Source organism: Patiria miniata, unplaced genomic scaffold (assembly GCF_015706575.1).
Source record: "Patiria miniata isolate m_02_andy unplaced genomic scaffold, ASM1570657v1 HiC_scaffold_13, whole genome shotgun sequence".
Lineage (NCBI taxonomy): Eukaryota > Metazoa > Echinodermata > Asteroidea > Valvatida > Asterinidae > Patiria > Patiria miniata.
Genome location: NW_024037051.1, coordinates 2,581,755 through 2,653,843, shown reverse-complemented (window position 1 = coordinate 2,653,843; position 72,089 = coordinate 2,581,755). Strand labels below are relative to the sequence as shown.

The 72,089-nt window shown below is 41.0% G+C and overlaps 5 protein-coding genes across 6 annotated transcripts in view; 3 read left to right on the top strand and 2 right to left on the bottom strand.

The window, feature by feature from the left end:
* The first annotated feature begins 8,804 nt into the window (after window positions 1-8,804).
* Window positions 8,805-21,239, top strand: LOC119719775. Its single transcript, XM_038189267.1, has 9 exons — window positions 8,805-9,039; window positions 12,335-12,550; window positions 14,512-14,967; window positions 15,958-16,143; window positions 16,658-17,113; window positions 17,781-17,987; window positions 18,856-19,320; window positions 19,532-19,626; window positions 20,801-21,239. Exons 1-9 carry the CDS (start codon window positions 8,943-8,945, stop codon window positions 21,029-21,031), a joined length of 2,409 nt encoding a protein of 802 aa, XP_038045195.1. The 5' UTR covers window positions 8,805-8,942; the 3' UTR covers window positions 21,032-21,239.
* Window positions 21,240-29,368: 8,129 nt separating this feature from the next.
* LOC119719761 (zinc finger protein Pegasus-like) lies at window positions 29,369-39,691 on the top strand. Of its 2 annotated transcripts, none has more exons than XM_038189256.1 (3): window positions 29,369-29,582; window positions 34,762-34,946; window positions 37,501-39,691. In XM_038189256.1, exons 2-3 carry the CDS (start codon window positions 34,766-34,768, stop codon window positions 39,189-39,191), a joined length of 1,872 nt encoding a protein of 623 aa, XP_038045184.1. In that variant the 5' UTR covers window positions 29,369-29,582; window positions 34,762-34,765; the 3' UTR covers window positions 39,192-39,691. The 2 variants fall into 2 exon arrangements, with proteins under 2 accessions (XP_038045184.1, XP_038045179.1); XM_038189251.1 differs by having other exon boundaries at window positions 34,730-34,946.
* Window positions 39,692-39,956: 265 nt separating this feature from the next.
* On the top strand, window positions 39,957-41,515 carry LOC119721490 (DNA-binding protein Ikaros-like). The gene has a single exon (XM_038191568.1). It carries the CDS (start codon window positions 39,957-39,959, stop codon window positions 41,013-41,015), a length of 1,059 nt encoding a protein of 352 aa, XP_038047496.1. The 3' UTR covers window positions 41,016-41,515.
* Window positions 41,516-56,235: 14,720 nt separating this feature from the next.
* On the bottom strand, window positions 56,236-63,013 carry LOC119719751 (F-box only protein 28-like). The gene is made up of 4 exons (XM_038189245.1): window positions 62,659-63,013; window positions 60,134-60,382; window positions 58,398-58,584; window positions 56,236-56,926 (listed from the first exon to the last, which is right to left on the bottom strand). The coding sequence occupies exons 1-4, from the start codon at window positions 62,872-62,874 to the stop codon at window positions 56,535-56,537; spliced, it is 1,044 nt and encodes a 347-aa protein (XP_038045173.1). The 5' UTR covers window positions 62,875-63,013; the 3' UTR covers window positions 56,236-56,534.
* Window positions 63,014-68,979: 5,966 nt separating this feature from the next.
* The window catches only part of LOC119721489, a 24,322-nt gene continuing 21,212 nt past the window's right edge, over window positions 68,980-72,089 (bottom strand). Inside the window, exons 10-12 of the mRNA XM_038191567.1 lie at window positions 72,033-72,089; window positions 70,164-70,369; window positions 68,980-69,717 (exon numbers count right to left, since the gene is read on the bottom strand). The exon at window positions 72,033-72,089 is cut by the window's right edge and continues 81 nt beyond it. Coding sequence (XP_038047495.1) covers window positions 69,580-69,717; window positions 70,164-70,369; window positions 72,033-72,089 — 401 coding nt within the window. The 3' untranslated portion in view covers window positions 68,980-69,579. The remainder of the gene's footprint in view (window positions 69,718-70,163; window positions 70,370-72,032) is intronic.

Here is a 72,089-nt window from a genome sequence, read left to right as displayed (position 1 = left end):
CTGATCCATTTCAGACTTGGTACGTACTTAGACCACCACCCACAGATGGTCCTAGAAGAAATTCGTGACCGTGACGTCATCAGGTGTCGGGTTACGTCACATTAAAGATGCATTTTTCCCCATATGTTTTGTACACGATTTAAACACTCCACTTTGTCCTCTTCGTAAATCTGATCGACCTCAGACTTGATACATACTTAGATCACCACCCACAGATGGTCCTAGAAGAAATTTGTGACTGTGACATCATCAGGTGTCGGGTTACGTCACATTAAAGATGCATTTTTCCCCATATGTTTTGTACACGTTTTAAAACACTCCACTTTGGCCTCTTCGTAAATCCGATCGACCTCAGACTTGATACGTACTTAGACCACCACCCACAAATGGTTCTAGAATAAATTCATGACCAAGACGTCATCAGGTGTCGGGTTACGTCACCTTAAAGATGCATTTTTCCCCGTAGGGTTTGTACACGTTTTTAAACACTCCACTTTGGCACTTTCGTAAATTCGATGTACTTTAGACTTGGCACACACTTAGACCATCACCCACAGATGGTCCTAGAATAAGTTTGTGATCAAGACGTCATCAGGTGTTGGGTTAAGTAACATTAAAGATGTATTTTTCCCCATAGGGTTTGTACACGATTTAAAAAATTCTACTTTGGCACTTTCGTAAATCCAATCGACGTGAGACTTCGTACACACTTAGACTACCACCCACAGATGTCCTAGAAGAAATTCGTGATCGTGACATTATCAGGTGTAAAGTTACTTCACATTAAAGATGCATTTTTCCCCATAAGTTTTATACACGTTTTTCTTCAATTCATACTTTGGCACGATATGTCTGATTGACTTTTCTCTTGGCAGATGACATTCGAAGTGACTTCATCGAGTGTTCATCACGTGCAGAGAGTATTTTAAATATCCGAAACAGCTTGTGTTTGTCCACAAACACATTTCTAGTTTTTCTTTTTTTTCTCCTTTTTCAGCCTTTTTTTCCATAGGTTTAACACACGTTTATTCTACCAGTCAACTTTGGCACTTTTTTAAAACCGATTAATTTCAGACTTGGTACATACTTAGACCACCACCCACAGATGGTCCTAGAAGAAATTTGTGATCGTGACGTCATCAGGTGTCAGGTTACGTCACATTAAAGATGCATTTCTTCCCATATGTTTTGTACACGTTTTAAAACACTCCAGTTTGGCATCTTCGAAAATCCGATCAACTTTAAACTTAATTCGTATTTAGACCACCACCCACAAATGGTCCTAGACAAAATTCGTGATCGTGACGTCATCAGGTGTCAGGTTACGTCACATCAAAGATACATTTTTCCCCAAAGGGTTTGTACACGTTTTAAAATGCTCCATTTTCGGCACTTTCGTAAATCCGATTGACGTTACACTTGGTACACACTTAGACCATCACCCACAGATGGTCCTTGAAGTAATTCGTGATCATGACGTCATCAGGTGTTAGGTTACGTCACATTAAAGATGCATTTTTCCCCATATGTTTTGTACACGTTTTAAAACACTCCAGTTTGGCATCTTCGTAAATTCGATGTACTTTAGACTTGGAAAACACTCAGACCATCACCCATAGATGGTCCTAGAAGAAATTTGTGATCAAGACGTCATCAGGTGTTGGGTTACGTCACATTTAAGATGTATTTTTCCCCATAGGGTTTGTACACGTTTTAAAACATTCTACCTTGGCACTTTCGTAAATCTGATCGACGTTAGACTTTGTACTCACTTAGACTACAACCCACAGATGGTCCTAGAAGAAATTCGTGATCGTGACATCATCAGGTGTAAGGTTACTTCGCATTAAAGATGCATTTTTCCCCGTAGGTTTTGTACACGTTTTTCTTCAATTCATAATTTGACACTAAATGCCTGATTGACTTTTCTCTTGGCAGATGACATTTGAAGTGACTTCATCAAGTTTTCATCACGTTCACAGAGTATTTCAAATATCCGAAACAGCTTGTGTTTGTCCACAAACACATTTCTATTTTTTTTTTTTTTTTTACCCCCCTCTCCTTTTTCAGACTTTTTCTCCATAGGTTTAACACACGTTTCTTCTACCAATCCACTTTGCCACTTTTTTAAATCCGATTGATTTCAGACTTGGTACATACTTAGACCACCACCCACAGATGGTCCTAGAAGAAATTTGTGATCATGACGTCATCAGGTGTCAGGTTACATCAAATTAAAGATGCATTTTTCCCCATATGTTTTGTACACGTTTTAAAACACACCAGTTTGGCATCTTCGTAAATCCGATCGACTTTAAACTTAATTCATACTTACACCACCACCCACAGATGGTTCTAGACGAAATTCGTGATCGTGACGTCATCAAGTGTCAGGTTACGTCACATTAAAGATGCATTTTTCCCCATAGGGTTTGTACATGTATTAAAATGCTCCATTTCGGCACTTTCGTAAATCCGATCGACGTTACACTTGGTACACACTTAGACCACCACCCACAGATGGTCCAAGAAGAAAATTTGTGATCGTGGCGTCATCAGGTGTTCGGTTACGTCACATTAAAGATGCGTTTTTCCCCATATGTTTTGTACAAGTTTTAAAACACTCCACTTTGGCACCTTCGTAGGGTATGAGATCCGGAATGGGACCGTTCGAGTACCGGGCGAGCTCGGCCCGCCCAGTAAGCTGCCGCCCGCTTCGAACACTGTACCCGCCCGGTTACTCAAGCGTGACGCTCGGTTGCCTGCTGGAGTGGCCCTCTGGGTCACAACAATAGCTGTAATCAACGGATTAGTGGTTATTGTTCGAGGATTACAGCGCCCAACTCAGGTTGGGTTGGTGTGGAATTTTATTCTTTTCTATCTTCATAGAATGCAAGTATTTTATGTTTGCATGAAATCATTTGACAAATAAACTTGATAAAACTGCCTAGTTTGCAAAGTTCTATATATGAACAATGGTTAAAAACTAGATGATCAAGGTGTGATTTTTTTTCTTTTAACTTTTCGAAATACGATGTTCGATATCTATATTCTCGGAATTGATCAAATGTACGAAATACCTCATTCTGTATTAATTGAAATAAAGTATTCCCCATATGACGAACATGAATTGTTTTGCGTGTGGTAATGATGTGATGTTGTTGAATTTTAGACTACAACACCGCACTTGCCCCTTATTCACGTTAATGCATACGCATTTTAAACAGAAAAGTCTGATACCCGTTTGAGAATAGAAGCTGGCGGGCTTGACCCCCGATCGGTATGAAGTGGCCCACTCGGTAGCCCCGATCGGTATGATTACTGGGCACTCTTTTATTCAAGCGTGACGCTCGAGAAGCAGGTGGGAGTGACCCACTCTGTAGCTCCCGATCGGTATGAACGCTCGGTTATTCAAGCGTGAGCTTGGTTGACTGGAGTGGCTCTCTTGGTCGCTATCAACGGATTAGTGGTTATTGTTCGAGGATTACAGCGCCAAACTCAGGTTGGGTTGGTGTGGAAGACACTGGCAATCATTATATTTTTTGTGGAATTGTATTCTTTTCTAGCTTCATAGAATGCAAGTGTTTTGTTTTTGCATGAAATCATTTGACAAATGAACTTGATACAACTGCCTAGTTTGCAAGGTCTGTATATGAACAATGGTGTGATTTTTTTTTCTGTGAATTTTTCGAAATACGATGTTCCATATCTATATTCTCGGAATTGATCAAATGTACGAAATACCTCATTCTGTATTAATTGAAATAAAGTATTCCCCATATGACGAACATGAATTGTTTTGCGTGTGGTAATGATGTGATGTTGTTGAATTTTAGAATACGACACCGCACTTGCCCCTTATTCACGTTAATTCATACGCATTTTAAACAGAAAAGTCTGATACCCGTTTGAGAATAGAAGCGGGCGGGCTTGACCCCCGATCGGTATGAAGTGGCCCACTCGGTAGCCCCGATCGGTATGCATACTGGGCACTTTTTTATTCAAGCGTGACGCTCGAGAAGCGGGTGGGAATAACCCACTCTGTAGCTCCCGATCGGTATGAACGCTCGGTTATTCAAGCGTGAGCTTGCTTGACTGGAGTGGCTCTCTTGGTCGCTATCAACGGATTAGTGGTTATTGTTCGAGGATTACAGCGCCTGGCCAACTATGGTTTGCCCTGGCTATGATTATCTGCAGCATTTTCTTTGCTATAGGGTATAGAATGGCAGTATTTTCTTTGCATGAACACGTGTAAATGTAGGCCTATATGGGTTTTACAGATTGCTTGACGTACAACGTATTATTTTCCCCCTTTGCTTTAAGGTTTAAGTTTTTCTGTTGACGCAAAAACTTCACTCACTTTAAATCCTGAAACCAGATTTTTATGTGTACATTTTTTGTTCACCCTGAGACTCATTTCAATTAATAGTTGGATATATTTTTTCTAGCTATTCTAATTTCTATCTAGAAAATATGCAAGATAAGACATTGCAAAATTGTACGTGAACACGCACATTCTTTAATCAAACCACTGAGCTGTGAAAGCAACTTGTGAATGACTACTACATGGACCACGTTCCCGCCCGTCGTCCGTGTACGGGACCCGGTGTCATACGAAAATCGGACTCGTATGAAAATCGGACTCTTTTCCCCTTTTATTGGTTAAACCCTCTCACGTGACCGGTCCATCTCCTAATTGTCTATGCAAGGGCATGCGCAATACCCCCAATGAGTCCGTACTTCATACAACCTAAATTCATGCTGCACTGGCGTCAAGTGAGCGCAGAGCAAACCTTCTTTGTCATTCATTGAACGGTCTCCCTCATGTCTTAATATCGAATACATACAGCGCAGCGGGGGATATGTAACCGAAGGAACAGCCCATGACGTATACTGCTTTGTTGCAACGCGGGATTGGGTGTCAGACAGAAAGTGTGATACACGCTGTAAACATAATAGTCTGATACCCTTTCACTATACTTTGTGATAAACGAAACTCTAATGTCGCAGCGAGCGCATTAACTTCAGCGTTCTGACAACAGTCATCGTGATTGCAAACGCGCAGAAAACCTGTGACTTCAGAGTATAAAAGATACAAAGAAGACATTTAATCTGTTCACATTGTGCCCCCAACCCTGGAAGCGAACTGATCAGTTGTTGTTTGAATTGCGCATTTAAATAACGTCTATATATGTATTTGGATATTGGGCTAACCGGAAAGCTTTTATTAATGTTCAGTCTTCGTCTACTCAAATCAATAGTGTGCTTTAATCACTAAATTACGGATACAGTTGTTTATTTTTTTTATGCTTTTTTTACAAAAAGTTTTCTGTGTAATTAATGATCTTCGGTGGCTTTTATCATCATCACGAAGAAATGTTCACACCACCATCAGAATAGATCAAGGGAAAATAATAAAGGTAATGGTAATAACAACAATAAAACGACAAGACGAAAAGAAAATCAAAGGTTGAAAGCTCTCCGTCTATATTATTGTTCATCATCGGTATACCTCTTTCCCTTTCCTGCCTTTGGACTATCTGTTGAACGAAAAAAATAAATTAATGCACGTAAATAGAACAAACTGGGGAATTCTGATCTTAATACTGAACAAAATACCAAACCCGTTTGCTTTAAAAGTAAGATTCAGGGATTCATCGGTGCAAGTCCATATACATTTGTATACATTTAAGGGGAGAAAAACGTACCACGTCACTAATTGAAACCCATGTTCACTGATCACTCAAGCTTTTCAATAGGCCTGCGAGGGCAATGGGTCACCAACAATAGCAGTCCACGGGAGGGATTACCGGCGGCGCGCCCTTTGATTTGCCGGGTCTTTGTTACCCAGCAGTGAGGATTATCGCCTTGCAAATTGCTTCTTTTGTTAGGTTCAGGAGAGGGCCCACCAGTCAGACTTGTACTTCGTTCTCTTAATCCGAGCTCGCCCACTTTGGAGAGGAGTCCCAATCCCTTTCTCGGAGTGGGCGAGGCTTAGCCCAGACCGTCTGGGAACCGGGCGGTAAGGGATCTCATACCTAAATCCGATCGACCTCAGTCTTGATACAATTTTAGACCACCACCCAAAGATGGTCCTAGAAGAAATGCGCGATCGTGACGTCATCAGGTGTTGGGTTACATCACATTAAAGATGCATTTTTCCCCATAGGGTTTGTACACGTTTTGAAACACTCTACTTTGGCACTTTTGTAAATTATGCGATCGACGTTAGACCTGGTACACACTTAGACTACCACCCAAAGATGGTCCTAGAAGAAATTCGTGATCGTACCAATGCCGAGATGGGTTATAGATGAAAATTCATGTGATGTCATCATCAAATGTCATGTGACGTCCCTTAAAGGGGCATTTTGTTCTTCATAGGCCTATATTTACAGACCTATATGTTCGATTTGGTTATAACTTGACATGTACGAATAATGTGCTGTTATAGATGACATTTTTAGTGACGTCACTGATTGTTCATCACGTGCACAGAGTATTTTGAATATCCGAAACAGCTTGTGTTTGTCCACAAACACATCTCTAGTTTTTTTTTTTTTCTCCTTTTTCAGACTTTTTCCCATAGGTTTAACACACGTTTCTTCTGGCAGTCCACTTTGCCACTTTTATAAAGCCGATTGATTTCAGACTTGGTACATACTGAGACCACCACCCACAGATGGTCCTAGAAGAAATTTGTGATCGTGACGTCATCAGGTGTCAGGTTACGTCACATTAAAGATGCATTTTCCCCATATGTTTTGTACACGTTTTAAAAACACTCCAGTTTGGTATCTTCGTAAATCCAATCGACTTTAAACTTAATTTATAATTAGACTACCACTCACAAATGGTCCTAGAAGAAATTCGTGATCGTGACGTCATCAAGAGTCAGGTTACGTCACATTAAAGATGCTTATTTCCCCATAGGGTTTGTACATGTTTTAAAACGCTCCATTTCGGCACTTTCGTAAATCTGATCGACGTTACACTTGGTACACACTTAGACCATCACCCACAAATGGTCCTTGAAGAAATTTGTGATCATGACGTCATCAGGTGTCACGTTACTTTACATTAAAGATGCATATTTTCCCCATAGGTTTTGTACACGTTTTAAAACGCTTCACTTTTTGGCACTTTCGTAAATTTGATCGACTTTATACTTGGTACACACTTAGACAACCACCCACAGATGGTCCTAGAAGAAATTTGTGATCGTGACGTCATCAGGTGTTTGGTTACATCACATTAAAGATGCATTTTTCCCCATAGGGTTTGTACACGTTTTAAAACACTCTACTTTGGCACTTTTGTAAATTATGCGATTGACGTTAGACCTGGTACACACTTAGACTACCACCCACAGATAATCCTGGAAGAAATTCGTGATCGTACCAATGCCGAGATGGGTTATAGATGAAAATTCATGTGATGTCATCATCAAATGTCACGTGACGTCCCTTAAAGGGGCATTTTGTTCTTTATAGGCCTATATTTACAGACCTATACGTTCGATTTGGTTATAACTTGACATGTACGTATAATGTGTTGTTATAGATGACAGTGTTAGTGACATCACTGATTGTTCATCACGTGCACAGATTATTTCGAATATCCGAAACAGCTTGTGTTTGTCCACAAACACATTTCTAGTTTTTATGGAATTTTTTTGGGGGGCTAGACAAAAGGCCCCTCCCCCATCCCCCGTATAGAACCGTGTCTGGTAACCACACTCCGTTGGTCCTTGCCATTTAATTTATGTGCCAACAACTGCTAAAAAGTACAATAAGAGACATGTTCATGCATCGACACTGATACGAGCAGAAGTCGTAACCCATGCCCCCTTAAGGTCACATCCGGAAAAGCTTTCGATTCGGTCCTTGACGCCTCTCTGGAACTTTGCCAAAAGATTCATTTCTTCAAAATCATTCAACAACATAACGAGGGGAACTGTGACGAGGGGAAAAAATAATTTTGTGGCGGTTCGGATGTTTTCTATTCTGTACAGTAAATGTGTGTCGGTCTGTAAGTTCTTGTGAAGATTTGCAGGACGGTTTGATGTTTTATAGAATATGAAGTGTCAAAGTTCTTACCTCCTTGGCATATGCACTACCCCAACATTGGGCACAATTCTTACCTGCTAGCTAGCGAGAGGGGGGGGGGGATAGGATACAACTGCAGACTGTAATTTCATGATATTCGCATCAGGCGTATTGATCGTTCAGGTCAGGTTGTGCCATCAGTAGTATTCTAAGAAGTGAACTGATTATGAGCCCTTGAGTAGAAAAAAAGCTCTTCTATATAGCTGGAACTTTGTTGATCAGTAGAAAGCCATCCCATAATGATATTCACATCAGGTGTCTTGATCTTTTGGGTCAGATGTGTCACCAATATATTCTTAGAAATGAACTGATATACGATCGAGCGGGAAAAAAAAGCTCTTCTATATAGCTGGAACTTTGTTGATCAGTAGAAAGCCATCCCATAATGATATTCACATCAGGTGTCTTGATCTTTTGGGTCAGATGTGTCACCAATATATTTTAAGAAATGAACTGATATACGATCGAGGGCGGAAAAAAAAGCTCTTCTATATAGCAGGAACTTTGTTGATCAGTAGAAGGCCATCCCATAATGATATTCACATCAGGTGTCTTGATCTTTTGGGTCAGATGTGTCACCAATATATTTTAAGAAATGAACTGATATACGATCGAGGGCGGAAAAAAAGCTCTTCTATATAGCAGGAACTTTGTTGATCAGTAGAAGGCCATCCCATAATGATATTCACATCAGGTGTCTTGATCTTTTGGGTCAGATGTGTCATGAATATATTCTTAGAAAATGAACTGTATATAGGGGACCTGTATATAGGGGCTTGAAATTCTGCCTTGCCTGCATTCTGTGGATTGCGGTTCCCAGGGATTGTCTCAACCATGTATAGTTTGGTGAGCCGAAGAGGCCGGTGCGTCTGCCTCCTATTCCTTGTTGCTATCATAACTTTTTGCCGGGCGCAGGAGCTCAGCTCGTCATGTAAGTAAGATACCCTACTTCGAATCACCAATTGCTTTCATTAGCTGCTTCGGCTGTACAGCCAAAGCAGGCATTGTTTCTGTTTGTGTGTTTTTCTCCGTTTTTAAACTTCTTTTCAGTACTGGTTCTCGGTGTGTGTGTTCAAGAGCTGTTCGCGATTTGTTTACGAGTTACTCGACTGCAAAACATTCGGGGAGCGACGAATCCTCCTGCCCAGCGTAATATAGGTTTTCCTGGCCGAATTCGGCAAAACAGCAGTCAAATCCATCAACGTGCGTGCATTCGTTTCCGAGCGATTTTTCTCAGGTCGTTGCTCTCGTGCTTCATCTTCAAACTTTGAGCCTTCAATTTCGTTTGCAGACTTTGAATTGTGTACTTTCACGCATTCAATTTAGAACTAGCTGCAATCAATTAAACGATATAGCCGTCATTCGATTTCGCGCCGGGTGACTAGAAGGAGAATTTTCTCCCGAATTTTACTTTTGTTTTCGTCTATGGGCAATACTGATTTTTCGCACTTCTAGCCTTCAAATTTGAGAAGGAAAGTACAATGTTTATGAGAAAAAACTGACATGGACAATGATTATATTGACTAAATGGAGTTTACAATTTGTTATTTTTACATGCAACAAACACACACCCACACACATATATACTGAAATTTGTATTCTTGTGAAGACATTTCTTTGTTCTCGTGTAGTAAAGTTTTCGAGTTTGAAAGTGAAGTTTCAAAATGCTCTTATTTAAACCAGAATTAATTTCCTTGGCTAAAATTTGGACTTAATATCCCTTTTCTAAAACTTTTCCATTTGCGACGAATCAACCCACCTTGGAAATTCCTAGTTTTCGAGTAAAATCCATATATCTTTTTCGTGAAAATCTTGTGGTATTCATCTATAGAAATTGTCCTGTGGAGACGTATACAATCTTTTGTTCCCTATTGTACACACGTCTCCAGAGGGCACGGTGTATCAGATCACACCCACCCACGTTTATTTATGTGTAATGTGCTAATTCAGATTACTCGGAATTTGTTCGCAATGGGTTTATTTTCTTCATTTATCACATTTTGCAAGTACTTCTTTGTCTCTCCATTTTTCATTCATCTTTTGTTTCTCCTTTGTATTTGCATGCCCCCCTTTTTCATTCATTGATCATTTCTGTAACTAATATATACTTTGGGCTGTTATATTTCATTTTACTTAGGTGTTATTCTGTCTTTTCATAATTATTCAAAAAGAAACAAATTACGTGCTGAGAAGACAGAACAAGTTCTTCCTTCGGCGGCAATTCATCAGTGTAAATGAGATCTGTTTGTAAACTACACGCTGTCTTTCGTAGTATAATTTGCATATTGTTCAAACAGAACCAAATACGAATTTGAAGATTAACATTAAATGAAAACATTGCACGAATGTCACATCACAAATGCTTGCCTTTTCACAAAATTGAATGTCCAAAACGCCCTTCGCGGAGTGTCCACGCGAATTTCAACGTTCTTTGGATGTTTTTTCCCAAAATTGAATTCTGACTCTTCAATTCTGTATGAACAAATGTGTGCAATCGTGTAATCATAAGGTTAAATTGAATGATTGTGCTCTTTGAATGATGATCTAGTTCGTCAATCAATTTCGTCCTAAATTGAATGAACCTATCGTTAATTCGGATGCTAAGTTATCGAAGTTGGGCAGGAAAACCTATAGTAATACTAAGGTTTGGGTCGCTTTCGGTTTTGCGTTTGCGATTTTTGGGTCGGGTCGGGTTGGATAAGCCATCATGTGAAAAACCCGAAATAAACCGATATTTACCGAAATAAAACGAAACGTTCGAAAATTCAAGCGGCGCAATAAGTTAGGCAAGTTCGAGCAAGGACCAGTGGTTAACTAGTGGTCAGTTCGTGACGTACCTAGCACATGCACACTGAAGTTGAAGTGCGAACGACTCTAGTCGAACTATTGTCATGTCAACAACCGTAAAAAAAAATGGCGGTCGCACAATATTATTCAACACTTGTTGTTTCTCTTTATTTGAAATAATATTTTTTGTTGATACTCTCTAAATTCCAAAGAGTGAAAATTCACTTCATTCGAGTGAAGATTTACTCCCACAGTCGGAAACTAGGGACTGGACGTTTTAGAGTTAAATTTCTTCAATCTAAATGATCGATCGAGTTTTCACTCGAGCTTCGACTGAAGTGGTTCATTATTCAGACTATTTTAATCGAAAATGAGAGTGATTTTCACTCTAAAATGTTTAGTCCCTAATTTCACTCTTTGGAATTTAGAGAGTCAGTAGATGGTCCCCTTTGCACTATACTATGGAAATTGCTATTGATAACCAGCTATAAATCGTTGCGCGACCAGCCGCGGTAGGCTGGTTCCAAATAGTCGACTAGCGTAGTCAACCATCGTCGACTAGATAGAGTTAACCACTATGGTTAACTATGGTTTAACCATTGGTCAACAATAATTCTTGCGCGCACCGTCAATCCTCCGCGCGAATGTGCCTAACTATGTTGCACAGTCCATAACGGGTAGGACCACCAGTAAGTCACATTATTCTTCTGTTACTGAGAGACGACGGTTTTTACCCGACGCTGGCAAGTATACAGGCAAAAAAAGCGGACACATTTACCCAAACCAGATACTTGCAGGTTTTTTTTTTTTCTTGTCGGTTCGGGTCCCGGCGTATGGTGCTGACTTCGGTCGGATTTGGGAAGTTCGATCGGTTGCTGTCCGGATTCACTATTTATGCTTTTTTGGGTCGGTTTGGCCTGGTCAACCCGACCCGATGCACAACATTACACACATCTTTGTTTTCGTGAATATGAAAGGCCTCATGGGCGTCGCCAGGATTTTTTCTAGGGGGGGGGGGGGCAAAGCACATTTCCCCACCCCCCCCCCAAAAAAAACCCTAACTAGTTTCCAGCATTCCCCCCCATTGCCCCCCCCATTAAATTAACAACAATATGACTTTGCGCCTTTTTTTTTTCTCCCCCCCCCCTTTTGTGCTTTTCCGAGGGGGCAAGCGCCCCCTTTCCCCCTCCCCCCGCGCCGCCCATGAGTACGGTATGTTAAAACCCAACTTGGTGTACAAGTTGAAGGCTTACTCTTTACAACTGAACGTGTTTTGATCTGTTATTAATGCTGTAACCGTTATTGCCTTGGTGTTAATTATATAGGGTATTGGGTGCAATTAGGGCAGCCCTGCAAGCTTGCGGCACGTGTCTCCCGTTGTATCACCCGGCAAATACTTTGATATTTTCCGTTGTGATATTTGTTTTTTTATGAACTAGCTTCCAGCTCCAGTGGGGATGGTTACCCTGCGCATTTACCATGCATGGACAACCACCGCCGGATATATTTCCACGGGGAAACCTTGAAGACGACCAGGTGTTCGTCCTGCACGTGTAACAACTCCACTCTCAGTTGTATGTTCGAGTCCTGCGGGCCGGCAACATGTGACAACCCAGTAGGATTTCCGGGCGTCTGTTGTCCAGTCTGCCCTTACAGTACGTTTTTGTTCTTTAAAAAGACTCATCTGCTTTAACCCTAAAAGGGCCGGGTTATTTTTTTACAATCTCAAAGGGTTTGGAATTATGGCTAATTAATAATTCATATGTACGAATGGCAATTCTGCTCTGTGTACACGACATATATGCGAAAATCCAGTTTTCACTGCGCGTAGCGCAGGGAACAATTTTCGCTACGCGGCAACCCGTGGTCCGATTTTATGTGTTTGGTATCTAATGATGCGCAAAGCTCGAGGCTAAAAAGTCATAACAGCTCGGGTCGCGAAATTTTTTTTTTTTACAGGCTATCGCCTTTAGGGTTAAACTACGGAAGCGTAGAAGGGCCACGAGAAATAAAACAAAATCGAGTTACAATCTCGCCGCGGCGAGATAGTAACTCGCCGTGGCGAGATAGGAACTACATTTTTCTTAATTTCTCTTGTCCCTTCTACGCTTCCGTATTTAACTGTGTTTCACGCCGAAAAAAAGGGGGGAAACAGTCGAACCTCAGCTCTGAGTGAATATAGGTTTCCGGGCTATTTCAAAAGATGTTTCATTCAAATTCACCAATTCTGTCACTGAATTTCACACGCTTTTAACAAAACCAATTAAGTCATTTAACATTCAATTTTAAGGTTTGTTCACCCTCTTTAGTCACCGGGTCGAGTGACAGATCAAATTCGTCATTAGCTGTTGCCGATGGGCAGCATTCAGAGATCAAATTCGTCTTATATAAATCAATTAGACGAATTCGATTTCTGAATAACAAGGTTTTGCGTAGACGAGACGAAATCGAATACCCCGGGGACGAAAACGTACGCTCGTTAGCTTGAATTTGCTTGAACTGAATTTGAAGTTGTCTGACAACAGACGCAATTAATCATTGGAAGTGCACTAAATCGATGTTCCTGGACGAATTTGACTATTAGAAACGGTGAATTCAAATGATAAACGTTTTACAATAACCGGGATATTACTTATAATATTAAAAGCATTATAAACATTAAAAGCACAGTCGTTGGCAGCAGCTTGATGGTTCGGTATTTAAATGGGGCCACCTTAATGCACCTTAACAGAGGTTGTAGGCCTATAGTTTAACCGTTACTCCGTTAGTGAACCGAGTAAATTTAGATCGTGAAAGCATGTCTTGTACCATCGTCACCGACACCACGAACTGACACCCTCTGCATCACACGTGTACAAAAAAAATAAAAAATTCAAATTTTCTTATTGTGCCGATATTAGCAGTTTGTATCATGAAGTTTAACATGACGAAGTTAAAATTGCTGAAATCATCTAAAATAAGCAAATTTTAATGATGAATTTTCAAGAAATTGGTCAATTCTGGTGTTTTTTGTTACCACGAAGTGACACTGCAGAGGGTGTCAGTTCGTGAAAACAAAAATTTACGTGTTTTCGGAGAGTGCGCGCATGCAATAGCGTTAGGGAGTGTCAGTTCGTGAAAACGAAAATTGACGTGTATTTGGAGAGTGCGAGCACGCATGCGCAGTGTGTGCGCGCACTCTCCCAAAATCGTCAATTTTTGTTTTCACGAACTCACTAACGCTATTGCATGCGCGCACTCTCCAAAAACACATAAATTTTCGTTTTCACGAACTGACACCCGTCTTAATCATTTAATTGCTTATTAACTAAGCATATTTTCACAATATAACGTTTATAATTGAGTAGTTAAAGCATTTTCACGTTAAGTGATACTAATACCTCTAAGATAGATAGATTATTTTACTGAGTAAATAAACAAACAATTAAAAGCGTTTTTCTCCGATTTGTATTACTGCAACGCTGACCACCGGGTGTCAGTTAGTGGTGTCGGTGACGAAATATCGTATGTGTTTTGCACCAGAAAAAAAGGCCAAGTGCATTTGATGGCTATTGTGACTTACCTTGGATTATTTTTACTCCGTTAACCTACTGTTGTTTTCATTACTGTAATCCAGATATAACGGTGACAGATGTTGAGCCAGAGGTTGCACCTGGTACCTCAATTCAGCAGGGAACCGAAAACGAAATTATCCTTGATCTGAACGTGGGCTACCTCAACACCAGAGAAACCACGAGCATAGAAGGGGAAGGTCTGTGGACGACCAAGATGTGGATGAGCACCTTTGAAGATGGGTCCAACGAACTCTCCGGCACTGTGGTGGAGGAGGCATTGACCGAGGGACAGCAGTCCAAAAACTTGAAGAAATCGTTAGCTGAGCTCTTTAGAATCCCGGTGATTCGATACACGTTTGACCTGACGGATCACTCTTGTGATGACGCCAAGTACGTCTGTGCCAAATTCAACAAAGGACCAAACGCAGAGGTGCAGAAGGAGTACTTGGACTACCATTTCAAGGCAGTCCCGACTGAGGAGGTTTTAACCGGATGTACTGAAATCACCGAATGTAGAGGTATGCAGGCTCTATTTCCCTTGTAGATATTTAATATATACTTTTTTTTTAAAGTGGAGATTGACACTTAGCCCCACCTCCAAAAAAGTTGGGTTTTTTTAAATCAAAGGACTGTAGTTTTCGCTGCTTGACCTCTACAAATTATTAGGCATACACATGACAAGGATTTTGAAAGCTCGAAATGATTTCGAGCTCAAGAAATGGTAGCACTTGTCTTTAAAGACTAACTAAAATTATAATTATGGCACAAGTTTTCATAGCTACGGCTACTTCATCAGTAACTGTAGCTATCAGCTCAGTCTTTAAAGTGCTACATTCTCTGTATAACTGTAACTAGCAGACATACATGTAAACGGCTGTACTGTATACATCTTGTTCCAATATGAAAGGTCGTTCATACGGTATGTTAATTAAAACCCAATGGTGGTGTAGGTGGTGTACAACTGAAAGTGTTTTGATATTTTGTTATACAGGTTGAGTAAAAAAAAACACCAAATAGCGGGAACATTTTTGTAATGAAGTTCTGCATGTAACACTTTCAAAATCTAGGATATAAAATCCCAATTAATAAGCTTTCTTTTAGTGCAAGAAACATTCAAATCACTCACGTACTTTTCAAGTTACGGGATATGAAACACAAACACCGTTTTAAAGTTCTGTCCCCGGATCACAAAAAGACGGTCAGTGTTCTTCCAGCAAGACGAACAATTAACGTACATCCATATGTGAATTGTGTTCGTTTTGCTGAAAGAACACTTACCTTTTGGTTTTTTTGCGGGGGGGGGGGGGCAGCCGTGCAAACTTGAGGCCTGTGTCTCCCCTTTTATACCGCTCAGTCCATACTTTGATGTATATCTCATTAAAGTATTGTCATAGTTGTATTGAATTTGGTTGTTAAAACATTGATTGCTTCCCTTTTTCATTCTTCTATTATTTGCTGCAAAAGAGGCAACATTTTTTTCGTTCCGACTTTTACTATGTATTTTCTAGCTTTACTGCCATGCAAGGACAACAGCAACTGGATTTCTCTCCACGGGGAAACCTACAAGATGACTAAGTGTTCGTCCTGCACGTGCAACAATGGCATTCTCAGCTGCATGATTGAGTCCTGTCCACCAGCACATTGTAGAAACCCAATGCGATTTGCGGATGTCTGTTGTCGAGTCTGCCCTTACAGTACGTTGTTATCTTTAAAAAGTTGTAAAAAAACAAATTCCTTGGTATAGCAAGGGGCCTTATATCACTGAATTTTCGCAAATGTCCTTCAATGCAGGAAACTAATAGCACGTGACTCACTCGCTCAGTTGCGTATGGGGGGGGTGTTAAAACAGCTCTGTCTCAATTCCATCTTCCAAATTGGGGCGCACTTCAAAAGAAATCCGCCGGGGGGGGGGGGGCAAGGTGCCCCCCCCCCCCCCCCCCCCCCCCCCCCCCCCCCCCCCCCCCCCCCCCCCCGCGGATACGCCACTGCCATGTGTTGCCTGCCGAACAAAGGGGGGAACACATCCTTCGTGTATTACATCTATTGAACAAGGTTTACGGTCAAAGCTCTGAGGAAATATTTTGTGCACAAAATCGTATGTGTTTTGCACCAGAAAAAAAAGGCCAAGTGCATTTGATAGCTATTGTGACTTACCTTGGATTATCTTTACTCCGTTAACCTACTGTTGTATTCATTACTGTAATCCAGATATAACGGTGACCGATGTTGAGCCAGAGGTCGCACCTGGTACCTCAATTCAGCAGGAAACCGAAAACGAAATTATCCTTGATCTGAACGTGGGCTACCTCAACACCAGAGAAACCACGAGCATAGAAGGGGAAGGTCTGTGGACGACCAAGATGTGGATGAGCACCTTTGAAGATGGGTCCAACGAACTCTCCGGCACTGTGGTGGAGGAGGCATTGACCGAGGGACAGCAGTCCAAAAACTTGAAGAAATCGTCAGCTGAGCTCTTTAGAATCCCGGGGATTCGATACACGTTTGACCTGACGGATCACTCTTGTGATGACGCCAAGTACGTCTGTGCCAAATTCAACAAAGGACCAAACGCAGAGGTGGAGAAGGACTACTTGGACTACCATTTCAAGGCAGTCCCGACAGAGGAGGTTTTAACCGGATGTACGGAAATCACCGACTGTAGAGGTATGCAGGCTCTATTTACTTTGTACATATAAAAAAAGAAAAGAAAGAATTATAGCCCCATCTAAAAAAGGGGTCTGTGAAATCACATGACCGTAGGGGATGCGCTGCGTGACCCCTACAAACTATTAGGCATAGACATGAAAGGATTTTGAACTCATGAATTGATTTGAGGTCAAAAAAGTACCTTCGAGACTAAATAAAATTAAACTGAGGGCATAAGCTACAGCTACTTCATCAGTAACTGTAGAGCTTTTGCCATAAAGTGCTACATTTTCTGATAACTGTATTTAGCAGAAACACGGATGTATACATCTTTGTTCCTATGAAGGCCGTTCATATAGGTGTGTTAAAACCAAAATGGTGGTGTACAACTTAAAAGTGTTTTGATCTGTTATTCGTTGTGTGTGTACTTGCCGTGGTGATACTTTTGGAGAGTTTTCGCTGCAATAAGTGCAGCCCCGTAAACTTGAGATCTGTGTACACACGCAACCCGTAGTTTGAAGTATTTCTCATCAGAGAATGGTCATAAATATTTATGACCAATCTCTGATGACAAGATGGAGGCAATCAATGTTCTGATTCAATTTGGTTGTTAGAACATTGATTGCCTCCATTTTCTATTTGCTGCTGAGAGACAATATATTTTGTTCATTAATTGTCCCCCTAGTTTTCGAGCGTTATCCGCAGCGACTCCCCTGCATGGACAACAGCAACCGGACTTCTCTCCACGGGGAAACCTACAAGCTATCTACGTGTTCGTCCTGCACGTGCAACAATGCCATTCTCAGCTGCATGTTTGAGTCCTGCCTTGAACCAACAACCTGTAGAAACCCAATGGGATTTCCAGGCGTCTGTTGTCGAGTCTGCCCTTACAGTACGTTTTTATCTTTAAAATGTTGCAAAAAAATTACACGTGACTCACCAACTTTGTACTGTGTTTCCTGCAAAACAAAGGGGGCGGGGACCACATCGTACTTGTTGTATTACACCTATTGCACAAGGGTTTCGTTCACAGCTCTGAGTAAATTATTTTATGGACAAAACATCCAACACGCAGTCGTTGGCAGCAGTTGGACGATTGGTGCTTAAATGGGACGTGCATTGTACCTTAACAGCAGTGTACCCAAGTTTTGTTAGGGAAATTACGACTGAGTTATGGGGACTTTCTGCTGTCCTCACTAAATAAAACAAGTATCTGCTTCTGACAAAGTGTTGCACACATAGCGAATGTGAAGTTACGGGCACCGTTCCATATAAGAGAAAAAATCCACTTTTAATTTATTTGACTGAACAAGCTGGTCGGCACCATTAAGAACGTGCAGGTACGTCATAGATTCGTCATCGATTTTTGAGGGAAATTTGGGGGTAAAATGACGATGACCGCGACAAAACGCAATACGAAAATAAAAATGGCGATCACCGCGATGTACCCTGAACATACCCTTAGAACTATGGGGCTCCGCCCAAGCGGTACCTTGACCGTGCAAGGCGCGCTGAATTGCACTGCACCAACCCTAACCCGCTTATGAAAATTGTAATTGCAACCCCAAGAAACTGTTCAAAATTACAAAAAAAGGGGTAATAATAAATTGAGAGATGTCAGCTTTAGGTTAAAAAGGTCATTTTTGAATGGTAAAAAACACCCTTGACTCTTATGATCGAAAGTAAAGGGGGCCCCGTAACTACATGATCGCTGTACATATTGTTATAATTTGAAACTTTTCTTTTGTTGTTTTTTTAAGACGTGACTGTGAATCAGGTGACACCGGTGCTTCCCGGCTCTCAGTCCATCCAAGAAGGTCGAGCGGAGAACGATCTGTCAGTCAACCTAGACGTGCTGTACGCCAACACCAGAGAGACAACCAGCGTCGCTGGCCAAAGCCTGTGGAAGTCCTCCATGTGGATGAGCAGTCAGGAGGATGGCGCGGTCCAGCTCCCCGGCACCCTGGTGGAGCAAGTCCTAACAGAAGGCCAACAGTCCCAGGACCTCAAGAAACGAGGCTTTTTCTCCAGAAACTTCAACATCAACGACATCCGTTACCAGGTGGACATGTCGGATCTGACCTGCGACGAGGCCCGCTATCTCTGCGCCAAGTTCATGAAGGGGGACAACCCGGAGGTGCAGAAATCCTTTCTGGAATTCCACTTTGAGGCAAGGCCCAGTGAAGATGTGTTGACGGGATGCAGTCCAATTGAGGATTGCAAAGGTTTGTCAATCAACTTTTCAAATTTGTTACGTAGCTTACGTGGCTGCGTGACTACTACTAATAAGGCATAAGCATGTAAAGGATATTGAGCACACGAATAGTTTCGAGCACAAGAAATATTTTATTTCGAGCGCACAAAATAATGGAAGGAAATTCAAAACGTCTTTTTGTATAAAGGAGGCAAATTGTCTATCCTTTGTCTTCCGTACAGGTATTCCTACATCACTGAGCGGATCTAAGATAGCCGGTTTGCTGAGGATTGGGATGAAGGTCGTACGTGGATCAGACTGGAAGTGGGGTGATCAGGTATACATCTGAATTTGGCTCATTTACTCTTGGGAGGGCGTTGTCACCCCGGGGAGGGGGGGGGGTTGGGGAGAAGAAACATTTAAACAATTTTCAGAGACTCGACCCCCGCAACGTGCAGCATTGTGACCACCGAACTAGCGTGCTACGCTAGGTCGGTGCCAAGCGATGCCAAGCTTTTTTGCCGTGAAATCTAAACTACATAGAGTTATTTCAAATCACATGACAATTTTATTCAATCACGTGCTGTGTTTCCGCATGCGTATTATGGCGGGGGACTTTGCTCACCTGCAGACGATAATGTTCGCTCCGGGACAGGGCGATGGCTACACTTGTTATTGTGAGGGCGGTGTGTTTTGATTAATGTGTCAGAAAAAAATTGCGTCGCCTCTTTCTCAGTTCTTGTACAACAACAAGCCAGCTAAGTTCGGGTCTTTACCGACTGTGGACCCAGTGGCTTCAACTGACATTGCTGTTCGTAAAAATTCCCGGCTTATCTTTATGGATTTTATACTGTGGTTTGGTTCGGTTGGACTTGACCTTAATTTTGTTGAGGTCGGGTCGTTAAGGGATTGGCTAAGGCTTGGCCAGGGCCCGGTACATTATCCTCATGAAAAAATGTTTGGCTACGTATCCATTCCTGAGCCTACAATTGGAATCCATTTTACGCTACACGTGACGGGTATGGTAGCTAGGATGGTTTTATCTTTATGCTTCAGTAGGGCCTGCATATGATTGATCTTGGTTTACTGACGAATATATCGGTCACTCTGTTTAGCATTGTGTTATTAATTTTGTGGTTGACTGTATAGTTGGTCGACTTCATGAGCGGTGATCCGGGGAGACAGGTAGCATGCATCCCCTTTATATTTTGTGTTGTTGGGGGGGGGGGGGGGGGAGGGGGCGCCAATGGCAAAGTTCCCACTAATTCATCCAAATGAACTACCCGTATTTTGTCACAATACTATTCTACTATAAGGCTACGATACCTTGCTCATCCAACTCCCATGTAACGTATTCTGCGAGGAATTGACGTAAAATAAGTATTATGTTGACCAAAAGAAATAACCCGACTGGTGGTTAGACGTACCCGTTTTGAAGTATTAAACGTACATTATCTTGTGCTTATTGAGGCTTTGCTGTCGACTCAAAATCACAACTCTCTTTATGTCAGGACGGTAGTCCGCCGGGAGAGGGCAGCATCGTCAGTGAACTAAGGAGTGACGGCTGGATTACCGTACGATGGGACGCAACGGGGCGCAGAGAGGGTTACCGAATGGGAGCAGGCGGCAAGTACGACCTGAAGCTTGTTGACCCTGCGTCTCTGGATGGATCGGATCGGTTGGCGAATGGCGATGACGAATTCAGCGGAGGGGCCATTCCACACGAAGGGAGTGGCCTGTGATGGGTCTGAGAGTCAACTGGCTGACTGCCCGTCCCGTTTCTTGAAGAAACGGGCTTGTAGCCACGCCCAAGATGTTGGCGCCATCTGTAGTCAGAAGTAAACTGTTCAGACGCAAGCATTTATTACGGTTTGAGATGATTTTATACTCAAGCAAAGGTAGTCGGAAAAATAATATTCAGCGAGCTAAAAGTGTAAAATTTATAGCCGTGTAACATTTCGTATTCCTTATACAGGGCGAGTCAAAAAGAAAGCGACCTGGATTAAATTTGATGCACCAATGAAGAATGTCATAAAAGGGAATGTTCTTCCACTCATCTGAAAAAAATTAGTGAAATTGATCTGAGCAAGCAGAAACTATGCATTTTTTACCGAAAATATCCTTTTTTATGGCTGTCCATGGAATGCCAGTGGAAGCTATTGAGTTGAGTGAGAATTAAAGATTATGAACAGGCATTCAAATACATTTGAGATTTTAATCATTGAGTCAAGACTGACATTTTTGAATATGAGGAACAAGTCAAACCCACCCCCCCCCCAAATATTGATGGCGATTTTTGTCTGTTTCCTTTGCAAGATTTCATTCGTAGATCATGAAGGTGGAAACGTCCATGTTTCACTGTTTTCATCAATTTGTAAAAACGGTAAATGATAAGGTGGACTATTTGACATAACTTTGGACTAAAGTTTGCAAATAACGTGAAAATTTCAGAGTTACTAAACAATAACATGTATTTTATCCCTATGGTTTTTTTATGGAATGGAGCGAGCCACGTATTTTTTTTTTTTATATTTTGTTCTAATTCGGTCACTTTTTTTTTTTTTACCCGCCCTGTATATTGGACGTTTCGATGACTTATATAATGGAATCACACAGTGCTATAAGTACTGTTTTAATAACTATTAGATTTATGGTACGCATTGCGCAACTTGTAACTAACGCTTTCTAGCTCAAATTAAAGCTTTAGAAATTTAACAGTTCCCGAACATTTTGTATTCTGCGCAATTTGATATCCGTCATTCTAAATGTTCGTTTTATTCCTTAAAGCCAAACAAAAATAAGTCTCCGGTTTCTGGTATGCGCGCGCGTCGCCGTAGCCATGCGCGTCGGCAAAATGAAACAGTTTTTTTTTCAATGAAAGATGATGTATCGAAACCGCCAAACTCACTGGTTTGACTGGAATCCTGCTGCTGCACAGTTTTAACGTGTTTTTAGATGGGGTTATGATCAAGAATAAGCTTTATGTGGCCTCTCTGGACTCCCATATATTTGCACTAAGTTTAGTCGGGCACCATTTTGCAGTCATCAGCCGACATTTGAAGCAAAAAAAAAAAACAAGTTAAAAAAAAAAGCCGCGTCGCCGCACCACTTTTTTGGGCAAGCTCCATACCAGAAACCAGATACTTTTTTTGGCCTAACACAGCGTTATTCTGTCAAAGACTTCATCAATTTTATTTTCCTCAAAATCGTTGGCCCAAAATCGTTGTCTAGCCCCCCCCAAAATAAATTCCGAAACGTTCTCCCACTAAAGAAGAAATAGCCATGACAAGGGTGCATTAGTTAATATAGTGTGAATGATTTTAGGATTTTATTGGCGCTCCCCATTGAAAATATGGCATGAGCCCCCCCCCCCCCCCCCCCCCCCCCCCCCCCCCCCCCCCCCCCCACCTATTGATTTTCGGAGGCCTTTTCTAGAACCGCGCCTGCGTTGGCCTTTCGCCAAAAAACCTCCTGTCTGAGAGTGATGGGATTGTTGACGAATGATCGTGATAATAAACTGGGGAATAAAATAGACAAATGATTTCAATTGCTAATGTCTCCAGTCTAATTTATCAAGAATTTCATCATTTCTCTTCCACGGGGACTGGAATTGTGTGCGTCACAATACACCGGAAGTCGACAAGTCGCGTATACTATGTTTTGTGATTCATTAGGTTACAGACCAGTAAATAAACTTCCATAGACCCCAATGGTAAATACTCCCAACTCCCCAAGGTGTTCGAGACACACATCAAATTAAAGCTTATTTCATCATCTTTCAATTTCTTTTCAATTTTTTGGGGTCAACTGATGACTTTTAGGAGAAATTTCCATCCGAAGATGATCACCCCTGAAAATAGTCCTGAAGCCCATCGCCATTTTGAAAAACGATGCCTACACTCCATTGCAAAATAGCGCTTTAAGGGCCCCCAATTTCATCCAAATTGAACGGAACTACAAGTTCACAGTCCTGTAGACCTGTACACGGCTTCCACTTGTATTTTTTACAAACCCTCAAGTTCATGGCCAACAGCATGCTCAAATACTGAATATTTTGAGGGTATGCAAATCGTGATTTGGACGGCGTAGACAATTTCGGACCGATTTACTGGTCTGCAACCATCAAGGCGCAGTACATTCTCCTCTCAATTCGCGAACACTTCCAACAAATCTACGTATTAATTAAGGTAAATTTACAAGTTGTGTTAAACATAAAGACATGGAAAATAAACACTGCATTGACAAATGGTAGTTTTTTATATATCTGTAAAGTCTCTTTTTGGTTTATTTCGTAATCAGAAACATTTATTCGAAACAACTTGTGAGTACAAAAAAGTTCAAATTGGGTACAAACGACAAAAAAAAAAAATTCAAAATAGGTCCACTGCCTTATCTGATGTATCTGGTTTCATATGGTGTTGAGTGTGACTTGATGTCGACTTTTTTTAAAGCGAAATTATAAGGCGAAGTCACTTTTTAAATAATTAGGAAAACCAAAACAAACCAACCATCCAATCAACCAACCAACAAACAAACACACATACATACATACATACATACATAAAATAAATGAAAACAATATAAATCTCTATATACACATTCTATAGACCAATCCGGGCATGCTGTCAATTCTATCACGAAGGCCCCCTTCAATGGCGAAAGCATTGTGTTAGCTATTGTTCAGATAATCCGAAATGGGGAATTAGCATTGCGCAATAGCTTGCACAATGCTTTCGACATTGAAGGGGGCCTCGTGTACAGTGATCACGTGCCCTGATTCGTCTATGCCTTAGCAGATAATGAATGAAAGTTTACACAATTTGGAATGTAATGCGAATTATTGGGCAAGCTATACTATAGGTTTTCCCGGCTATTTTGAAACATTTTTCATTCAAATTCACAAACTGTAACATTCAGTTTTGTCTGAGAACAAAATTCACACGCTTTTACCAAAGCGAATTAGTCACTTACCATTCAATTCCAAAGTTCGGTCACCACATTTAAACACACTGTGGCAGTATTCAGAGAATGGCAGTATTTAGAGATTAAATTCGTCTTATGCCAATCAATTTAAAATTGCTAAGTAAATTAGTCTGGCGTGGGTTATTTACCATGTTCCTTGTGCCCGAGGTCCATACAACAAAGTTTCTAACCAGGACAGGATACGAATTAATCCTTTGAATATGATGCCATGGACTACGTCCAAGTGGCTGCAACTTTGGGCATTAAAAGAGTGAAAAAATAAAGATGACCATGTGAAAAAACAGTCGATGACCCTTATTTTACTTTGTTATATTGTACCTACGAGTCAATGACATTTCTTTTTCAAGGAAAATCGATTAAAAAACAAGCAACATTTGTGAGTAACAGGGAAAGTAAAAGAAAAAAAATGTTGCGAAATTGAACAAACTTTAAATTGTGTGGCAAAAGACGAATTTGATTTCTGAATAAAACTGTTCGGCGTAGACGAGACGAAATCAAATACTCCTCGCCGAAAATGGGCGTTGGCGGATTGAATTCGATTGAACAACAATGGAAATGGTATGACAAAAGACGAAATTAAACATTGGAAGTATTTACTAAGTCGATGTTGAATGACGAACTGGAATATTAAAAACGGTGAATACGAATGATACAAGTTTTAAAATAGCCGGGAAAACCACTATTAGTTTACCTGTTCTATGTTTACCTATTTGTAGCCTATTGGTATTGTTTGTGTGCAAACCATGATTATATATACATTGTACTCTGCGATTAGGATATCATCACTGCTCTAATAAAGCTGTTTTCTCTGTTGCTCATGACTGTTTTGGTGTTGGTGTGTGTATATTGATCACTTACATTGCTAAATTTTAAAGGATAAACTGTATTAGTGCATTACTATTTACAGCAGCTGCAATTAAGTTTGTGCAATACGGACGTAGTGAGGGCAATGCAGAAAGGGGGTATACCTCGCCGTAGATTGGAATGTGCCCCTTTAATAGCTGATCCCCAGGTCCGCTTTTGCTTTGTTAAATCGTGACTTGGATACTGCAATTGTATAAATCTAGAACGGTCACGTGTCAAGTTTCTACAATACATTGTATTTAAATACACATAATTCAACACCACTCAAATACCGTCTGGCACAATATTCGTGTCAAAAAGGTATAGTGCAGTAATCAAAAAAATAAAAATAACGACGATTAATTTCTTATACAGTAACTAACACCTTTCAATAGCTATTTGGCTTATGGCAGGCGCGGTTCTACAGGGGGGGGGGGGGGCTAGGGGGGGGGGCTGTAGCCCCCCCCCCAAAAAAAAATTTTGTCTAGCCCCCCCCAAAATAAATTCCGTAAAAAACAACAACAATGCATTAGCCAAAAGAAGGATTGTGATGTAGATGCGAACGGTCTCCCCCTAAAGAAGAAATAGCCGTGACAAGGGTGCATTAGTTAATATAGTGTGAATGATTTTAGGATTTTATTGGCGCTCCCCATTGAAAATATGGCATGAGCCTTCCCCCCCCCCCACCCCACCTATTGATTTTCGGAGGCCTAAGTGTCTGGAAAAAATAACCGGTCTACATTTCAGCACGCCTCCCTGAAAAAATTCTGGATCCACCGTGCTAGCCCCCCCCCCCCCAAATATTGGTTCTAGAACCGCGCCTGGCTTATGGCACAATATAACAATATAACGGTGCATTAAAAATACCTCACGCGGCCACCATTTCTATGCAAATCAGTTGGACCCAATCTAGCGCCTTGGTTCAATCGTCGGCAAAAGCTTATGTTTTTCTTTATTTTGCACTGGATTTCTAGCGCACGACCTCGTATGCGAATACAGATAAGTGTAGGCGGGGCTAATATGTGGAGTGTCCAATCACACCTTGGTAAATCCGGACGTCATCAAATTATTTGCTATTCGCCTTTTGCGGACGTGACAGGAACCACACTTTTTGTGCATTGGTGCCGTGTGCAGAGACACACAACGTGTACGTGTATGGACTATGTACGGTGCCACGTTTCACTATGCAAGTTTCCTCGCAACGATCGACCAATAAGAAAACGACATTTAAGGTCAGCTAAGGGTATTAACATAATGAGCACCACCCCCAAAACCTCACATGGACGATTGAACCAAGGCGCTAGATTGGGTCCAACTGATTTGCATAAAAATAGTGGCCGCGTGAGGTCGCTGTTCGCGCTGTATTATTAATGCACTGCATGCATAGACATAATTATGACTGCATGCATAGCACTAGCGAAGATATCGTTTACCGCGTTACGGCCGGATGAATAACAACTAGCGCCTTGACCAAGGCTATGTGAGACGTTAATTTGTTACTAATGTTTTACTTAAAGGGAAGATACAACATTTGCAAACATCACAAAACGAAATGATCGAATTATCACGAAATACCGTACTGGATTGTTAGGGAATGACAGTCTAAAACATTCTGTAAAATCGTGGCTCCTAGTGTGCTGTCATTTTCAAGAAAAAATGGGATTTTTTCAACACTGGTCGGCCGACCAGCGTTGGAGAAAACTTTTTTTTTTTCAAAAAGTGCTTTTAATTTTTCATAATTAGTTATTCCGCGTTTTCTTTGCAATTGATTACACACCTGTGAAGGGGTACAAGCCTGCTAGTCTGATTCTCTGACCTTACAATTCCGCAAAGGTTATACATTGCTCTGTTTCATCTTAAGTGGGGTCAGGGAACCCGACTACAAGAACATGATTGGTTTTCTTGGTTTTTCCAGCATCTACAAGCCCAAATCGTGAAACAAGTCATTTTAACAATATTTACTATAACATACTAATCCTCCAAATCCATTTATTTCTGAAACCTGCAGCAAAAGCAAATGTTGTACATTCCCTTTAATTTGGCACTGAAATGTAATATCCTCATGGGCGTAAATCCCGCGGGGATGGGCGGATACATCCCCAACACTTTCTGACCGGGGATGGGGAATTGGTTCCGCCCCCCTCCAAGGGCGGATCCAGAACACAATTTTTTTGGGGGGCCAAAAAAAAATTTGGTCCCCCCAAAAAGTGGGTCAAAAAAATTACGGCATGGGGTTCGGGGCCCGCTTAAGGGCCCCGAATTTTTTTTGGATTCTAGATGCTCTGTGGTGCGATCTGAGGCAATTTCTGACCACTTTAACCAATGTTTTTTTGAGGAAAAGATGGTGGTGTACTCATTGCCTGCCTTTATTGCGATGTCACATAAAAAAACAAAAAAAATTGGTTTCGTTTTTTTTGGGGGGGGGGGGGCCATGGCCCCCTTTGGCCCCCCCCCCCTGGATCCGCCCTTGCCCCCCTCCCGTTTTGAAGGTAAGAAACCCAAAAATCTTCCCAACTGTCCAAATTAATAAAACAGTATTGAAAAGAAACCACGGAGAATAAGCTTTCAATGCCCAGCTTTGAAGGTTAACAACCCCCTTAGGCCCTTTTTTTTGCTAGGAACCATCCTCATTCTTCCAAAATACTTCAAAATGTTGCACTTGTGTTTAAATGAAGGATACCCAGCGCCTCTATCCTTCCCAACACTCCAGACAGTCCTGCCTCTCAAAATGCATGCATCCTAAATACTCCTCAATATTCCAATATTCATCTTCTTCAAACACCATTCATCCTCAATCCTCCAAAATCCTCATTTGCTTCAGCACCATTCATCCTCAATTCTCTAAAATCCTAAATTTTTCTCAAGCACCATTCATCCACAATCCTCCAAAATACTCCAAAACCGGGGGATTTTTGAAGATTAAGGCTGGTTACGGTGTAAGGGACGTATAAACGTATGTTTCCATTACATGTATTTTGTATCGTGAACAGCACCCCTATGTAATATCGTGTCAACCCCCCCCCCCCAAAAAAATCCCATTTTGAATTCACACGACCGGACAATTTTAGGATTTTGCCGCATGGTCATCCCCCATCTGCCACACTCTCCGGCATGGATTTACGCCACTGATATGTCCTACTTCATAGTACGAGTTCTCCTTGGCCACAGCTTTGGCCTTGAGCGCGGGAATATCGGCGTAGTGGTTGTTTGCTTTCTCCCCGTCCCCATCCAAGGCAACGAAGAAAGCCTTCTCGGCACCGGCAGTGGCAGACCCACAGTGGTCAGGCTGCTAGGGTCATGAAACACTCTTAAATTGAAGATAAGTTGACGTTGGCCGTGTGTTATGCGGGAAGGGGGGGGGGTTTAAATCCCGGAGAGGGATAACTGAGGCCGGGCATAAAATGCCCGGCTCCTCCATCCGCCCACCTCCACCCCGCACACCGATTTTTCTTAGCCAAACAAAAATAATGTCAACCACAATTGGCACCTCATTATCAGGCACACTTAAATAAACGTGATGAAAATTAAAAGGGCAACCTGATGGGAATGGAAATGTGTTGTTTAATAAAAAGCGCCAGCTCAGTAAATGTAGTTTTCAATTGGTGCATGCACTTTCCCTTTCAGTTCGATTTTATTACGTCCTAAAATGTGAATGGTGTGTTGTCACCTTGTGTTTGCCTGTATTTGTTAAAAATTTATTTCAGAGCAATTGGCTCATTACGGGGCGGGCTAAAACAAAACTGGGGCGGGGGGGGGGGGGGGGAGGTGTCCCCTCGTCCATGATTTCGCTGACTATAATGATAGTAGAATTTCATCGCATTTAGTTGAGTATAACATTTGTTGAGAGTTTATTTCTAATGAGAATTCTTTGTAACGATTTTCCCCCTCCAATTGTCAACAACCGTTGAACATGGACACCCCCCCCCCTCCCCGACACTCACGACACCTGTTTGCAGGGCGGGGCCGCGCCGGGGGGGGGGGGACGAGCGAACTCCCCGTACCCCGGCCCCCGAAAGATATTGTGCAGGGAAAAGAAAACGAGTGCCGAGTGCAGTGGGAGTTAACTATAATGGAAACCTGAAGCCTTGTTAGGGCCCATCCCAAATCTTTTCAATTTTTTTAATTATTTCGTGGTAAACGCGTTTTTCAAAAGGAGACCTCCTTTAATTTTATTTAATTATAAATAGCGAGTGAAGTTCTTACAGGAGGTGTTATTGAGGGCGCTGTTCACTGACCCAATAACACAACAGAGTTTGCCTTTTGACATTTCGGTGAGCTGAACGAAAAAAATGGCGACAGAAATTGGACAGACAGACTGCAGATGCCACCTTAGTTTTTGTCGGTTTTCCTTCGAGTCAGCATGCGGCTTTGCAGCCCAATTAAATCCAATTTCTACCGCCAGAAGAGAAAGGGCTGATTAGGCGGGAGAGAGCAAAAATCGACCAGTTACAACAAGATAAGAACAAGGTAACGTAATGCGTAGACGACCGTAGTTCATTCGCCACAATAAACAACATTGGTTTGATCATTGATGCGCTGAAAGTGAAACTGATTCTTTCAGGTTAATTTTTTGTGTGGGAAACAATGTAACACAAGTAACAGTTAGACCCATCTGATCTCGACGCTACTTTTGTGGTCGTGCACATAGTATAGGTGGGGGGGGGGGGGGGGGGGGGGGGAGGGGTGTGGATATTTTTGACCAATGGAAAATTTGTTTCTCAATCTCGGTCCAAAATTCTTTTTTTATTAGGCCAGTCAACATTGGTTTTTAGGATTTCAGCACTCAGTATTGAAACAAAATTTCCGTACTGGATCACCACTTTTTTCAATTAATTTTCAAATGCCAAAAGTTGCATCTTTTATGGCTATTTCCTCCACTTTTCCCTCCTCTACTCTCACCCTCTCCTTTCCTTTATTCTGATTTATTAATCAGTCACTTACTTCATCGAGATTGGAACCTCGGACTCTTGCTTGATACACGAGACTCTTAACCGCTAGGCCACGCACGATCGCTGTTGCAATAATCAATCTTTGGACGTATTTGAAGTATCCATTGAAATAAACTAAATATTCATGAGAAAATAAATATTCATTATGACGTATTGCACTATCATTGGCCGGCTCATGCATTGTCATGGTTGTCGATGTCATGCGTATAACGCACCGCTGTCTTCCAGACACTTCAATCACTTCAAAGTTTTGACCCGCTGCTTCAACTGCACGACGTGTGCATCCAAAATGTGCTCTAAAAACACATTTTTCCTAAATTTTTTTTCGCATTGCCGAGGCTTCCTGGATTCCTCTTGGGTGAAATCACAAGGAGGGGTGAAAATGGATGTGTTTGGTGGCAGGTAAGTTGGTGATCCAGTATGGAAGTTTTTCCCAAATCGGTCGGAAGGGGAATTTATATTTTATTATTTAGCCTGCATGTATATATTCAAAATTCCACTTCTTCACATTCAAAGTGAATTGAGGGGACAATGTCAGATAAACCTAGTAAAATAGTAATTAACATTAAGTACCAGTCAGCTGTTTAATGACCTAGGGTTTGTGTCTAGAATTTAAAAAGGATAGAGGCAAATAAAAAAAAAAACCATGTTGAGCATCCCCACCCGCTTCCTTTTTGGAGGCCACCTCTTTTTTTTTTGTATCAAGGATACTGCATTTTTTTTCTATCGATTTTTGTGTTCATTGATGCATTCTCTTTCAGAAAACTTTTGGAGAGTGCCTTCTTCGAGGGTGTGTCACCCGATTCAGGGGCAAGTCCTTAATTCATCTTTGCAGAGGATAGCCCGCTATGCGGTTGCCCCACTAGTGTGGCTGCGGTATTGCTGCGCTGTATCTCTGGCCACAAGCCAGGTTCTCCCCACCACTGAGGAGTTTGTCAAAAAAATACGCAAATTTTCTTCATACATATATGGTAGTATTCTATGATGTCTCAGCTGTTCTCCTAATATCCATTTTTTCGAGAAACTTAGGCATCTTTCTGGAGCCCATATGCACACGCAAAATGTCTGTTGATGGCAGCCATTTTGAATGAAAGAAGCGATGACCCCAAAGCTGTAACGTCGCGTTTACGCAAATCGATCTTGTCGCTGAGGCATAAAAAGTGAAATAAGGATACTGCATTCTTTCCACCGATTCTTGTGTTCATTGATGCATTCTCTTTAAGAAGACTTTTGGGAAACCCCCCACTTCGAGGGCATGTTACCCGATTTATGGGCAAGTCCCCACTTTGTGGAGGATAGTCCGCTTTACAGGTGATCAACCGTAGCAGCCTATTTTGCATATGAGCAACTCGTGAACACACGCACATACATCTATTTTTGGAAACACTGGCAATCGTTGACCCCCTATTCAGTGTTCTCCAACCTGTAAAAATACCCTGGTGCCCTGCCATGCTTTCTGAGGCACCCGCCATGCTTCAAAAGTTGCCACCATGCTTCAAAAGTTGCCGCCATGTTTCAAAAGTTGCCGCCATGCTTTATAGCAAAATTAAAAAATAATAAAAAAGACAAACAAGTGGGACCACCCTTACCCTCCAGGGTATATTTTGGCTAGAAACTCTGCCAAAAGCAGTAACATGCAACACTTTTCAAGATGACAAGCCTGCCCAGTGTAGCAAGATACATCAGTTCAAAAGTCTCAAGGCAAAACTGCCTCAGAGTCCCTGGTCACTGATGTATTAAACAAAAATGATGCTGAGTCAGTATTGTACTTACCGGTAAGTATTAGAAATGGCCTAAAAGCTGATATCGGCGTAGGTACATATTACACGTATGTTCATCTGCAAATAGCGCCCCCTAGCATTTATAAGGAAATGTATGTCTGCAAATAGCGCCCCCTGGCGTATAGCACCCCCCCCCCCCCACCTCTGCTTTTGACAGAGCACTGACCTTTAATTTTCAAGGTTGGAGAACACTGCCTAAATAGTCCACTATTGCCGGTGTTTACATACTTTAAATACGTACACTTTTTCCACATTATAAAATTGCGGTGACTTTAATCTTTTGGCCAAATGTGGCAATTAAAGGTTGGATATCGGCAATTTGGCCACAAACCATGCAAACATGACAAAAAGAAATCCATGTACCGGTACATGTAGGCCTACATGTACATTATACCGGGGTACATGTAGGTTGGGTTACTATAAACACATTTTTTGTTTCAGCCTTTTTATTGTTTGAAGTAAAACAGGTAAGAATGTTGCAATTGTTTTCAAAATTTTCAAAAAGATTGTTTTTAACAGTGAATTTTGGTATGCTATTAAAAAGACGTCGTCTTTAGGAAGAGCTCAACAAGACATGTACATTTAATTATACATGTAGCTTCAGTTGATGGTCACTCAATGGAAGTTCTCCATGCTTCGGTGATACCTGCTTGTGTACACAAAGTTACTGAAAGAATTTCGGTTTTTTTTTAATCAGAATGATTCGGCCTATTATTTGGCATGCGGGTTACTTACCCAAGTGTTCACCTTTTTTTGCAAAATTTACAGCTTTCCTGTGCTTCCAAAGCCACAGTTCAGTCATCAATCCCAATTCATTTTAATATGGCGGACAGGAAAAAAAACCCAGGTTTCCAGTACTATGGCAATACTCTTATGCCCACGTAATTTGCAATTATGTTGTGCATCGGGTCAGGTTGACCAGGCCATACTGACCCGAAACATTATAGATATATACCGCCATTGTTGGTCATCCTGCGACAACAGGAACCAAGGCTGATCCGAACTTCCCAAATCTGACCCGACCCGACAAAAATCCAAGAAAAACCATCCCGAAGCTGAACCGACCCCCCAAAAACGAACGCCTGGTGTGAAAATTGTTGCCTCTCAGTAAAGAATCGTACTATACGGTACGGTGGAGACTCATAACGTGACCTACTGGTGGGCCTACATGTACACGTTATAGACCTTGCGTGACGTTGGTCCTACCGGGCACAGTAACTCTGCAATAATATTGCACCGCTTGAATTTCTGAACTGTTTCGGGTTTTTTTTTTTTGGTTTATTTCGGTTTATTTCAGGTTTTTCACAAGATGGCTTAACTGATCCGACTCGACCTAACCCAAAAATCGCAAATGCAAAACCGAAACCGACCCAAACTGAAATGATGGAAAAAACCCACCCAAAGCCGGCTTCGTGTCGGGTCAGTTTCAGTTGAGGGTTGAGTTCGCACAAGATTAATTCGCAACCCCCAAAGATATAGACATTCATATCAGCTCTAGACGGGAGATTTGGTTACGGCTGTTAAGCGTGTGCTAAAATGTTGAGCGCGCAATGAAAAAAGTTCCGTTGACCCCATTTACACGTTCACAGGTCATTAGCCACAAGATGCGCTGGCAACTCCTGGACCCTAAATCCCATGTCAGGAATTTTTAGAGATTGACCATCACGGATCCTCTCACAGAGACCACCACCTGGGGTTCATTTTGGCAAACACAGGAGCTCTTTTTGGGCAAACATTCTCAAGCGCGTCCTTCAGGCACATGTACAATTTGCACACATGTTCGCATACAACAACGTAGCTGACACATGATAAAGTGAAGGTGTTTGTCCCAAAGCGAGCCAAACATCAGGTGACCACAATCAAATTAATCCAAGAAGGAGGTTACCAGAAAACAGATTGAGATTATTAGCCCCATAAATTGGGCTCAGATACTAGACAGCCTCTGTATCCTGAGCCCTACAGCCACCCATGGAAGAAACGTGTGGACAATTTCCCCTGTTTTTGCTTTAAAATATAGTCTGTTTTGCAAATTTTTTTTATGTGGTTTGAAATTATTAATAATACACGTAAAATGTATTACCCCTTGCTCAATGGGCCCATATCCCATCTCTACAACACAGAACATCAAAGTGTTACAGTCGTTTGCCCAAATACATGTAGATGTCATGTGCCATTATACATAGTGCATTTACATGTAGAATTTATTTGCACAAAGTGTGCAAAAATCATTGTAAACACATGCAAAATGAAAAGCCAAATGCATTGCGTATACAGCCTGTCTAAAAAAAAATGGTACAGTCAGAAAAAAAATTGGTTAAATATGAAATTTCAAAATAAGTCATTCTTACTTGGCATGATATTAAAGAACAAATACTGGGCTTTCCAATAGTGTTTGTTTGATCTTATTTGCTTTCGTCAATTCAGAGATATAATCAATTTAGTGCGATACACCAAAATCGATTTTGTGCCTCTTTTATGCATGGGCAGAGTTGTTTCGAGTACTGTGCCATGCTGTCTTGAAGCTCACAAAAGATTGCAACTTGGCAAAAGAAACAAACTTGATTTTTGTGTTCCGCAGTAAACTGGAGTTATCGCTGGATTGACAAAAGTAAATGAGATGAAACAAAAAGTATTGGAAAGCCTGGTCTTTTTTCTTTAATTAATGTGATGCTCAAAACGACTTACTTATGTTGAGATTTAATTTTGAAAAAAAAAATTGTTTTCGATTGTACCATTTTTTTTTAAACAGGCTGTATTTTCCCAGGATGTGCGGCGGTACTTGTAATTACTATTTGTTCAATAACTGAAACGTTACATTGTTACTTATTCACAGTTTAAAGTGTTGGGTAATCTCAAGTGCCTCGATTATATTTTTTTCTGCCAGAGAGCCTTTACAGTGGCTTTCTTGCTTTACAGAAAGATGCAAAGAGATGCTGCTGAGGTGCCTACGTCTGAAGAGTGTTCGGCAGTCCGTGTGAAGCAGGAGCCAGGGGAAGGAACATCCAGACAGTCCTCCTCGGAGAGCGGTAAGGCAACATCCTCCACCTCCTGCCCTCCAGATGATACCACGGTCATCAGTGATGCTGAAGATAGCGACAGGGGTAAATGCTTACATTTGTTTCACACTGGTATTCAAGATTCTCGGTCAAACAAATTATTCTGGAGATTAGTTTAGTAGTGACTACAGAGCGTGTAAGGTTGACTGTTGCAGTTTTGTTTAAAATGACTCCAGAATTTAGTGGAAGGGAAATTATTACGGGAATAAATATGTGCTTGGCCAGTTTAAAGCAAGTACATATATGTACATGTACGTTTAAAACCGGATAGGGGCCAGGATGCTGATTTGGCTCAGGCCATAATCCGCAACCAGGCCCCTTGGCGGATTTAATACGTACATGTACTTGTTATAAAGGGAAAATACAACATTTGCAAACATCGGAAAATAAAACTACTAAGTTTTTACCTAATACCTTACTAGGATGTTGGTAAATGACAGTCTAAAGCATCCTATAAAATAATGGCACCTGGTGTGAAGTCATTTTCAAGAAAATGGTATTTTTGTATACATTTCCAACGGTGGTCGGCCGACCACCCTTGGAAAAACCTAACTATTTTCAACTACTGCTCCAAATTTACCATTTTTTTTCCAGTCCAAATTTTGTTTGCTATTGGTTACATGTTCATGAACGGGTGCAGGCCAGCTAGACTGGTGCCCTTACCTTACAATTTTCCGGCATCAATACATTGATCCATTTCATCTTTAGTGGAGTCAGGGAACCAGACTTCTTGAACGTTTTTGTTTTTTTTAGTTTTCCAGCATTTTTAAACACAAAAATTCAAACATGTCAGTGTAATGGTATTTGATCTATTATATTAACCCCTCAAATACATGTAGTTCATTTCTGAAAATTACAGCAAAAGCCAATGATGTACATTCCCTTTAATACCGGCCAAGCACATTTTTATCGCTATTTATAAATACTGGTACCTTTTAGTCAAAAAGTCAGAAGAAATCAAAAATTCACAATTTTCCAACGATTTTGTCCAACAATTATACCTCGTGTTTTGTGAAACACCCCTAAAGTGTCTTGAGGTATGAATGAATATATTTTAAAGTCTGTCTCAAACCCAATTCAATTTCAGTCGACTGGACAGTTTGGATCGGTGTGAGTCTGGAACGCCACTTTCAAACAGATTTTGCCATAAACTTGAAATCCTATTCCAGGCACCTTTCCTTGGATGACCTGATTTCCTCGTTTTTCACTTCACACTTACGCCATTAAAAATTGAAAAACACTGTATAACTTCCTGTGAAGTTTGGAGTTTCCCCTTTTATTTCTGTTACTTAAGTGATTTTCCTTAAGTAATGTAAAGCACACGGAAAAGAGTACCGTGAACATTTACAAGGAATCAAGCTCAACACCTACATGTAGCTTATCCAGTAAATTCAAGTAAGGATAGATAGATAGATAGATAGATAGATAGATCGGTTTATTTATTCACAAATCGTGGCCCAAAGGCAAAATTGCATGCGAATTTACAGTGTAAATTTAAAATTAAAACATCAAGTAAAACCAACTGTTAAAAATATTGACAACAATAATTAGCCTTAATAAAATTATATAATTAAATACACAAAAAAACCCATACATACGGAGATGACTGACATAAAAGATTTTTTAAAAAGTTGATTTGTCTATTATTATTTTTTTATTGTGTGTGCGAGTTTGTTTCTGCATGTAACAAAGAAATCTGAAAAACAGAGAACAACTGGGTTCCCAACCCCGAAGGCCCCAGCCTGACGACGTGTACAAAACACACGGGACTCAGATGTCATAGAGTTTGAGTCCTTCAGCAAATTAGCAAATACTTTTCCAACATTTTCAGCATGCGCTTTATCCAAGTACGCAGTTTCCTACTTTGTGATTACAATCCCAAGTTCTCAGACCATACTATCTGGTTGCTCAGACGTCATTCTAAAGTGACCTCCTGGGAGTTCCTCTGGGCACGGAGATGTAGGCCTATTTCCTGAAACCCGTTGTTTAGTTCTGTTCTTGTCTAGTTCATTCTGTTGATGACATGTGAATAATTAGGTGGGTTTTTTTCCCACGAACCAGATTGGAGACTTCCTACCTTTTCCCTTGGTGGTATTGTGTTGTGCTTAACAACTTCTTGTCACACAGCTAAAATATTATTTTAACATTTACATCAATGAGAATGACAATCATTCTTTTCCTGTAGGTACGAGTATATGTAACTTATAAACTACATGTAGTTGAGTTTCAAGTACAATACATGTTTCTTTTCTATTTTCATCTAACGGAAGGAATGTAGTTGTGAAATATATTCAGCTTTTGGGAAAAACCTTGCACAGAAAGAGAAACAAAACACTAATAATTCAATAATGTCTATAAACAGGTTCAATTTCAAGCAAATCAATGTACAGTTTTGAGCTGTTTTTCGTTTCAATTCTGGAAAAAAATTATTTGACAGAAACCTTTGTTCAGTGAAAATCTACTTCATGACACACGATTGCAGAGTTTTACAGTTGAAATAGAATTGATTATTTCCTGAAATGGAAAATGATCATTTTGAAACGCAATTTTTTTATTTCGTCTGTGGCTGAAATGTAATTGTTATTAAAACGAATTTCAGATCCAGAGAGGGAAGATGAGTTGGGTGTCAACGGAGACGAATCGCCCACCATGAGTGATGACCAGGGTGACATCAGTCTTGGATGTCATGATGGACCGCTCAACATACAGGCACAGGGCGATAGCCCCATGCAGCCAGAGAGTCACCTGGCCTATGCTTCCCAAGTACAGAGAGAGGACTCGGCGGGCTCTGGCTACGGCTTCACCAGCAGCACGGAAACCGAATTTGCCGGCAGCGAGGAACAAGGCCAGGATAGGGAATTCAGGGATTTTATATGCCGTCTTTGCAAGCGCACCTTCTCCAAAAAGCAGAGTCTACGACGGCATATGAACCTGCACAGTGGTCACCGTCCTTTCCAGTGCCCGTTCTGTGAGTACCGGTCGTCACGCAAGGACCACCTGCAGCTTCACATGAGGACGCGACACGATCCGGGCCAGAGCAAGCACTATGTGTACAAGTGCCCGATCTGTGGTAACTCATTTCCCAGCCAGAAGAGGGTGCTAACCCACCTCAAGAGCCACCAGACTGTCCACCGTTGCGAACAGTGCGACTACGGCTTCCCTTCACTTCTCGCCTATGAAAACCACAAGAAGATGAAACATGCCACTGTGTCTTGCCCACCTACGACTGAGCCTAGCTCCTTCACGTGTCCAACCTGTAAGTATGAGTGTGTCAGTGCAGAGGATTACAACAATCACCTTCAGAGCCAAAGGCACCGCGACATGATCACGGCATCCGTGCGCGTCCCGCAAATACACGTCCAGCGTCGGCTGCAGATGGGTGGATCATCAGCTTCAGCTAGCTCCATGGAAAGCGCTTCTTCCCTGGAGAGAGAAACTAGCTTTGAATCAGTGCAATCGGGGCGATCCATGCCCCCCTCCGGACTGGTAAGCATGCCCAGTATCTCAGCAGAGGTTCCCTGTACGGGAACTGTGCCACTATCCTTGGTTAAAGTTCCAACAATAACCGTATCGCCTAATCACCAACGAAGGGAGGAGAGTTATGAACACTCCCCTTCCAGGGATGACAATAGTCCAAGTCAGAGGCAGTGTATACCCCAAGGTAGGGGAGGTTCAGCTAACCTCCCAGTCATCTCTCACATAGTTTCTCTACACCAGAACGGTAAGGAATCTGCAACTAGGCGCTCCCCTCTACGAGAGAGCAGGTCCACCTCGGGATCTGCACCCAAATCCTATGAATCCTATGAGTCGGGTAAAAGTTCGTCCAGTTTTGAGTCTCCAGGTTTTCTCCTCCCCAAGGCATCTGCTGTGTCGCCTCAGCGGTCAAGCCGTACCCCGAGCCCCCAAGGCACGCCCTTGCTGATGATTGGGGGCATGCACGGGAGGCCGGACGACTCGCCCCACAAACGAAGGTGCCTAAGTCATACTGGATCCTCCAGTTTGGAATCTCAGCCGTCCTCGGAGCTGATGGCGGGTGTGTGGGGAAGCCAGCCCACCCCGGTCATCTGCCGTGACAACAGCACGCAGGATGACGTCTGGAGATGCGAGTTCTGTCACATCATCTTCCCAGATAACATCATGTACGCCATCCACATGGGCTGCCACGACCTCCGCAATCCTCTTCAGTGTAACATCTGCGCCTTCCAGTGCCAAGATAGGTATGAGTTCACCTCGCATATAGCCAGAGGCTTGCATAGCAAAAGCCCCTCTGGGCGAGGAAGCCAGTATTAATGTTGAAATCAACAGGTATCTATTTGAAAGAAAAATATTCAAATTTAAAAATACTGGGAATATATTTTACTGTTTAACACGTAAGAGATTAAATAATTTAAAAGCAGAAAATCTACATTTTTATTCATCATGAGAATATAAATCCGTATACAGCTGTTTATCAATTAAGTACGTAATTTGCTGTAGGTTTGGTGTAACTTGCACAAACTCATGCAATAGACATGATAGAATCATTGGTGTAAAACCTAACCACTGATAGGAAAAGCTACATGTACCTAGACATGTTCAGTACACATAGTAGGCTGTAAATTTGCGACCCAAATTCTAACCCGCTTTGGATTTTTACTATGAACCTTCTGAAATTCTTCAAATTATTCTTAAATCATGTGTACAAGACTTCTTGGTTCATTTCATCAGCACTGGATCGTCACATTGCACTGTTCATGAGCAAGGCTTAAACTATAAAGGTCTATGCGATGAATTTTTCTTAACACACTTTGTGCAACTTTCTACTCAAATGTATGAAAACTATTTGACATGGATCCCTTTTGGTTAATTTTATTGAAAAGTGCACTTCTTGAAACGTTTAACATTTTCCATGCTTTTCCGGACAATTGAGGGCGCTGTTGCTGTGATGTCATTTCAGGAAGACACTGTTCAGTTTAGGGGTTTTTCTGTACAAATTGTGAACCCAAAATTTGCTCATCGAAAACATTCAGTGATTCATTTGCTCATTGAGAAAGGTTTGCTCATTGGCTTTCTGCCATGTACTTACATGTACATGTACTCGACAATTATGAGTGTGTCAGTGCAGAGGATTACAACAATCACCTTCAGAGCCAAAGGCACCGCGACATGATCACGGCATCCGTGCGCGTCCCGCAAATACACGTCCAGCGTCGGCTGCAGATGGGTGGATCATCAGCTTCAGCTAGCTCCATGGAAAGCGCTTCTTCCCTGGAGAGAGAAACTAGCTTTGAATCAGTGCAATCGGGGCGATCCATGCCCCCCTCCGGACTGGTAAGCATGCCCAGTATCTCAGCAGAGGTTCCCTGTACGGGAACTGTGCCACTATCCTTGGTTAAAGTTCCAACAATAACCGTATCGCCTAATCACCAACGAAGGGAGGAGAGTTATGAACACTCCCCTTCCAGGGATGACAATAGTCCAAGTCAGAGGCAGTGTATACCCCAAGGTAGGGGAGGTTCAGCTAACCTCCCAGTCATCTCTCACATAGTTTCTCTACACCAGAACGGTAAGGAATCTGCAACTAGGCGCTCCCCTCTACGAGAGAGCAGGTCCACCTCGGGATCTGCACCCAAATCCTATGAATCCTATGAGTCGGGTAAAAGTTCGTCCAGTTTTGAGTCTCCAGGTTTTCTCCTCCCCAAGGCATCTGCTGTGTCGCCTCAGCGGTCAAGCCGTACCCCGAGCCCCCAAGGCACGCCCTTGCTGATGATTGGGGGCATGCACGGGAGGCCGGACGACTCGCCCCACAAACGAAGGTGCCTAAGTCATACTGGATCCTCCAGTTTGGAATCTCAGCCGTCCTCGGAGCTGATGGCGGGTGTGTGGGGAAGCCAGCCCACCCCGGTCATCTGCCGTGACAACAGCACGCAGGATGACGTCTGGAGATGCGAGTTCTGTCACATCATCTTCCCAGATAACATCATGTACGCCATCCACATGGGCTGCCACGACCTCCGCAATCCTCTTCAGTGTAACATCTGCGCCTTCCAGTGCCAAGATAGGTATGAGTTCACCTCGCATATAGCCAGAGGCTTGCATAGCAAAAGCCCCTCTGGGCGAGGAAGCCAGTATTAATGTTGAAATCAACAGGTATCTATTTGAAAGAAAAATATTCAAATTTAAAAATACTGGGAATATATTTTACTGTTTAACACGTAAGAGATTAAATAATTTAAAAGCAGAAAATCTACATTTTTATTCATCATGAGAATATAAATCCGTATACAGCTGTTTATCAATTAAGTACGTAATTTGCTGTAGGTTTGGTGTAACTTGCACAAACTCATGCAATAGACATGATAGAATCATTGGTGTAAAACCTAACCACTGATAGGAAAAGCTACATGTACCTAGACATGTTCAGTACACATAGTAGGCTGTAAATTTGCGACCCAAATTCTAACCCGCTTTGGATTTTTACTATGAACCTTCTGAAATTCTTCAAATTATTCTTAAATCATGTGTACAAGACTTCTTGGTTCATTTCATCAGCACTGGATCGTCACATTGCACTGTTCATGAGCAAGGCTTAAACTATAAAGGTCTATGCGATGAATTTTTCTTAACACACTTTGTGCAACTTTCTACTCAAATGTATGAAAACTATTTGACATGGATCCCTTTTTGGTTAATTTTATTGAAAAGTGCACTTCTTGAAACGTTTAACATTTTCCATGCTTTTCCGGACAATTGAGGGCGCTGTTGCTGTGATGTCATTTCAGGAAGACACTGTTCAGTTTAGGGGTTTTTCTGTACAAATTGTGAACCCAAAATTTGCTCATCGAAAACATTCAGTGATTCATTTGCTCATTGAGAAAGGTTTGCTCATTGGCTTTCTGCCATGTACTTACATGTACATGTACTCGACAATGAATCATCAAAGAAAAGAAAATTAATAACAGCAAAATACCCAAATTCTAGTTACCTTTTGTGCCGAATTTGAATTAGCATCAATAACAGAAAGGCACCAAAATACCCTTCAAAATGAAAATTACATATACCCCCTGTAGGTTAAATGGGACATAAAGTTGCATTTTCAAGGATGGCATTAGAAAATTACATTGCATGGGGCCTTTAAATTAAAGCCCATCATTAAAAGCATCCCTACTTACTAGCCAGGAGTAGCTTCAGACAAACGTCCTCAACCAATGTACCGTAGTTCTGGCATGAGTTAAATTAAACTTACAAGTAAATTATCTTTTAATTAATATGTCAACGATTTTAAAAATTGCTAGTAAAGTCCTATTCAACCTGACTGACTTGAACCAAATTATGAACAGTTCAACAGAAAAAAAGTCTGGTATCGGGATATTGCATGTTAGTGTAAGACCCTGTAAAACATGTCCTTCAATGACCCTTCCTTCGGGGATTCTTATTTACAATGTACACAGAAGTCCCATAAACAGAAATTCTTAAGTTCAGTTTGTAAAAACAGACGGCAACTTTTATCATGTTGTCTTTGCCATTGGCACGTACTCTTGTTTCCACAGACAATTCAACATGTTCCGTTGTAAAGTTCTGCGACACAGATGTATACATACATGTACATCTTCATAAACAACTTCAACGTATTGCTCCCCCCTCCAGAATTGAATACAGACGACATGTGGTTTGCATGTGGTTTACCTAAAACGGTTTCACCACGTACATGTACATGTGTTCCCCTCCCCTCTCCCATAACAGAGTATTGATAAAATCTGATTCATCCAGGCATCACCAGTATACATGTACATCTACATTGTCAGTGATTGTAGGCTATGAATGATGGAATACCTTACTTTCTCAGGTCAAACACCCATTTCCTGAAAGAAAAAAAAACAACGTCGCCAGCGATTTCTTGGTTCCTCGCAACATACTTAACTGATTACAAAAAATCCACTGCTAAAGCATGACTCCGAAGATTGGTCTCTGGTGGCCAGGCATCATGAGTGAGTTATCCTCATTTTGGCAATTTCCTTACTTCATTCAAAACTTCCACTTTGCTGGATTCCAGGGCAGTTTGTAAATTCAAAACACAGTCTGCTACCTGTCCTTAAAAAAATTATGGCAGTTGATATTTATGATATGTTTTTTAAACCTTTTTTTCTGTACAACTGCATGTGTGTTTTTTTTTGCAACATTGTGCACTTCATAATTTATCCTTGGCAGACCTTTATGAGTCGTTTGTTTTAATTTTGTTGCCATTTTTTGTGTTCTAACATGTTAATACAGTATGTCTAGCAGTTCCTTCCACTTTGGCAAACGTTGCCAACTTTGCAGACAATTTTCCATTGGATATGCACAAAGAATTCAAGAACGTTGGGAATTTTCCTCTTTTTTTTATACACCAACCGCACAATACTTTTGACATCTGACATTTTGAAATAACACGTTATCTTACATTCTCCTGAGGATTTACATTGTACATGTACATGGTCATAGATAAGCAGGCATGCTTCCATGGATTAAGATTCTAATTTTGAAGGTAGTATATTGAATTTTATTTTGAGAACCTGATTTGGAGAGATTTGAGATATTTCTTTCAAACTCATCCATTAAAGATTTCCATGTTATCTTGAAAAAAAAAATATAAAAAAAGGAGAAGACTTAATGCCAAAGTTTGCATGTTCCAAATTGAAATCTTTCTTTTTTTTTCACCCCAAACCTGATATCAATCAGAATTTGAAGTTAAGCTTGTTCCAAACAGTACATGTATATATTACTCCAAGTTTACTCACCCAGAACATCCTTCAAAAGATTGTTCTGATTGTTATTTTTTCAGTCGTAATGTACTTGGCCCTTCCAAATTTCTCTGTGGATGACTAATGCACTGCTGTAGTCAGAAACCCGGATGTGCAATGATGTGAAAGCATCAAAAATCTTAGATCACAAAAACATGTCCAGTCAGAATCTTTTCTTTTGTCAGACATGTCAGAGAAACTCTTATCACTCTGTTCACAAATGCAAGTGATGGAAGTGTAAAACTCCCAATCCTTTCAAGTTTGACAGTGCACATAGTATAATGACTTTTTACACCTCCATTTCAAAATCAAATGCACTTTTGGGATTTTTTTGCCTTAAAAGTGCGCTTTTAATCAGATATAAATGTAGTAAGTAACAACCTGTACCGGTAGGTCTTGGCACAACATGTACGTGTACATTGTACATGTACAGATGTGTCTACACTTGTTTCATACAGTTGTGTTTTACTATACTCTGGAGGACAATGCTTTGTGTTTCCCTTTGTCCCTGTAAAATAACACTCTCCCATAGATTAAGCACATAGCTGTACGATCGAGGACCGTTTTCAACAAAAGACTGAAAGACGTTCTTCCTTTGTGTGTCGGGGGGGGGGGGGGGATGTAGAACACGTACATGTTCGTGAATTACACAATGTACATACACCCCAAAGACAGACAGACAAAGGGAGAACAACAGATTCTTTGTTGTCCTCGAGAGTTCATCTTTTGTTGAAAACGGTCCTCGATCGTGAGTTTAGTCTATGGGAGGGTGTTGTATTATAGAGACAGAGGGAAAGACAATGCCTTGTCTTCAAGGTTTACATTGTAAGTATAACATGACAGTGTGTACGTGCATGTTTGCATGGAGCTGAAACATCACGAACATGTTTTACTTCATCACTCAGACATGTACTGTCCTCCATCTCTCTGAAATCTTAAGATGCCTGTATCCTGTGAAGTATTCTCATTAGTTCATCACTGTGAATGACACAGATTCTCATCAAATTTCCATCAGTTACACATTTTTCAACCACGTTGGCTGTATTTTGCAAGACAACGACCTTGATCATGACTGCAACAAAGCACAGTAAGCACTGGTAAACTTATATAAGATTTGAGGCTTTGCATGGTGGGGTATCGGTATCGTTTCGGTTTTGCGGTAACACCATGTGGTAATAACTACTGCTTAGAAGATATTAGTTCTGAGAAGAACTTGTCCTGCTTATTATCAACTTGCTGTACAATTATCAACTGGTAAACTTAATGATGCAAAGCAAAATGGAAAGTTTGATGAAGATGGTGTCAGTTTTGGGCTCCTTTTTTGTTGACCATATGTTATTGTCTAAAAGTGAAGATGGGGTCACATTTTGTAAATTCCCCCAAATTATTAAAAAAAGATTTGCCTTTAATAATAATAATACTAATAATTTACACATTAATATTGTGCAAATTCCATATGAATATGATCTAATGCGCATCACAATTACATGTATAATCCCTGTTCATCAGAAATGAGACCATTTTTTTCTTTAGCAGCTCGAGATCGGCGCAGTTTGGTCTCTACCTTTACAGGTACCAATTTATACTCCTGGGTGGAGAGAGGCAATCGTAGTAAAGTGCCTTGCCCAAGAGCACAAGCACCATGTTCCCCGTCGGGGTTCGAACCCCTGTACCACGGCACAGGAGTCGAACACCGTAACCGTTGGACCGCAGCGCCCCACAGTTGGGGCTTCTGACAACTTACATGTGGAATTCACTGTGACATGGAATATTCTAGGAAAACCAGTACACACGTATCTACTTGTATGTCTTCACGTCCAGCATTGTCCAGGAAACTGATGATTATACAGGATGTGCATGTGGCTTTGCCAACGGAGCAACATTCAGGGGATAGGGGAAGAAACGTTACCTGGAAATGACACACAGCACTGTACATTGACATGAATTACACCATCCCCGGACATCCAGGTCACAAGAAGGTTTCAGAGAAATCCAATCAAAATAATTATATTTATCAAAATTGTCCCCAAAATGCTTCTTACATGAGACAATTAGACAATTCTCCAATTCATGAGTACAATCTGGTAATTTCCCCCTCAAATTGCTAGTTGCACTGTTGTGTAGAAGCTTAAACTTAAAGAAATGCTACATGTACATTGTACAGAGACAAAACAATGGAAACATGTTTAGGCCATGGAGCTATAAACACAGGCTAAGGGATGAGGAAAATCTTAGGGGTGAACATTTACAATTTATTCTAAGAAAACCCCTACAAAGTATAGAGTGCTGCATACAAAAGAAAATAAAAAGAAGAACTCTGTACTACATTTTGAAATATATTTTAGTGAAGGAATGAACCAGAAATGATCTGAAATACACATTCAATGATTGACTCAAAATGATGCATCTCCAAGATTACTTTTTTTTTAAGATTCAAAATCAATTATTTGTGTGTGTCTTATCTCAAGTTGTCTGCGCGTAGTTTATTTTTGTTTGGACAAGTAGAAAGGACACAGTGCGGGTATATCTTGTGTGCAATAGCGTGGGCATACACTGTGCATGTACTTGTTAAGTCTGTATGGCCAAAAGAAGTCCTAGATTTTGGGTCGGCGTGTGCCTTGCTTTTAAACCCTTCACTTCGTTTTTTTTTTCTGGGTAGCTTAGTTTCTAGTCTGTTGCTCACTACCCACAAGATAATGGGGCTTCAAAACTTTGCCCCTGCTCCCCTTCTGAAATTTGAATGATCTACAAACTTGGTACACCTTCCACATACAGTGTGTGTTGGGTTACTTTAACATGCATAATGTGGTAGACATTAATAATATTAAATAACATTAATAAAAACAAATGTCCAAACTATAATTTCAACCAAATGTGTGCTTTATTAACATTTATGATTTCTATTAATAATTTCTAATGTGAACATACATGTAATATGCCTTTGGGGGCACAATTTAAATGTCATGCCTGTGGGGCAGAGGGGGTTAGCTCATAAGTCCGACGCCTCGTACATGTAGGTTCGACGCCTCATAAGTCCGACAAAATCGCATCCCCAACCCAAAAAAGGCCCATAAGTCCGACGCCTCATAGGTCCGACGCGTCATAAGTCCGACAGCCATTATTAATTAAACAAATATTGCGTAAAATGTCAGAATGTTAGCGTTTCTAATTGTTAAAGTTAGCGATAATTGACATAAAGGGATGCACAACCTCCCCGCTGGCAGACTGATCTGCTGCCAGTTAGTTCATGCTATGCACAGTGTGCCGTTCATAAGTAGACAACCTCGCGGACTTAAAACCTCGTATTACATTGTATTCTTTTCAATCTCTTTCTTGCCTTGTCGGACAAATGAACCTTTTCTGGTCCATAGCTCCGACGCCTCACAGGTCCGACGCCTTGTTTTTCCGACGTCGGACTTATGAGGCGTCGGACCTATGAGGCGTCGGACTTATGATACGGCCCCGGGCTGAGCATGTGTACATTTGCAGACTCAAAAGTTCTGCTTCTGTTTTATGTTTTTTAGTTATTTATCATTTTTTAGGGAGGATTTTCTCCCTGTTTGTGTTTTGGTTGAGGGAAATTTCAGTTTCTGAATTGATCTGGATTGACAGTAGGGCAATGGTAGATCTAGATGAATCTGGCAAATTTCCCCCCCCCCAAAAAAAAGATTAAAACAAAAAGTAGTACACTTCCAAGAAACCCTTTCCCTGACCAATTTTTTTTTTTTTTTAAATGGAAGAAAATTTCACATACATGTACACTGTACTAAGTCCAACGGATCGTATCAAAAATTAGCAGATTTTGAAATAAATATAAAATTCTTTTATGGTTATAAACCGAATATACATGTACTTGTACATCTCTCTGAAAGTTATAATTTATTTGATGCTTTAAAATCTTTATTGCTATACATGTATGTGTACAATGTACATGTACAAGTCTTTTTGGGATATGCACATTTTTGCTGTAATCTTTAAAACAAAATCACCTTGTGTAAATTATATTCCTTGATATAAATCTATGTTTGCACGTGAACTTTGGCATATGTTTGCACATATATACAGTGATATATAAATATAGTGTGCACACATGTATAAATATGTGTACATTTTGTCAGCCCCGACAGGCGTTTCCATGGAAACAGAAGTGCCCATTTTGATGTGAAAATAACTTTTGTAGCAGTATTTTATCTCATGCACTTGTTAAAACACAGGGTGAAATTTTGCCTACTTTCTAGTTAAAGTTGTATCACAATATAAAGTGAAGGTATCTGTACCCATGTAGGCAACCTTTTTTTGGCAACATTGTGATGTAACAATAGTGTTGGTGTACATCAGTATGTACCTCTATGGGATTTTGTACACTAATCATATGAGAGAGGCCTAAATATTTTACAACTCAGTTGATATTACGATTTATTAAAAAGATAAAATTTTATGAAGGCTCAGTATAGTAGTGTAAAGTTTTAAGAATAATGTACAAGTATATGTAAGCACATGTATAGAGTAGGATCAAATTGAAATTGATGTGTATTAAACTTTTGGCTAAACCAAAGCTTCTGTCTATGTTATACATTGTACATGCTCATGCATAAATGTTTAAAAAAAAGACAGAAATTGCTTCTCATTAATTTGGTGAAACAAAGTGGTGGAGAAAATGTATAGAGTCTGTTAGTTTGCCTCTTCCATTTTGCTGGGGAGGGGGGGGGGGAGGGTTGGTCAGGGAATATACACCGACCCCACTGTTTGGATGTTTTCAGTTTAAAGCTCATACATGTCATAACATTGGAATTATTTATCCAACCCATTGTCATGATTGTACTACATCACATTACACCGTGTTACGTTGTGTTTATTCACTGAAAAATCCATAAAACCGGGTGGTTTTGGTCGCTACAATGTCTAATGGGTTAAGATTTGCATAAGTTTTGGAATTGGGAAATGCTTTCCATCATATGACTGTCCATATTCCGTTGTATGACTATCCATATTCCGTTATATGACTATCCATTTTGTTATATGACTATCCATATTCCGTTATATGACTATCCATTTTGTTATATGACTATCCATATTCCGTCATATGACTATCCATATTCTGTCATATGACTATCCATATTCCGTCATATGACTATCCATATTCCGTCATATGACTATCCATGTTCCATCATATGACACTCTCTGTATTCCGCCATCCTAATCCATATGCCGTCATATGACTATCCATATGATCCATCTTTGCTCCCAGGTCCTTAGCTCTAAGGAAAGTTGTCAGCTACAGGCAAGTCTGGCAACCTGCCTGTTTAGCAAATTGACATTCTCACATGTACCGGTATGTGTTGCACGGATCAAAGGGCTCTGACCATTCAAACTGGATCTTAGGTCGCATCCAAATGATTTAATTGGCTATAGCTTGCAGGCACACGTCTCCGTGGGAAGTGAATTCAGCCCCTTTAAGTGTAAGAGTACATGTAGTTGAACTCTTTAAGTCCCGAGCTAGCAGATCCCATCAAAATACTGGACTTGTATGGATTTTGATAGATTCAGGGTATTCAGGGTTCAGACTCGACCATATTTTGTAGTGTTTGTGTCAGTTTTGTGAAAACTGCTTGTAAAAACAACACCTTATGATAACCCCCAGTAATTCATCTGATTTACAGGTGTGTTGAATGCATGTACAGACCCCAAATTGTGTAATCATGGTAATTGTACAAAAAAACGGACACAATCTCTGTTCTTTGCAATCTTTGCAAGTGATCACATGTACAGTGTGTATACATACACCTCAACCATGTCAACAGGAAAAGGAAAAAAAAAAGGAATTTTCACCGTCGAGTCTTGCCTTAAATGTCAGAAAAATTATTCTCCCAAAATGTCGGAGGGTAAAAAAACTACCAAGATTTAATGTGCATATAGGATAACGAAGATGCAGCCTTTGGAGCCTCGGTCTAAATGTCAAACTGTGAATAAATGACGTGATTGCGGTGACTTGCCAAGGCCTTTGAGATCTAGTCAATTATACTTGAAAATTCGTGGAAAAAAGGTGTGCGTGAACGTGTTGAAAGTTTTCAGAGTTATGACGTCGAGCTGCGATATCAAAAAAATCAAATAAAATATTCACCTGTTTAATATTCGTGACTGTACCTTTTTTCCCCATTTAATGGACTACAATATTAGTGGGAATGGCAAATCCTTGCCATGTGAGTAAAATGATTTCTTATTTGTGGCCATGGAGACTGTACATGTAGAATCCTTGGTTTAAAACCTGGCCTCCAGAAAATCACCACAGAGTATAAAATGATGGAAAGAGTGCTGTATTTCTGTCTTCTTTTTTTTTAATAATGTGCATGTACAATGTTCAGACAGAAATATGGTGCATTATAATGATATTGTATCATTTTATAAAATTTTTAACTTCGTGCCATGAATTTTCACCAGAAGCTCATGGCAGAATTTTGTTATTATAAAGTGAAATTTCAAGCTGTATTAATTACTGCAGATTTTTGTGCTCAGTGCATGATGACGGATGAGCATATATTTTTTACAAAGAAGGCAGCTTAAGCAGCAACCCTATATCTGTCTCCCATTTCACCTGAATTTGAGAAGCTTGTATTTGACTTGGAGATTTGTTTCAGGTTGAAAATGTTTTGTCGTCGAAATTGTTTCATTGTAACTGGCTATTTGAATGTACAAATGTATTGTGAATTGTAATGGAGAAACAAAAAACTCATCTCATATTTTTTGGATGACGTTTGTAGAATGTTCAGTTTAGATGAAACATTTATATTGCCTCAGAATTTTTTGTTTTGAAATTGTGGTGTATTGTAAGTTAAGCATTCATGAAACAGAACGAACCGTACAACTGCTGGACTTGGCAGGATGTTAAACTTTGGCCTTGATAATGGATTGACAGCAGTTTCTTGTGCTCAGGTATTTTTGTCAGCTTTTCAAATTACTGGCAAGAAAAGGTATTCCTGTATGGAAAAGTTAAAATCAAAATAGCTTAAATATTGAAGAATATAAAGATCTGGTGTCTTCATTGTCGGGATGGGCAGTGTTTATAACATTTACATGAAAAAAACCCACAAAAAAACAGAATTATAAGAAACAAAACTGCAACATCCAATTCAATTTTAGGGGCACCATGCACAACCCTCAAAAAAGGCCTTCCCCAATCTGGCATTATTTATCAGCAAATGGGAAGTCGTGTGCAACACATCCGACCGCGGCATCCCCTAGAAATATGTTTACACTAGTAGCGGTTATTTTTATCGCTGGAGGTATGAGTCGTGAGCTTGTTACATTCTAATTTGGCCCAAATTTCTTCGTGGAAATTGTGGCAGTTTTGAAACAGCGCTACAGGAAAATAACAAACCTGATACGATCAGTGAAACTGAAATATTGAAAATGAAAGGACGAGTTGAAGGTGACATGCAAAACTCTCGGGGGTTGGTTTTTTTTTTTCATGAATGGTTAATTATTCTGGACACTACTAAGTGGTGTATCCACTGTAGCCTGTTGTCGGCACAGAGTTTAAACACTTTTACTGTTTGTGTATAAAGAAAAAAGACAACAGATCATGAAAATGTATGTTGTATATGTTTTATTTATTGGTCAACTTGTAGACACGTTATTGTTAGCTGGCAGCAAAAAGTTTCCCTGATGAAAATCAGATGACAGAGATATATGTGCATTATGATGAAATAGATTATGATAATAAAAAAAGAGAGTTTTATGTATCAACCAGATTGCATCTATTCAGTTTGGATTCCATTTTTTTGGCTGACTTCTGGAGTTAATCAGTTACTTGAACATCCTCGTTAACGTCAAGGGCACTGGATATCTTACATGTACATATGTGACGCGATCAAGCTTAATGAGTCATTTGTCGGGATTTTTCATTTGAAGATTCAGGCCAAAATAGGGGCACTTCATCACATCACATCTCTTGGTGTTCCGACCTCCATAATTTTTTAACCAAAGATGGTATCAGCATGTGGTTTTCACAGCAGTAATGCTGAGATTGTGCTCTTTTCAAATCTGTAAAAAAAAAAATTGACCAGGGTCGATAAACGACTCATTTAGCTTGATCGCATCACATATGGTGGCATTGTTACGTTCTAACTACATACCATTGCATGATCCCAACTAATTATTGGTGAGATTTTTTTAAATATAGTTAGGATTACAGTATATACCTCAGCCACAGATTATGTATCTTGATTGGCCAAGAGCGAGTCACATGGCATTCGCTATTTTTCCTATCATTGCTGTGCACAGCCCAAAAATTATACGACGGCTGAAAAAGTACTACATTTATACCTCAATCAATTTATACAAATAGCTATCAATTTCCATGTGGGCCCATCAACATGCTAGTGCTACAGATCTGGGCTCAAATATTTCATGAGGGGCAGTTTGGTGCGAGTAAATATTTAATATAATTTCTTATTAGAAAAGACATACATTTAAGTGGGTTTTGGTTAAAAAATAAGTTACATTATATATCTCTTAGCATCAACCATAAAGTATTTCTTAACATTTGTGGGTGAGGCATCATAAAACAAATGCTGACTGCTTTAACTCGTGGTGTAGTAAAACTTGTCTCCATCTGTGATTCATGGAGCATTCTCCCTCAGCTACGCTGCGGAAAACACAACGCTCCATGGATCACCGTCCACGACTCAAAAGCATTTAACATTAGTATACCATCCCAAGTATAGTTGGTGCAATTAGTATAGTTTGGATGCAGCTGCACTGTTGTTGAACACTCAAGAACCGCAATGTACCATTCCAAACTTGGCAAGAATCCCTGCACAACTGGTTTATGTACATGTACATTTCTCACAGTCACGGTCCCCATACAAATCATATGACCAAGTTACATGACCAAATGTAATGAGCTAATTGGTCAATGTGCACTGATTGACGGCTAGAAAAATAGCAAATTAAATAAATTCTATTATCTGTGGTGAAACTTGAAAATAGCACAGGGAAAACTTTTTTTGTGGACTAAAAGGGGCCTCTATATTTCCGCCTCACTGACTGAGTTTGAGTATTCCTTACTGGGACTAGTGCATCCAGTTCAACTTTGCAAGCCAAGTCTGCTTTAAAAAATAACAAAAATCATGTGTACAGTCCTGGTCACTGAACTTGTTCAATATTCTTCAATTCCACTGGACATACATGAATATTCACCTCTTATTGGTCATATAAATAAAACCTACACAGACAATGACTGACAGCATGTTACAAATCAATAAATTACAAAAATTTACATGTACAGGATTTGTCTTGATAAACTTGTTCAGAAATGCAATAAATCAGAATAAAGACTAAAGATCAGTAAGGACTGCATGAAATTGTAACAGATTAGAAGTAAATCCCCCCAATTATCCTCACCAATGAATTTTATCAACCTGATCCCCCCCCAAAAATAAAATGTTTCCTGCTTACCCCCCCCCCCCACACGCCTTCCATCCCCACTAAATATCTCACCATTTTATCCTCCCCAAATGACCTTCCCCAAAAGTAATTGGGACTCTACCATGTACAACCACGTTTCACACACAAAAACAATAATATTAATCACCATCAAGTCACCCTACCCCGTTATCTAATCAACAAACTTCCACATAACACCCCCCAATCCCTGCGACCCGCCTACAATGCTTGCAAGTGCTTCCCCCGACTTGTTACAAACAGCCAGTGCCAGTTAAGCAGTGCAGTGCCACTGTACTACAGTCGACTCTCGTTAATAAGAGGTCCTTGGGACTTTACAAATTCCCTCGTTATAACGGGAACCTTGTATTATCAGGAGTCGAAAACAAAGAAAACATAAGAGTTGGGACCAACAATTTTTCCTTGTTATAACAGGAACCTTGTATTAACAGTGCTGTTATTAATGAGGTTCGACTGTTATCACAAATTGTTGAAAGTTGACTGGATTGACATGGACAGCCATGAAGCCATGTTGCAGCTCAGTACTTTTTTCCAGTCCCCAAAATGAAACATGAAATACATGTATGAGGCAGTTTGGCGGCAACCTTGCCCCAGGGTGTTGAGCAGTACGCGCCGACCACTACCTGCTCTCTCACCCTAGTATTGGATCATTTGCATATGTGCAAAATTTTTGAACACGTATGCAAATGAGGAATAGTCTAGTGCCTGCCCATGTGCGTTACGTTAGCGTTTGTTTTTGTATGCGGTGTCTGGGGTAAACGCACAATCAATTCGTCGCTCCGTGAGTTACGAAAACACGATTGTTTTCAAAGTTAAAATGTTACAGTCTTATCCCGGCAATATGCAGTATCACATTTCATATTAATATGAGCAAATTGGAAATGAAAAGGAGTATTTCTGAGAAGGCGTGGACATTATAATTACAATGATCATGAAAACACGTAATGCACGTTGGAAATAACAACACCAACTACATGATATAAATCCATTACTAGCAAATAACGGTAGCGAATCATCTAGGGCACAGGAAGAACGTTTCCTATCCAGGGCTTACTATTGGAAACGAGGTTTGAAATAAAGTAAGCACTGGGGACGAGGTTGGTATGGTAGGAATCGAGACCAAGCACCCATGCTGTGTTGACTGAGTACTTCTAATGTTGAGGAATTCTAGTCTTTGGACACACAGCCGACTTTTAGATTCGGGTCATTTGTATCACAAATTTAGGGTCCAATTTCCTGTCCTAGTTACTCTGAGCTCTGTAATTCGCCATTCCAGTATCATTAACCCTAAATTTTAAAAGGTATAGAATGACCCATATTTATGCAAGAAATCTAAGAACTGAGACTCGAGTACGAATCTTAGTCCCTTTGCACAATCTTGGACATTTACAGCATACCTTTTTGTGTGTGCAAAAGCTCAGTTTCCTACCCATAATCACAGAACCAAATACATGTATTTGGAACACTCTGTAAAATCTCATGATTAATGTGTGGGCTTAGATTCAGTATTCTTGTTGGACTTGGGAAAAAGGCTCGATTACAAACACACTTAGAAAGTACATAGAGTGTACTCAAGGGATATCATGGCAATGTTGCCATAAAACAGGTACCTTGGAAGCACTGCATGGGCGTCACGAGGGGGGGGGGGGAAGCAACACACACACAAAAAGGAAGAAAAAAAGGAAGAAAAAAAGAGAAAAAACAAAACAAAAAGAGGCGCTAAGTCATATTGGTGCAAAATGTCCCTGCCCCCCTCTAAAACTGATAAATCAAGAATATGTTGAGAAATACAGGAATTCTTTGGGAAAAATATGTTTTGCCCCCCTCTAGAAAAAATCCTGGCGACGCCCATGAAGCACTGCAATCAACCACAGACAGAAGAAGAAACTATCGGTAGGGTACACTAGGGTAATATTCCTGTCCGTCTCCCCCCTCCCTATTCTTTACTGAAATGGGCCAGAGAACCTTTAAACGATTTTGGCCAGCTCAGGTAGGATAGAAGAATTGAAGACAATGTCAAAAACTTGAGGAATGGGAGGAAAACCCTTCAGATTTGAATGTTAGGACAAAGAAATGCAATCATGCATGCATCGTACATGCACATACATGTACGTATGTATGTATACGACATGACTGAACCAATGCACACCACATAGGCCTACCAGTACAGTATAAACTGGAGGAAAGGTCAGAAAGATGCATTGCTTTCTATACTTACAATGCCTTTCCACTAAGATTCAAAAAGCCAGATTTCAGACAAAAGTTTGAAAAAAAAGCTCAAGCTTGACAGTATTCTGGAGATCACAGGTTCAACACAAGAAGTTGTACTAGTGACATCCAAATGCTTTTTATCGTGAATAAAAGAAATATACATGTTCATGTAAATATATTTCTAAATGCACACTGAATGCTCCCAGAAACATAATCAAACACTGGCTGTTATGAGTGGTACAGAATACAGACAAGCTGCCTCAGTTGACTAATGTGAGCACTGACGTTTTCCCACAGGAAAGTCGAGGGAAGATTGGACGTTCCATGTATGGAGGTAGATTTACTGTACCGTGAATGAATTATTCAATACAAATCTCTGGATGAGGTGATATAAGCACACTTTACCTAACAATGGGCCATAATTAACATTCCATTTGAGTAACACTCTGTAAAATTTCATGCCTTTGATCGCTATACAAAATAACCGCTGCACAAACTTTTCCAGGGGATCCATACTGTTTTACACAAAAAAAAAAATCAAGTCTCCTACAGTGCAGTGATTTCAGCTTCTGTCGCGTGGTTTTATCCAATACTTTAACGGAATCTCATGCATTAACCCTAACCCCTTGAGCACTTTACTAGGAAGTATCCCGAATCCGCCAAAATCCACCAATTTTTTTCATGCAAAAATATGCTGATGTCCATCAGAATCCACCAGTGTAGTACACGTACCTCGTACACACCAAACATATAGCCAAGGAGTTAAAATGTTGAGATCCTGAATCCATCAAAGTCCCCCAACTCCTCAATATGGAGGTATCCCGAATCCACCAAAATCCTGCAGTTCCGCTAGGCTTACTGTCCTGAATTTATCAAATCCCCCAACTTGTTCAATATGGAGGTATCTTGAATCGAAATCTTCCAAACAGGGGTGTGGATTTTGATGGACTCAGGTACATGTAGGTTAGGGTTATTAGCTACATGCACGTGTATCCTCAACATCTAGAGTACATGTACATGTAATATTTGTTAAGATTTGTTTTTTTTTCAAATACAAAACAGAGCACATCTTAGCTAAAGTTGCCTTTAAAAAACAAGTGACGGTAGGCACAGCTTTTGTTGGTTCATAAGTGGAAAAGTTTACAAAACCCAGCCTCAAATAAATTATTATATTATTACGCTAGTGATGACCTGATGATGTTTAAGTTTTGCGCGTTTTCTTGGACACGATCTCTGCAAACCCGGCACCTTCACCCTCATCTCTACTGGCTTCCTTCCGCTTCATGCTCCCCGCTCCGCTGGCCACCTCGGGCAGCAGGTCAAAGTTCACAGTGTATCGATTCACTCTCTCCTCCAGTAAGGCCAGCCGGCGTTCCTGGCTGACTAGGCTCTGGCACTGTTCGGAGACTTTGTTGCGGAGTTCGGTGATCACTTGTTCCTGCTGCAGGATCTTCTGGCCCTGCTCAGCGATCAGCTTGCGGTGGGCCACGCACGTGTTGATTTTGCGGGACAGGGCCGCGGTGAAGTTGTCCCGCTTCTTCAGGCTCGTCTTCAGCTCCATGATCTGCTTGAAGATGTTGTTGCTTGGAAGAACTGTGTGTTTACAAGAGTCAGAGAGAGAATGACATTGTTAGCATGCACTGTATATGTAAACTTCTACCTCTGACCTCAAGTGACAAGCAATCAAGCATCACCTTATAACAATGCAAAGTAATGCAGGTTGGACAGGGAAAGATCGCGCGCACGCTGTACATGTATACAGTGCGCACGCGATCCGACAAACTGACGAACAGCATACAAACAGTGTGAAGAACAACCTGCTATTAGAGATTTTGTAATTTGACAAACTGACGAAAACGTTTACGATCAAATAAAACATATCGCACAACTTCTCTGATTAAATAAGTAACCTGATGGATACTATACGCTTCCTACTTAATGTACACCAAAAGGGTTATTATCGAAACATAAAGGGTAAAATACAACGCCTAGAAAAATGTCCAAATTCAAATGCGAATTATCCTTGAAACAGGGTTTTCGATTTTTCGTCGGTATGTCAGCTCTGCGATGATATATGCACATATGTACTTTCAACATGACTCATTGCTGATGGGTCAAATGTCTTCAGCAGATAATAAGCAAGGGCACGACAATTCAATATCCAAGCGATCAATTTAGGAAATGTCTAAAAATAATTTGGAATTTTTTTATGCTATTACCATAGCTCGATGCTATTATCATCCATTCCAATCAGGAACATAGTTCTTTCCCTCTGCAATATATGCAGCCCCATGATGCAATGTGCTCCCGTAAGGAAATGCTGGTCCGTGCACCAATACACTCACATCAAGGTTTCGGATCAAGGTGGGTGGGACAATAGGTAATATGTCTCCGAAGGTGACTTCAATTTTTCATTACTACAAAATGTTAAAAGGGGTTGGAGGTTGCTGGGGATTACTACAAGTAGTAACTCTTAGGTGTTGGTGCTAGCATTTCCAAAAAACAAAACCCCAAATACTGGCCACATATATGCACCCTTCCAATCGGACACACAAACCTCCATACTTCGCCTGTTCCAGCTGGGAACAAAATGGGGTATTGAATATTTAAAATCCCTAGGCATTTCTGCTAAGATGCAACCTCAATCCTGCAAAATCCTCCAACTGCCTCCATGTTAAAATTGCATAAAGCATCAATCCTCCAAAATCATCCGTTATTTCTTGAATGTGGTCCTTGGAGGGGTGACCACTGCCTCAATCCTGCAAAATCCTCTAGCAATCACTGTCAGTATGTTGAGGCAGAGCCAATGACATCCTGGAGCAGTGCAGAGGATTTCAAATATGATATACGCCTAAATGTATGCACGGCTGAGCATAAACAACACATGGTCCGGCCTAAGACCTTGACACAGTGCATCCTCCAAAATCAGCCACACATTTTTACCATAAAGCCTCAATCCTGCACAATCCTCCACTTTGCAAAGCCAATTTTGGAGGATTTGGGAAGGTTAGGGTTAATGTGAATGTTTCATGAAGCAAGACAGTTTGGCAGGGGCTGACTTTACCTTCTCCAGACAGACTTGGAGGCCCTTGGAACACTCTCTTCTTCTTAAGTGTGGGCACAATTTCTTCGTCAAAATGCTCGATGGCCATGGAGGAGATGTCTCGGAGCTCCTTGAGGAGTTCTGACATCGGGAGGAGGTCTTTAGCATGTTGGACGTGTCGCAGAACTGCAAAGGCTTCGTCAATCACCTGCACCGAGGACACACACAATATTAGGGCAAGTACGCGTACGCTAAGATCAATCTTTTACACCCATATTCAAATTCATCCAAAAATGGTTGCACTCATACTCACAAGAAAAATTCCCCACAGGAAAAAAATTCTTATTTATGGCATGTGTACTAGTACTTGTTCTCATGGGAAAGTATTCATACTTGTACTCATCCAAATGTACTTGTGCTCCAGGTGAAGTTATTACCCTTTGATTTCATTTGAAGGGGAGTTGTTTTATGTTTATTTTCATTTTTACTATTGGTCTCATCAAAACATGACGTTAACTGTGACTCGGCATTGGGCGATATTAATTAATATGTCACATCCCAACTATAGCAACTATAGTTTGGACAGTGCCAACTGTAGAGGGCAGTTCCAAATATAGTGGGGACATAGAGTTACGATCTTGGTGCTACAGTTGGGGTGTAACATGCAATAATTTAAGGTCGCCCAATTGTGTTACTTCACATGAGGCTGGTTGTCCTGATTTTGTCAAAGTCCAAAGACTGAGTGCTATCATGTTTTGGATAGTTAACTGGCTAAGCTTTAAGACCATGAAGACTAGACTTATAGGCCTACATGTCATTGTCAGACTTTTTCACAATTTGGACCATTCGATAGTCTGCTGGTCTGGTCGCATGAATGTAGATAAAATGGAGACGTGGTACCATATGTTTCGTTTGCCAGTTGGTCATGCATGACTGTTAGCTGTCTGTTATCAAGTCTGTTATAGTTTTTGCATATTTTCACTATCTCCAGTTTTGGGACTGTCACTCTCAATAGTCAATACACACTACAATCGACTTTTGTTCATATGAGCTCAGCTAGGACGAGATTCCGGTTAAGGCGAGCATATCCGAATCCCGACCTAAATGTGCACATTCCTATTGCAAAAAACATTACTTAATACTTTGGTAGTATGAGAATTTGGTTAAGACAAGCACTTTTTTGGCCCTATTGTGGCAAGCACATTGTTATCAATTCCTGCACGACAAGCATTTTTTAAAGGGAATGTACAACATTTGCTTTTGCTGCAATTTTCAGAAATAAATGGATTTGGAGGACTTGTTTCATGTTTTGGGCTTGTAGATGCTGGAAAAACCAAGGAAACCTATCATTTTCTTGTTGTCTGGTTCCCTCACTGGGTCTTGATCAAAATTGCTCCAAAATGGCTGTTTTGGACCAGGTACTGGTAGAGGTGATAATAATAATAAGAAGAAGAAGAAGAAGAAGAAGAAGAAGAAGAATTGTGCTTATATAGTGCTTTTCATCATATCAACGATCTCAAAGCACTTTACAATTATTACCCGCGCTCAATCGGTCCTCGACCATCACACTTTTCACAGGAACCCATTTATACTCCTGGGTGGAGAGAGGCAATTGTAGTTAAGTGTCTAGCCCAAGGGCACAAACACCATGTTCCTGGTACGGTTCAAACCCACGCACCTTCGTACATGAGTCAAACACCGTAACAACTGGATCATCAAGTTCTACATGTAAAGGTAAAAAAATAAAACTCCCTGACCTTGCCAGGTATGAAACAACACAGCTGGAGATCCATGTACTTGCTGTACGTCATGGACAGAAGCGATAGCCGTGTCTCGACGGCGGAGAGAATGTCACAGCGTTTGGCCAGAGGGTGCTCTCGTCTCTCCGATTCCCGCTTGGGTAGCTGTGCCTTCAGACTCTTGAAACACTTGGCGTGGTAGCGGTTCAGTTGGCGACTGCCATGACTAAGCAGGTCCTGGCATACTCGGTTGAAATGACGGCAAACCTATACGGGAAATCAAACTTAATAAAAACACGGACATTGCTTCTGGCAGTTCTCATCTGAATTAAGTTTAAAGCCCAAGTCCATCATTTGCAGCTATCCAAAAAAGTAACTGGCGTCATTATTGTTGAAAAACATACTGGTTGAAAGATAGTAAGGGGACTAAACTCCCTGTGAAATTATCCTTTCTGGCAAGCTCTCATTTTGAAGAAATCAACGAAAGAAGGCATTTCCAACGGTGTTTCTTTAGAAGCACCATAGGAAAATTTAAATTAGTTGTTCGTTTTGTTATTCGGCGCAGCGCTCAAAAGCATTGGAATGACGCACAGGCGCGCGCGGTTATAATTCGTCGGATCAGTGCGCAACATCGCGTAAAGCTGCAATTCAAAACAATTCGAACATGATTTAGCAACTTTTGATTTTAAATTGAGATCCTAGAATGCTGTTTTTCTCGGAATATGAAGCTGATGCTGAAGCTGAGATGAAACTTCATCAAGTAAGTTGTTCTGAATATCCTTCATTAGATTTTGAACACTTTTGTTGCTTCAAACGAACAAAATGCACTAATTACAAATGATGGACTATAGCTTTAAGCTTCCCACGATTTAACTGTCGAGTTAAATGTGTCTCATATAACCTGTACATGGAACAGTGAATAGGAACATTTAAACAATCACCGACAGTCAAAATTTCCTTTCACTTCCCCTGCTATACTTTCAACACAGGCTATAGTCACCAGCAGTCAGATCATATGGCAAGCAAGCAAGCAGGCCATGCAGATGTGGGCACAGCTGGCATATCAATTATCCACAGTCAAGGCAAAGCTGTATCAAGTTACTTAATTAAACAGTCCCAGCCAGTCAATCCTGCTTTATGTCGTGTAAGTAGGCTAGTAATTCTTAACTTTTTTTTTGACTGAAAGGACTACTTAGTACTTGGCACAGACTGTATGTTTGCATAGGAGGGTTAAGGCATAGTTTGCTAAAGGTAAATTAAGAGACCCTGCTCCATCGTTGTAGTCGAGTCACCTGTTCCCTCTCTCCAGGCCATGTGCATACAATTAGATGGGTACCTCAGAGGGCTCCTACCGTTTTCCATGCAAAGGATTCAGGAGTACGACATCCATCAGCCGTTGGGTCATTATTATTTTCCATACACAGTACAGTGCACTGACCCGACTGCTGTTGTATGTCGTACTCAGCATAAATAATGGAGGCGCCCTCTGATTGGCTGGCTTTTCTGATCCTTGAATGCGATTCCCAACTACACCATACACACGCGTTAATCAATTTTGTGTGACGTATTCTGTGCTGCGTAAAATGTTTTTCGGTCCGTGTGCGAATTCGTGCGCTTGTGCTGTAGACAAAAGTTTCAAAATCGTTTACGTTTTTTCACTAAAAATTTGCTGGAATTCTCTTCAAGAACTTTTTTTAGTAAATTAAATAATACTATATCAGAACTGTGCTTGATTCGGGGGTTTTCTGGCAAAAAAATTCATTTTCTCGCATGATTATTATTATTAGTATTATTATTTCTTTGCGCGAGGCAGTGTTTGATCGATTTGGAACTGATTGAACTGATCCGGAACTAGAAAAAAGGGTATCGGTACTTTTGACGTCGTACAGTCAAATTAACAGGAGCTTAAAGTTGGAAAATGATTGTGTAGTATCTCCATCACTCAAGGTAAACTTTTTGATCAATGTCACTTGAATTTGTGGAGTAGTTGAGCTGAAAGCTGCCTGAATGATGCTTGCTATCCGGAACTAGGAAAACGACTGTACTAGTACTACTACTAAGTACTAGTAGTAGTACTAGTCCAGTAAATTGGCCACATTCATGACATTTATGTGGCTACTAATGATTGGGGAAAAATGTTGCAACCTGACGCCACTTTTTTCTTCATATATCAATCATCTCAATGAAGATAATTCATTGCAAAAATGATGATAAGACATGAAATCTTGGACTCAGACACATTTCCAACTTTGTTTAGGACATAGGCCCCCAGTCCAGGCATTGTCAGGACTCAGGTACTTCAGTAGGGCCTAGGCTAGCCCCACTAGTGTGGCCGTCGGTATGCTGCGCTGCGCAGCATACCGACGGCCACACTAGTGGGGCTAGGCCTAGGCTAGACCCGTGAACGTGGCGTTGCCACGTTCACGGGTCTAGGCCTAGGCCTACTTGTTTTTGTTTAGGAAATGTTCTTGACTTTCCATAGACTTTGTATACAATCGTGGAAGTGGCATCAGGTTGCAACCCTTTTTTCCAGGAGTGCATACCAATCTCAGTTCACTGATGTGCTCATATGTAGTGTGTTGCAAAATCTGCCGAAGAATCATATCAGGCAGCGCGACTATTCTGCAAACCTTCAGCTCCTCGGCCTCGTCAGGCTGCCTCTTGGCGCAGTCTGCATCTGGTGCACATCCCGAGGACGAGGTTGACGATCTGTGCATCGAGGAATAAGTTTTATTCCTCCATACTCTGTCTTCACTCATTGTTATGAATTGTTGTGAGCAGAAAAACAAAAACAAGAAAACCTGGTTGCCTCTGTCCACAAAAGTGTGACACTGACACTGACAAGACTTTGTTTGGTCAATCAGTCATTCATTCACAGTGTGTAAGTGTAAGACCGTAAGGTCATGGCCATATTCTGCTAAAATGCAATTCAAAAATCTGTCAGATTCATAAAAAATCTTCCAAATTCCCCAGAATTACTCGAAATACACTATAAACATGTAAAATCACATGCAGACTAGTAGTATTGCCTTAGTTAAGGTTCAACTTACATTATATAAACAATCTTTAGTCACATAAAGATGTTATGAAAGTGCGTAAATTTCAGGCAAAACGTGGCGTTGCGTCGACAAAGTCAGGTAATTCCCAGTGAAACTTCAGCACCTAGATCAGTCAACCTGTCCCATTATGCAAGATATTGTTGAAAAGATTGAAGCTTTTTTAAACAAATGTGCCATTTTTTTTTCAAATTTGCTACGTTTTTCTGTCAAATATTCATTTTTGCAGAATTCTGCCAGAAATCTGCCAAAAAATCCAATCTGTCAAATTTTTCTTTCAAACTCGTTAACAAAAAAATCTGTCAATCTTAGCTGAAAATCGGCTAAAACGGTCATCCTAAATAGAGTGCGATGGATAACACGGCATTTAATTTTAGTTGGGCGCCTTCAGCACTAACCGTTCATTAATATATACATGTAGAGCAGGAACTAGACAAATCAGATCCTGAAAACAAAAGCACGCCCTCTATCGCCAGCTTAGATATTACGGACATTGAAGGCCGGTCTATCCTTACGCAATTTACCGACTTCAAGTGTCCCCTCCCCCCCCTGCGTACCCTAGAAAGGATATGGATAGGAAAAAACAAAAAAAACAAAAACAAAAACTTTTCTTCTTCCAGGTATAGCGCAGGCTTCATGGAATGAAGATACGGTATGCTACAGCATTAATTATTGGTCATTTCTCTTCAAGTTCAACTTTCCGATGAGCTTGCCGGGAGGACGGACTCAGTGAGCAGGGGCGGCGGCGGGCCGGGATCATTTTGTAATTGTAAAATATGTCTGTGTCTGTGTGTCTCCCATAACAACTTCTGTTAAGCTACACAAAAATATGCTTGCGTAAGGTTTGCCCGTGGTTGGGGCAGTTCCTATATAATTGCATGCTTTCTTCTTAAATAGTGTTCATTCGTTTTGAACGTACGCAAGACGGGTCGTTTGGTTTGGTTTTCTTCCAGTTGGGTGACACAGTCTGATATGTTATATAATACAGGCACCCGGCCCAACGCACATAATATTTTATGCAATAATGAATGCTTGTGAGTGCAATGGTAAGAATAATTTCATTCGGTGAGAGACGAATTTTCCATTCCACGAGGTGAAGCCAAGTGGAATGGAACATTCGTCTGTCACCGAATGAAATGAAAACTCCGGATCGACGCTCATAATTATTATCATGGTAATGAAATGTTTGGGCGGGCACCAACAATTCTGTAGTATGGTGGCCTTTTAATTTTTAATTTTTTTTTGACGTAGCAGGGGTTTTAAGGGCCTTAATTGTCTTTTTATTATACGCTATCAGGGGCGGATCCAGGAATTTTCGCAGGGGAGGGGTTTCATCAGCAAACAATCTGAAATGTAAACAGGTTTTTTTCTCCGGACACTTGGCCTCCGTAAAATCGAAAAATGGGAGGGGGGGGGGGGGCTGGTACCATATTTCAATAGGGGGTGCTGTTCAAATTCGACGAATATTAACACTAGATTACAGAATGGTGTACCGTATTTTCAGCAGCCGGACATTATACCAGTATAATTTTTTTTTTTTGGGGGGGGGGGTCAGGGGGGGGTTCGAATTATTTTTTGGGAATTTGTATGATAATTTTTTTTTTCGGACAGAGATGGGGGGGGGGGGGGTTACCCCCCAAACTCCCCCTCTGGATCCGCGCCTGGTTATTCAATTGTTAACTTTTTGAGCTAGACTGTCAAAAAATATAGTTAGAGAATCACCCGTTGTCCACTGTCAACGGAGCCCTCTCCATCTCCGGTCCCACGTCTGATGTGTCTAAGTCTGCAAATTTATGCGACCCCGCGCCAGCCAAACGGAATCGTCATGACGTTATTTTCATTCCGAAATCTTGACTAAGCTGTTGATTGGTCAATTCGGATGCCGTGTTTTTGTAACACAACAACGGGCATTAAGAGATCAACGACAAATCCGCCATTGGCTTTCAAAACGGGTTACCGAAGCCGTATAGAAGGCGCCCGCTGAATGGTCAGGTCAAGACGCATTCACGTTTTTGTTGCATAATTCGCCTAATCTTCTCGCGTATCACATACATGTACCAATGCTGTGCGAGGTATTCACTTCAATCAGGCATTTCGTTGACAAGTTAGGGCTCTTTAAAGTTTGCATATATCGATATTGCAAAATTCTGAGAGAAAAAAAGACTTTTAACGTTTCGACTTTTTTGTAAAATTGATAATGAAAGATGGCATTTGTTTTCCCCTAAAACACTTAGTCCACGATGCTATTTCTTTAACGAATGTGTAGTAGACATCAAAGATTACAAAATCAATATCAAAATCAAGTTCGAAAAAAAACCACACCACCATTCGTTTTTTTCCTATTCGGCGACAGCTGTTTTGTTTCACGTTTTTATTTTCTCCTCGGCAGCCCTGGCCTATAGCTGCACTGGAGAAAAATCAAAAGCGAAACAAAACACTTTGTCGCCAAATGGGGGAAACACTAATGGTGGTGAGTGTTCATCTCCATGCACGTTCTGTCTTTCGTGTGTAGTGCGTACTTGGTGTGTTGTTGTTTGTATCCTTTTGTAATATCCAATGTTATGGATTTATTGAAATTGTGTGTATAATTATTATGTGAACTTGCCGAATAAAATGTATGTCCCATACGTATTTGAAGGCCTTGGCTGTATTGCTTAAAATACTTCACAACAAAAACACAAGGTATTATAAGAATACTATATAGTGACTCGATATATTTAAGTTCGTGCATTATACAAATTACAATACTCTGTTTATTTTTTTGTCGTGCGTTATATTATTTCTTTTATTTTGGTGCGTAGTAAGCGAGGTCGTGCGAACAATTAAAATCCAACAAACAAGATGTAATCCACTATAGTACAATGCAATTATCTCGGTAGTCAAGGCAAACGTAAAAGTACGGCACGCATAATCATTCAAGTTATTTTAAGATATCTCTAATCATTATTTAAAGATAACACCAATTATTTCAAGATATCGCCAAACATTTCGAAAATAATGCCTCGGAGTCAGTATTTCGGGCTATTATCAGCTACTATTATTAAGCAGCAGCGTAACTACGGTCAAACTTCTGGGGGCACCTGGAGGTGCTTACGGGGGCGGGGGGGGGGGCCGCGGGGCACTGAAGCCCATTATTTCAACAGTGCAGTAAAAAAAAAACATTTCCAACTCCACATTTCAAATGGAGGGGGCACGGGCATCCGCAGGCGGGGGGGGGGGGGGGGGGGGGGATATGTGCCCCCGTGACCCCCTCCCTTGCTACGTCACTCCCCAGTGGTTTTAACCAAAAGTAAACTGCTCGATTACACTATTATTCTCATTCATAAATATCTCTTTGGTCAAAAAGTGAAGAACTGACATGGCTGTTTTCCCCAAAAATGACACCTAAAAGAATCGATTTTGAGGATTTGTACCCAAAAAAACACCCAAAAATAAGTCCCCTTTGTCTTGCATTAATTTACACGAAAATTACCGGCAAATGGAGAAAAAAAATAGACGGAATAATTTTCTTTCCATATCAATCTTTTGATACTTCAGTGACAGTTGATACTTTTTAGCCATAACAAAATTGTGTAAGCTATACGACATTGTAAAAACTGGCCGTCGGCACCGCGTACCTATTAAGGTCAAGTCCTACCAATTCACACAAAAACTAGCCTTGACCAAGGCTATCAGCTTGTTCCCATATGAGCTTGTTCCCGCTACCGCACACCGCGCACGCAGCGACACAATGTTGTACTATAGACCGCTTGCAGACGCGATCGATAATTGACGCGCTAAGGTGAGCGACGCCATGTTCTGGGACAAAATGTGCGTGGATAGATATACGCCTGTCCCACAACATGGCGTCACGCGCCTTCGCGCGTCGATTATCGAACGCGTCTGCAAGCGGTCTATACCGTTAGCGTGTGCTTTTTGTGCATGTACATGTTGTACTTACGCCCCACACACACTTCCGCAAACAGCCGTACAGTAAGTCGAGGCGGAACATAGCCTTGACGCAACCGTGTATGCCGAATATGATAATTAGTACGCGCTATGGTAAATAGTCTTCTCTCATTGGATAACGGCTGACAAAAAAATGAATATTTATTGCATTGCATAATACGACCAAAGGTTTATAAACCAGACGGCCTGTGGTAACAATAATTATTGTAAAACACCCCCTTAAAATCTTAAATAATAGTAGAATAATATTTATAAAGTTACACATAGTTTGGGTCGAAAATGAAATGAAAAGGATGACAAATTAGACCTTCAAAAAACGGCAAACGGTACAAAACCGCACGCCGGCAAAAACGATGTCACCATGCACAGAGGCCACGTTGGGGCCGTCCACTGTAGGCACCGGCCCGGGTGGCGCCATGCAGCAAGACACGCTGCGCTTTCACGTTCAGCGGCAAAAAAAGCGCTCACACTATTGAGTATATCTACCGCTGACTTTTGGGGGGGGGGGGGGGGCGCCGGGGGCGCCGGGGGTATTTCTTCTAAGTTGTCAAGGGGATATAGGAAAAAAATATCTCTCCTTCAGCAAACTTATTCTGTAAGACTGATTTTAACTTGTATGAACAACTTATAAGTTATATGTCGTATGTACGACTAATATATCGACAGGGTACGACATATTTCGACAGGGTACGACTAATATCGACAGGGTACGACATATATGTCGACAGAGTATGACATATCAAACATATGACATAATGTCGACAGGTGCCGGTACGACATATATGTCGTGCATAAGTCGAGTCGACAGGGTACGATATATGTCGCATACGACAAAGTCGTATATAAGTACGACTTAATATCTCGTGTGTACAAAATATGAATTGTAACTCATATGTTTGACTTGTTTGTCGATTATGTCGTACATACAACATATCTTGTGAGAACGACTTGTATCTCGTGCGATTTACATCTACGACTTACATGTCGTACGTATGTCAAAGGTACGACATATACGATTCATACGTACGCGTTAAAATACATGTGTTGTACGTATGAGATGTAATTTGCACATGGTACGAATTCAGGGAGAGTTTTTTTTTCACCTTGTACCTGACAGTTTCGTATATTTCCATCCCAAAGTCAATAGCTCGTTTCATACGGGTGCTTATAGATACGAGTTAACCTGCATTCGATTAAATGGGTATGATTTGACCTGGGTCCGAGTTGACCTGTTCCCTACATTCGCTGTCAGAATAGCACGGGCAGGTAGCGGCGTGATAGTGTACGCTGTTGCACCGACAAAACGTCGGCGGACTGTCTTGAACTGTCCAATTCGCAATACATTGGAAATAGTATCATTTTGAACAATTGTTCACTCATATAGCGGCATGTTTCATTTGTTTGTAATAAAACTGGAGAAATGGTTTAAAATGGGATTGAAATACCTGGACATACCATGGTTTGAGTGAACATACATGTACGTGGTGTATACAGTAATTTGCGGGTCATGAATATGTATGTCGCGGGTCAAAGTTTACGGGCTTTGATTGGATATCGTGTAATATATGCGCATCAGAAATTTTCGGCCGATTTCGGTCGAAACTATAAAGAAACACATAAGGAATTCGCCACGGTTGCGTCAAGGCTATCTTGCGCTTCGACTTATTGTACGGCTGTTTGCGGAAGTGTGTGTGGGGCGTACGTACATATGCACACAAAGCACACGCAAGGGTCGTTGAGGCTAACGGTATAGTACAACTAGTGATTGTGTCGCGGCGCGCGCGGTGTGCGGTAGCGGGAACAAGCTCGTATGGGAAGAAGCTGATAGCCTTGGTCAAGGCTACACAAAAACGTGTCATCGTGTAGTTTGCGGCCAAGGTGGTGCTGCCCAGTATGGGCATACTAGACGGCGCGTGGGAAGTGGTGAAGCAGGTCATGTCAGCCGCGTTTGTGTAATTTAACAGACAGACTTTAGGAAAACCAGCTGAGCTGAAATAATTTGTTTTACTAAATGATTTTTTCCCCCGAATTTCCAACTTACCAACTTCTGATAAAAATGAGTTCTTTTTCAACCTAAAAACAAAGGGGACAAAACAGAATTTATTGGTCCTGATTAATGGCCACGTTTATAATTGGCCGGTTTTCTCCGGTGCTTAAACGATGGTTTTAGAGCCAGCCATGGCGATGCTATTGACCACTACGAACTGTCATAGGTGTAAATGAATGCTAATTAAAAAAACGTTAGAAATAGCTTGGCTTCACTTGACATTTTCTTTTACGCTTTAAAGTTTACTTCAGTTCAATTTTAAATCAAACTTCGTTTAGAGCTCCAGGTAACCTACTGTTGTTTTTTTGTAACAACCAATTTCATCACTACAAAAAAAGATGGTTTTAATGATCGATTCCTTTCGATATCGATTCCTTTCGGTACTATTTCCAGTCCAGTAGTTGACTGATTGATCAATGGCAGCGAATCACTTCAAACCTCATGCAGCAACGGTTGTTCCACATAGTGGGGTGAATGCGCAGGATTCTGGTGCGCAATGCCACCGGGAACCGAGCGGTTACCAACGTCCTGCTGTCCGAGTTACCAGTGAACTGCAACAAAATCAAAATGGTTGACATGTTTAACGTACCCTGGCCTGTCGTGCTAAGTTATTGTCATAGGTATTTCGGGACTACTTATTGTGACGGTAAATATTGCGTCACAGCAAGAAAGTGGGATAATTTTCATCTTAAAGAACCAAATTACTGAACACTGTTATCAGGTTTTACTAAATTTTATTAATTGGCCTGAGATATTTTAACCGAAACAAAAACAGTTTTCCAAACATTGGCTTTCCCCCCGGCCCCGGCTCCATCTCTTGCTCCTGATTCATTTTAAATCCTTAAATTATCGAACTCCTACATGGACATTTGGCGGTCACATCTTGGGATTTGTTAGCCCACGTCGTTCAAGGGGAAAATCTTCTGAACCCAATTCCGGTGTTGAATTCGAGATTTAAAAAAACCCACAAAACTTTCATTAACAATGAATCCTTTACCTTTATTTGTGTTCCAGACGCATCAGTCACGTGATCCCAGGACTGAGCGTCATCACTGTACGTCACTTGGTACTCCGTCACCCATTGGGTTTTTCGGTCACCACGCCCCTGGGTGATCAAACCAGTGATGGTGACTGTACCATTGAAGTCAACCTGTATCCATGGACTGTCTTCAGATCCGTCACTGCACCAGGCTGAAGCTGATCCTGTTCAACAAATTACAACTAACAATTATGTTACTGCATGCATTTAACGGCCATTATCGTTAGCTATACGCTCCGTTCACAAGTACCCCCTTACCGCGAAGCGCGGCCACTATAGCTGCGCGCGTGCAGCCTCGATCGACTCTATCCGGGTTGCAGACCAGTACATAAACTTCCATAGACCCCAATGGTAAATGCTCCCACTTCAGAAATTTGGGAAAAATACTCACAACTCTTCAGGGTGTTCGAGACACACATCAAATTAAAGCTTATTTCGTCATCTTTCATTTTCTTTTCATTTTTTTTTTTTGGGGGGGGGGGGGGGGAGGGGGGGGTTCAACTGTTGACTTTTAGGAGAAATTTCCATCCGAAGATGATCACCCCTGAAAATAGTCCTGAAGCCCATCGCCAATTTGAAAAACGATGCCTACACTCCATTGCAAAATAGAGCGCTTTAAGGGCCCCAATTTCATCCAAGTTGAATGGAACTACAAGCTCACAGTCCTGTGCACGGCTTCCACCCATAATTTTTACAAACCCTCAAGTTCATGGCCCACAGCATGCTCAAAAATCTTCAGTATTTGAAATACTGAAGATTTTGAGGGCATGCAAATCGTGATTTGGCCGGCGTATAGGCAATTTCGAACGGACCGATTTACTGGTCTGCAACCAAATTGAGCGAGCGCGCGTTTCTTGTAAGATCGCGCAAGGCATGATGGGAAACAACAGGCCCAGCAAGATCGTTCCCGAGGGGAACGAGGTTGAAAGTGTGAATATAGTACACCCCGTGCACGGAACGGTGCGCGCGCGCGTCAACCAGCGAAATGTATGTGTCCCGCCCATAGAGTTATAACTCTCTGGTCCCGTCCATTGGTCTCCATTAAAGACAGTCTTACTACTGGAGATCAATGGTCCCGCCCATGGTCCCGCCGATGGGACGTCGTTGCTAGGTAAAAGGGCGCCCTCTTGTTGGCGCACGGAGACTTGTTTATCGTGAATTCGGGACCAGTGGCCTATAGGAGTTTCATGATGACGTTTTGACGGCATTGCTCGACTAGAGACGTTCGCATGTTGCTTTCAGTGTGCAGGCGTAATTATCAGTTACGTTCCAAATCAACCACTAGTTGAAAACAGTCATCGAGTGAACTTGCTCGACTGAGTTACGTTGGAAAAGTTAATGTTGCAAGTAAAACAAAAACAAAACAAAAATCACGTGGCCTTCATGTAAATGGCTGTATAGAATTTAACCTGGTTTTAAGTTTGCATATCCCGTGCTCTTCAAAAAAAATATTGCTTTTATATTTTTCTCCTGTCGAATTAGCAATGGTTTTGTTTTAACGGGAAAGATATTTCTTTTCGATCTCGAGTGTCTGCAAACCTCTGAAGAATTCTTTTTTCTTTTTGTTCATAAATTAGTAGATCCACCCTGCGACAGCCAAATATTATTGTCTAAAAGCTAATAACTCGAATAGTGTGAAGAAATGATTTAATTATCCAAAGTCCGTAGATTGTTTTTCGTTCAAAGTCTCATTCCAAAGTGAATGACATTCATACTGCTATAGGAAAAAAGCAAATGAAAAACCAAATGTATTTTTGAGGTGGAACTCGAAAATAACATCGCGAACATATCTTTAATCTCACTACATCCAAAAAGGCTAAGGCCTACCTCGAGTATAAAGCCTGGCCCTGGGTGCAGTGGTGTGAGTAGGGCGGTTTTCATAGA

Bases quoted from the DNA above. Each gene is read 5' to 3' on its own strand.
- LOC119719775 (XM_038189267.1), top strand. From the start codon at position 8,943: ATGTATAGTTTGGTGAGCCGAAGAGGCCGGTGCGTCTGCCTCCTATTC. The intron at 14,968-15,957 runs GTATGCAGGCTC...TGTATTTTCTAG, and splicing joins TGAAATCACCGAATGTAGAG to CTTTACTGCCATGCAAGGAC. The intron at 17,114-17,780 runs GTATGCAGGCTC...TTGTCCCCCTAG, and splicing joins GGAAATCACCGACTGTAGAG to TTTTCGAGCGTTATCCGCAG.
- LOC119719761 (XM_038189256.1), top strand. From the start codon at position 34,766: ATGCAAAGAGATGCTGCTGAGGTGCCTACGTCTGAAGAGTGTTCGGCA. The intron at 34,947-37,500 runs GTAAATGCTTAC...AACGAATTTCAG, and splicing joins TGCTGAAGATAGCGACAGGG to ATCCAGAGAGGGAAGATGAG.
- LOC119721490 (XM_038191568.1), top strand. From the start codon at position 39,957: ATGTACTTACATGTACATGTACTCGACAATTATGAGTGTGTCAGTGCA.
- LOC119719751 (XM_038189245.1), bottom strand. From the start codon at position 62,874: ATGAGTGAAGACAGAGTATGGAGGAATAAAACTTATTCCTCGATGCAC. The intron at 60,383-62,658 runs GTATGCACTCCT...TTTCCCGTATAG, and splicing joins ACATCAGTGAACTGAGATTG to GTTTGCCGTCATTTCAACCG. The intron at 58,585-60,133 runs GTCAGGGAGTTT...TCCTCGGTGCAG, and splicing joins GTTGTTTCATACCTGGCAAG to GTGATTGACGAAGCCTTTGC.